This window comes from Triticum urartu, chromosome 3, assembly GCF_003073215.2.
Source record: "Triticum urartu cultivar G1812 chromosome 3, Tu2.1, whole genome shotgun sequence".
Lineage (NCBI taxonomy): Eukaryota > Viridiplantae > Streptophyta > Magnoliopsida > Poales > Poaceae > Triticum > Triticum urartu.
This window is the reverse complement of record NC_053024.1, coordinates 213252203-213324291: the sequence shown is the minus strand read 5'-3', so window position 1 is coordinate 213324291 and position 72089 is coordinate 213252203.

Here is a 72089-nt window from a genome sequence, read left to right as displayed (position 1 = left end):
GAGGCAACGGAATGCGTCGTGTTCATCGGGAGGCAACGGAATGCGTCGTGTTCATCAGGAGGCAACGGAACGCGTGGGAGCCAACCGGCTGGGTCGGAACGGAATGCGTGGTCGTGTTCATCGAGAGGGCTTGGATGGAACAGGCGATGGAAACAAGGCCTGGCGTACCGCACAACGGAGGAAAAGGACCCCCTACGTTCGGAACGGGGTCCTGTTGATTAGGAGAGGTCTGGCGTATCGCAAAACAGAGGAAACGGACCTCCTACAGTCGAAATGGGGGTCCTGTTGATCGGGAGGGGTGTGGCGTACCACAAAACGGAGGAAACGGACCTCCTACGATCGAAATGGGGGTCCTGTTGATCGGGAGGGGTGTGGCGTACCGCAAAATAGACGAAACGGACCTCCTACGATCGAAACGGGGTCCTGTTCATCGGGAGGGGTGTGGCGTACCGCAAAACGGGACTCCACGGGATACTGTTCATCTCCACCGTCGACCTCCTCCAGCCTCCACGGGCTACCGTCGACCTCCTCCAGCCTCCATGGGCTCCTGTTCATCCAGCCTCCACCACGCGCTACTCCACCGGCTACTGTTCAACCACCCCTCCACCGTATACTGTTCATCCAGCCCTCCACACCACGGGGTCCTGTTCAACCACCCCTCCACGGGCACCCCTCCACCGTCTACTGTTCATCTAGCCCTCCACCACACCAAGGGGTCCTGTTCATCCAGAGGCAACGCCACCGCTCACTGTTCATCCAACCCCCCCCCCCCCCCCCCCCCCCCCCCCCCCCCCCTGTTCCCCCACCCCCCCCCCCCCCCCGCAACACTCATTGTTCATCCTAGAGGAAGCATCGATCGGCTTCAGTTAGCAGTAGTAGCGAAGGAATTGCTCGATCGGGTTCAGTTAACAGCCATCGATCGATCGCTCGGGTTCAGTAACGCGTAGCCAGCAGTGCAATCGCTCGGGTTCAGTTAGAGCCCAACACCTCGCTCGGGTTCAGTTAGAGCCAACGCCTCGCACACACGCGCGTACGTGTACAAGAGAAGCGCGCATCGCTCGGCCCCCGACCTCCCACCGTAACCGGGAACTCCCCAAAATTTTCCTCGCCCTCGCTTCTACCACGGTTTTTTCCGTCATGGATGGCCCAAAGAATGTCGTGCAGCTGCGTCTCCGGCACACCCAGGACGAAAAGCCCATTTTCTGTCATGATTTTTTGTCATAGAAGTAGGAGCCCACCACATCTATGATGATACCGGGTTTTGTCACAATTATCGTCATAGAAGTGTCATATGTATGACAGAAAAAAAAATTGTTCGGCCCAAAATGTCACTGATGTGTCTTTTTTTGTAGTGTAAACTTCTCCTGCTTTGCGGCATCTGTGGCCACATCATCTGGGGCATAGCAGGCTAACTTGCTAAACTCATCCACGTACTGCCCAACAGTACGATTTCCCTGGCATAAGTTGCGAAACTCACGCTTCTTCATGCTCATTGCTCCAGTTGAGCCATGGGCTATGCGAAAAGCTTGCTAAAACTGATCCCAAGTGACATTGGCTATGGGAAAAGTGGTTGTGTAATTTTCCCACCATGAGGCTGTGGGTCCATTCAGTTGGTGTGTGGCAAAGCGCACCTTCTCAGCGTCTGTGAAACCTGCGGTGGTCAACTCCCTTCCAATCCTGTGTAGCCAATCATCAGCAACAATCGGCTCAGTGCTACTGGAAAACACGGGCGGATTCAGCCTCAGAAAACGGGCTAAGTTGTCAACTAGAGGTGGTGGCGGTGGGTTGTTCTTATTGTTGTTGTTGTTGTTGTTATTGTTGTTGTTGCCTTGGTTCTGAACTAGTAGCTGCATCAAGGCATTCTGTTGTTGGATCAACTGAGTGAGCTCCGGTGGGAAGACAAATCTGGGGTCACGTCACGGAGGCATCTGATGGGTTTACAGGGGAGAGATTAGAATAGAGTGAGGTCTAGGGAGAAACACAGTACCCGTATGCACATGAGACAAACACAATCATATCACACCACTCAATTCAAACAAGGGCATACAATCAACCTGACTACCGTTACAAAATACTCAGACTATTCTATATACATGGGGGAATACTACTGATAATTGGTGGTCGACTAGAAATTTTGATCGGAAGAAGACTCCATGATATCTGCTCCAGCTTCGTCTTCATAGTCATCATCACTGTCGGGGTCGGAGTCGGTGTCGTCGATGATGAGGTAGTCTCCTGGATGGTCATCACCTCCTGGCGCAGGGTCTCCCATGAATACTCCTAGCTTCATCTTCAGGTCTATCGGATCTCGGGTTCCGGCAAAACCCTCAAGGTTCGAACACTGGGGTGCGCGCGAAGATTTCCCCCTACCAACTCACGCCCTCAACCTCGCCACAATCTCAAAAGCAAGCTCGACGAACTCGCAACACAAGAGACACAGGATTTATATTGATTCGGGCCACCATTATGGTGTAATACCCTACTCCAGTGTGGTGTGGTGGATTGCCTCTCGAGCTGAGGATGAACGTACAAGGGGAAGAACAGCCTCCTGAGGTGAGGTGTTCTTGTTCTTGGTGGGTGTGAGGATGGACTAGATCTAGTCCAAGATGAGATGGCTGAGGCTCCGTTCGCCTCCTACTATGGTGGCTAATCCTATTTATAGAGGCCCTGGTCCTCTCCCCAAATATTGAGCGGGAAGGAAGCCAGCAACGGCCAATTTGACAAGGGACAGTGTCACACCCTCGATGCGACTATATCTCCCATGTGTCGAGGCACGACTTAGGGGCATAATCGCATTGAAGGCATATGTCGCAAGTTAGGCAATCTTCACAACATCCCATGTAATATAAATAAATAAAGGGGAGATAACATAGTTGGCTTACACTCGCAACGTCAATCAAGTACATAAATGACATTACATCAACCAAACACTCATGGCCCGACTACGGCGCCAAAATAAAAGAGAACCCAACATGCGACACGGTCCCAATCACCCCCAACTGGGCACCACTACTGATCATCAGGAAAGGAAACATAGTAACGTTGAGAGTCTTCGTCGAACTCCCACTTGAGCTCAAATGCGTCTTCTGGAGCGGAATCATCAGGCCCTGCATCTGGTGTAATAGTAATCTGTGAGCCACAGGGACTCAGCAATCTCGCACCCTCGAGATCAAGACTATTTAAGCTTATAGGTATGGCAAGGTAAATATGTGGAGCTGCAGCAAGCGACTAGCAAGTATGGTGGCTAACTTATTCGCAAAAGAGAGCGAGAAGAGGAGGCAAAGCGCGAGCGAGAAACTAGAGAGCAACCTGCGCAAACATTACTCCAACACCGTGTCCACTTCCCGGACTCCGCCGAGAAGAGGCCATCACGGTAACACACTCGGTTGATTCATTTTAATTAGGTTAAGGTTCAAGTTATCTACAACCGGACATTAACAATTTCACATCTGCCCACAACCATGGGCACGACTTTCGAAAGTTCAATCCCTGCAGGGTAGTCCCAACTTAGCCCATGACAAGCTCTCACAGTCAACGAAGGAATATACCTCCTCCCAAGATGTTCCGATCAGACTCGGTATCTCGGTTCTTCAAGACAATTCGACAGGTTAAAACAAGACCAGCAACACCGCTCGAATGTGCCGACAAATCCCGATAGGAGCTGCACATATCTCTTTCTCAGGGCACACTCAGATGAGCGCTCCGTACAACTAAAACCAAACCTCGAGTTTCCCCGAGGGGGCGCTGCACAGGACTCTAGTTTGGACCAACACTCAGAGGAGCACTGGCCCGGGGGGTTTAAAATAAGATGACCCTCGGGATCCGGAAACCCAAGGGAAAAAGAGGCTAGGTGACAAATGGTAAGACCAAAGTTGGGCATTGCTGGAAAAGCTTTAATCAAGGCGAACTATCAAGGGGTTCCCATTATAACCCAACCGCGTAAGGAACGCAAAAATCCGGAAACATAACACCGATATGACGGAAACTAGGGCGGCAAGAGTGGAACAAGACACTAGGCGAGAGGCCGAGCCTTCCACCCTTTACCAAGTACATAGATGCATTAAGATTACAAGATAATATAATGATATCCCAGCAAGTAAATAAATGTTCCAACAAGGAACGGCCTCCAATCTTCACCTGCAACTAGCAACGCTATAAGAGAGGCTGAGCAAAGCGGTAACATAGCCAATCAACGGTTTGCTAGGACAAAGGTGGGTTAGAGGTTTGACATGGCAATTTGGGAGGCTTGAAAGAAAGTGGTAGGCATCGTAGCATTGGCATAGCAAAAGAGCGAGCAAACTAGCATAGCAAAGATAGTAGTGATTTCGAGGGTATGATCATCTTGCCTGCACAGTTGTCAGAGTTGACTGGATCCTCAAAAGCAAACTCAACGGGCTCCTCTTTAGCGAACTCGTCTCCCGGCTCTACCCAGACAAGAAAAACAATCAACAAGGGCACAATCAACCACGTGCGAGACCAAGCAATATGATGCGATGATGATATGCTATGCGGAATGCGATGCGGGATGCAAAATGCAAGATATGACAGGAAATGCATGAACCTGGCTTCAACTTGGAAAACCAAGTGTGCCACTGGAAAGATGAGACGAAATCGCTTGAAAACGATATAAAGAACACCGGAATCGGAGTTACGGTTTGGAAATGGCAAGCGATTCAAAAATGACACCGGTCTGCGATTTACAGCAAGTAGGCATCTAAAATCAATGAGATGAACATGCTACAACACCCAAACATGACAACAAAATACATGACAGGGATGCACACAAGATGCTTAACAAAAGTCTAGCACTGAGCTACGGCCAATTCATCCATTAACAGGTTCAAACAAGCATGGCGAAAATGCATATGGCAAACAGATCTCAGACTTAGTGAAAATAACACTTGTCTGGAATTTCAGATCAGGTAGCCCTCTTCGGAGCAACAAAACTACATGCTACAGGATCTGAACATGGCAAAGTAAAGCATGGCATGGAGCTACTCAAAGAGCTTAACAAAAGTCCCTTAGTGACCTTGAGCCAAAAAGGACCAGAAAATACAATTGCAAGCATGTGAACATAGCAAAAACATAATCAGTTTTCATACTTAGTGAAAACTGACACATGCTGAAATATAACTCAAGTAGGCATGTTTACGAGCTCGATGCACTCACTACAGAGCAAGTCATGGCAAGACAAGCATACATCCATCAAGAAGACACAAAATTCAAGCAAGACATGGCAATAACAATAGCATAGCATGCACGGTTCAACTACAACATCACCGGCAAAATTGCAAAACAAGTTGACAATCTGCCCAGATTCACAAAGTAGCAAAAGTAGAGCTCGATTGACTCAATCTAGGGTGCTCCATAATTGCAAACAAAGACATGGATGGATATAGCACTACAATATTAACAAAACATCCTTACTGATCATCCTTAAAAGAGGCACGGATCACTAGGAAACAACATGAACATTTGGCATCATAAGATAAACAGCTCAAGGACTTAGTGAAATTACTAAGTCCCTGAAAACAGAATTACTAAGTGCACCACTTTGCAAGCTTGCACTAGTCACCACACACATCACAAAAATACATGGGTTGCACCTCTGGAAAGATGACAAAACCCTTAACAAAACACATGTAGAGCATCAGGGCATATCATGCACACATTAACCATGGCAAAAATGTCAAAAGTGCTAAACGGAGTAGCAGATCTGACAAATAACTCAAGTAGCCCTCTTCTAACAGCATTTCGGGCATCAAGATGAGCTCAAATGAAAATGATGCAATGGAATGAAATGATGTACTCTCTGAGATGAACATTTTGATATGCTATATGCATGAATCGGAGCTATGGATGCAAAGTTACGGAGTCGTGAACATGTGCACTTGAAACGGAAATTTTTAGGGACTTAGACGAAAATTCAACCTCCCAGATCTAGGGTTTGACCCGAGGCACGCGAACCGAGGATGGATCCGGGATCGCCGGAGTTTCCTGTACACCGGAGCTCGCCGGAGGGAGGAGGAGGCCGGCCCGGGGCTCGCCGGAGTGGCGGCCGCAGCGAGGGGCCCGAGGGGCGCGGCGGCGGAGACGGTGGGCGAGGCGGCGCGGCCGGGCGGGCGAGGCGGCGGGGATGGCGGCGGCGATGCGGCGGCGATGGCGCGGCGGCGCGGCGCGGTCTGGCCGGGCGGCGGCGCGGCGGAGGCGGCGGAGCTCGGCGGGGAGCAGGGAGGCGCGGGCGGCGGATGGATGGGCCTCGGGGGCCGGCTGCGGGCTTCCCGGGCCCCGACGGCGCGGGGATCTGGGGACCGGGCGCGGGCGAATGGGAGGCTGCCATTTGGCGGCGGGATTTTTTGTCCGGCGCGCGGGCGGACACGTCCGGCCCGGCGCGGGGGAAGATGGATCTGTTTTTTTAGGGTTTTGCACGGGGGAAGAGGAGATCCGAATGGAGGGGGGTATATATAGGCATAAGTGGAGCTAGGAGAGTCCAAATGAGGTGCGGTTTTCGCCCACGCGATCGTGATCGAACGCTCTAGGACATGGAGATGAGTTTGGTGGGTTTTGGGCCAAATTTGGGGGATGTTGGGCTGCAACACACACAAGGCCTTTTCGGTCCCTCGGTTAACCGTAGGAGTATCAAACGAAGTCCAACTGACCCGAAACTTGACAGGCGGTCTACCGGTAGTAAACCAAGGCCGCATGACAAGCCCCGGTCCAATCTGGAAATGTTTAATCCCCACACACGAAAGAAAGCTAGAAATGGCCACCGGAGGAGAACGAAGCGCCGGAATGCAAAACAGACAACGGGGAAAATGCTCGAACGCATGAGATGAACATGTATGCAAATGCAATGCACGAGATGACATGATAAGAGATGCACGAAAAAGAAAACAACACACGGAGACAAAGACCCGAACCCGAGAAATAAATATAACTTAACACCGGAAACGGCAAGAGTTGGATACAAATAGGGAAAGTTACATCCGGGGTGTTACAACACTCCACCACTACGAAAAGATCTCGTCCCGAGATCTAGGACTGAAAGAACTCCGGGTACTCAGAACGGAGGTGATCCTCGCGTTCCCAGGTAGCTTCACGATCGGAATGGTGAGACCACTTGACTTTGAGAAATTTGATTGACTTGTTGCGAGTCTTGCGTTCAGTCTCTTCAAGAATAGCAACTGGGTGCTCACGATAGGAGAGGTCTTCTTGGAGCTCCATGTCCTCGAAGTTGACGGTGCGATCAGGAGTCTTGAAGCACTTTCGAAGCTGAGAGACGTGGAACACATCATGAACATTTGCAAAGTTTGAAGGAAGCTCGAGCTGATAGGCGAGGTCGCCTCTCTTGCTGACAATCTTAAAAGGTCCCACGTATCTAGGGGCAAGCTTCCCTTTGATACCAAAGCGACAAGTACCTTTCATAGGAGAGACACGGAGGTAAACATGATCTCCGATCTCGATAGCCAAATCACGGTGCTTACTATCATAGTAGCTCTTCTGACGAGATTGGGCTGCTTTGAGGTTATCACGAATGACTTTGCACATTTCTTCTGCTTCTGTGATTAAGTCATTACCCAAAAGCTGACGTTCACCGGTTTCAGACCAGTTGAGAGGGGTACGGCACTTCCTGCCATACAGAATTTCAAAAGGGGCCTTGCCCGAACTTGCTTGAAAACTGTTGTTGTATGAGAATTCAGCATAAGGAAGACAGTCCTCCCACTTCATGCCGAAGGAGATCACACAAGCCCTGAGCATGTTTTCGAGAATCTGGTTGACACGCTCGACTTGACCGCTTGTTTGAGGATGGAAAGCTGTGCTGAAGCGGATGTTCGTGCCCATGGCCTTCTGAAAAGAATCCCAAAACTTGGAGGTAAAGATGCTGCCACGGTCTGAAGAGATCACTTGGGGAATACCATGCAGAGAGACAATACGAGAGGTATAGAGTTCCGCCAATTGAGCTGCCGTGATCGACTCTTTGATAGGCAGAAAATGAGCCACTTTGGTGAGTTTGTCGATGACAACGAATATAGCATCATTGCCACGCTTGGACTTTGGAAACCCAGTCACGAAGTCCATTTCAATGTGGTCAAACTTCCATTCTGGAATGGCCAGAGGTTGGAGGAGACCCGCTGGCCTTTGGTGTTCTGCCTTCACTCTTCTGCAGACATCGCATTCATTCACGAATTGAGCAATCTCGCGCTTCATTCGAGTCCACCAATAAGCTTGCTTGAGGTCCTGATACATGTTCGTGCTCCCAGGGTGGATGGAGAGGAGAGAATTGTGAGCCTCGTTCATGATCATTTTACGGAGGTCACCTTTGGGTACAACAATACGATCCTCGAAGAAGAGAGTGTCCTTGTCATCAAGGCGGTAGCACTTGTACTTGGACTGACTCTTGGCAATCCCAATCTTCACCTTTTTCACCATAGCATCAAGAAGCTAGGCTTGGCGAATCTGGTCTTCTAAGGTAGGAGAGACTAGAAGGTTGGAAAGGAAACCTTGAGGAACAACTTGTAGATTAAGTTTACGGAAAGCTTCACAAAGCTCGGGTTGATAAGGCTTGAGAATCAGATTGTTGTAATATGCTTTTCTACTCAAAGCGTCAGCAATCGCATTAGCCTTGCCTGGAGTATACTCAATACTCGGATTGTACTCTTCAATCATTTCGACCCATCGAGTTTGCCTGAGGTTGAGATTAGGCTGAGTGAAGATGTACTTGAGACTCTTGTGATCAGTGAAAATGTCCACTTTTCTTCCCAATAGAAGATGTATCCAAGTCAAAAGAGCATGCACAACTGCCGCCAACTCGAGATCATGAGTGGGGTAGTTCTTCTCATTAGGCTTCAACTGGCGAGATGTATAAGCAACAACTTTCTTCCCTTGCATCAATACTGCGCCAAGACCTTGGAGAGAGGCATCACAAAAGACCTCGTACGGCTTGGATTCATCAGGTGGAGTCAGAACTGGAGCAGTGATCAACTTCTCTTTCAAAGTGTTGAAAGCAATATCACACTCCGGAGACCAAACGTACTTGACGTGCTTCTGATGAAGATTTGAGAGAGGCTTCGCGATCTTGGAAAAGTTTTCAACGAATCTCCGGCAATAGCTTGCGAGTCCGAGAAAACTGCGGAGTTGCTTCACATTCTGAGGAGGTTCCCAATTCACAATTGCGGATACCTTCTCGGGATTCACGGAAATGCCCTTGGCAGAGATGATATGACCAAGATAAAGAACCTCATCGAGCCAAAATTCACACTTGGAGAACTTGGCATAGAACTGATATTCCCTGAGCTTATCGAGAACCAAACGCAAGTGCTTGGCATGATCTTCCTTGTTCTTCGAGAAAACCAGAATGTCATCGAGATAGACCAAAACGAAGTCATTGGTGTAGGCGTTGAAGATGAAATTCATCATGCGAGAGAACGTCGGAGGAGCGTTGGCGAGGCCAAAAGACATGAGGTGTATTCATATGAACCAAAGCTTGCTCTGAATGCTGTCTTGGGAATATCTTCTTCACGAATGCGAATCTGGTGATAACCCATACGGAGATCAAGCTTGGAGAATACTTGAGCACCCTTGAGTTGTTCGAACAACTCATTGATGTTGGGAAGTGGGTATTTGTTCTTGATGGTCTTCTTGTTCACTGGACGGTAATCAACACAAAGTCAACTCGATCCATCCTTCTTCTTCACAAAAAGAACACCACAACCCCACGGAGAAGTACTAGGCCGGATGAGACCCAATCTTTCTTGCTCATTGAGTTGTTTCTTCAACTCCTTCAACTCTTCGGGGCCGAGCTTGTAGGGACGTTTGCACACAGGTTCCGTACCGGGCTCAAGTTAAATAACAAATTCAACCGGCCGGTTTGGAGGCATCCCTGGGAGTTCTTCTGGAAAAACGTCTTGATACTCACAAACAACCGGAATCTACGAAATAGCATCCAATTCACCCTTCTCATTGAGAGAAAACAACCGGATGGTATTATCCCGAGCGGCAAAGACAATGACATCCTCAGACGAATGAGTCAGTTGAATCTGCCTGGCTGCACAATCAAGCTGAGCTTTATGCTTAGAAAGCCAATCCATCCCAAGAATAAGATCAATATCCGAGTTACCAAGAACCATTGGAGAAGCTAGAAACTTGAAATCACCCATCAAGATAGAAATATCCGGAACCACGTGATTAGCAAGCAAACATTTACCCGGAGAGACGACTGCTAACGGTTTATGCATAACTTGAGAAGTCAACTCATGCTTAGATGCAAAAGGTTTCGAGATGAAGCAATGCGATGCACCAGTGTCAAAAAGAACTTTTGCAGGAACATCGTTAACAGGAAGGTTACCCATGATCACATCTGACGAGTCCTCTGCCTGAGCTGCATTCATCAAATTGACCTTGGCATGCTTGGGGTTATGCTTGACCACAGCTGTACTTGCCGATCTCACAGGAGGAGGAGGAGGAAGACGCCTCTGGTTGAAACACTTGTTGGCATAGTGACCCTTCTGTTGGACTTGTTGCACGTGACCTCTGAAAGCGGACGGTGATACGGAGCACTCGGTCTTGGAGGTTGAGACGAAGCCTTGTTCTGAAAGCCTGGGTTGGGTGGGTGGGAAGAACCACTGCCACCTTTGCTCTTCTGCTGATACGGCTGACGGAACGGAGGAGGAGGAAGCCAATACTTCTGCTGCTTGGCCACTTGAGTAGAGGAAGAAGGAGTAACATCTCTGACTCGCTTCCTGGAAGCATCACACCTCAACTGAGCAGCCTCTTGCTTCAGTGCCATGTTGTAGAACTCATCGTATCTCAAAGGCTCGAAGAGAACAAGAGCGAGCTGAATATCTTCTCTGAGACCACCCCTGAACTGATATATCATGCTCTTCTCATCAGGCACGTCCTGCTTGGCAAAACGGGCAAGTTTCTGGAACAATTTGTTGTAGTCATAGACAGACAAAGAGCCTTGCTTCAGATTGCGGAATTCCTCACGCTTGCTTTCAACCACGCTCTGCGGAATGTGATGAGCGCGGAAATCTTGACGGAAATCCTCCCAAGTGATAACACGTTCACCTCTGGAATCCTTGTACTGCTGGAACCACTCTGCAGCCTGATCTTTGAGTTGGAAAGAAGCGAACTTGACGAAATCTTCAGGCCTGACGTTGCTGCACTCGAAATGCTTACACAGATCCACAAGCCAATCGTCAGCATCGGTTGCCTCAACACAATTGCTGAAAGTTCTTTGGACCATTTTGCGAGGAACTGGTTCAGAGTTGTAGCAGTGGTGATTGCTGCCTTGATTCCCTTGACTGCCTTGATTGCGCTCTTGGAGGAATTTGCATGATCAACTGTGTATTTGCATTAGTTGCGGCCATCACAGCTTGCCATGCTTCCCGGAGGAGGCGGAGGTGGTGGCGGATCAGGATTCGGAGTCGTGCGCGTGGAGGAGCCATCCTGAAGAGGTTGACCACCATTAGCACATTGACAGATAAATATTGAAGCTGAATCCAACGGAATGAAAATTGCAACATATAGTCTTCACATCCGAACAAAATGAACGAATGCATTCTCTTGAAGTGGTCACATATTCCTAAATTGCGAAGCCACGAAGAATCAGGTAGAAGGGGTACAACAACGAGGGATGGAATCATCATATGACGTCGAAGCAAAACGAATGCCACAACTCGAAATAAAACCAAGGGTTGGCTTGCGGAATAAGCCGGAACAAATACATGATAGAAATTTCGTCCGAAGTTTTCGTGGTGGGACCTACACGGGCTCGATCGTACAGCACCATCATGTACAAGGCAGTGCACATGACATACGAAGCGTCCCCGAGTCAGCATAGCCAAGGACTCTTTAAGACACAACGAGACCACTGTAAAATCGACCGTGAATAGGCGAACCACTAGACGTCGAACCCCAATTTCATATCATACATCTGTCGGAAAGATATCCTAAGGCTACTTGAATTCCCACCTATGAAATTCCCGAAATTTTCCCGGTTATGCAATCAGGTGTTGGGGATACAGGGGAGCATAATATCTCACTCAAGCTAGCAAATCCTACATCCAGCTGTATCCATCCTTCAACACATAACCAAGAAACCTTCGGAAACCATCTATCTCAACCTTCGAAAAGCATCCGTTATACAAGTTATGGCGATACTCCCGAACTCCCGCCCCAGTACTGGGTGGCGTCGAGGTTATCTCACCAACGAACTGCATAAAAGAGATTTTCGATGTCGCGCACATAATCTCAAGTATTCAGAATTGCAACGATAAAATTGTGACGACAACACCTCGGAGCTCAACTCCCCGGGACACTGCCACAACCCCTAAAGACAGGAGGCACCAAGAACAATGTTCTCGTCACAAAACCATCGGAACAAAACCAAGATACTCGCGTGATCCTAAATTTTTTTTTAGTGAAATTTGAGAAGAGAAGAGTCAAAACTCTACGTCAGGATGCCTTACCAGAGCGATGAGGAGACTGGGAAGTAAAAAGAATTCCTAAGCTCTCCGATATATAATTCCTAAGGACTCAAAACATTTTTCTAGACACAACTCGGCTGCTAAGACGATCAAGCAATGGGGCTCCTAAGGTCGGGGAAGGCTCTGATACCAACTTGTAACGCCCTCGATGCGGCTATAGCTCCCACGTGTCGAGGCACGACTTAGAGACATAACCGCATTGAAAGCAATGTCGCAAGTCAGGCAATCATTACAACATCCCATGTAATACATAATAAAAGGGGAAGATAACATAGTTGGCTTACACTCGCCACGTCACATCAGAGTACATAAATAACATTCATCATACAAATCACTCATGGCCCGACTACGGCGCCAAAATAGAAAAGACCCCCAACATGCGACAAGGCCCTGAATCGATAACCCCAACTAGGCACCACTACTGATCGTCGGGAAAGGAAACATAATAACGCTGAGAGTCCTCGTCGAACTCCCACTTGAGCTCGTACTCGTCACCTGGAGCGGAATCACCTGGACCTGCATCTGGAGTTGTAGTATCTGTGAGCCACAGGGACTCAGCAATCTCACACCCACGCGATCAAGACTATTTAAGCTTATAGGACAGGATAAGGCAAGTATATGTGGAGCTGCAGCAAGCGACTAGCATATATGGTTGGCTTATCTTATACGCAAAAGAGAGTGAGAAGAGGAGGCAAGCAGCGAGCGAGAACTAGAGGAACAACCTGCGCAAGCATTACTCCAACACCGTGTCCACTTCCCGGACTCCGCCGAAAAGGGGCCATCACGGTAACACACACGGTTGATTCATTTTAATTAAGTTTCTGTTTAAGTTATCTACAACCGGACTTTAACAAATTCCCATCTGCCCATAACCGCGGGCACGGCTTTCGAAAGTTCAATCCCTGTAGGGGAGTCCCAACTTAGCCCATGACAAGCTCTCACGGTCAACGAAGGAATAGACCTCCACCCAAGACACACCGATCAGACTCGGTATCCCGGTACAACAAGACATTTCGACAGGTTAAAACAAGACCAGCAACACCACCCGAATGTGCCAACAAATCCCGATAGGAGCTGCACATATCTCGTTCTCAGGGCACACTCAGATGAGCCAGACGTCGGGTAAGCCAGCCCAGAGTTGCCCCTGGTAGCCTCGGACATCGCTCAGTGGGACCAACACTTAAGAGGAGCACTGGCCTGGGGGGGTTAAAATAAGATGACCCTTGAGTCTGCAAAACCCAAGGGAAAGAAAAGGGCTAGGTGGAAAATGGTAAAACCAAGGTTGGGCATTGCTGGAAAAGCTTTAATCAAGGCGAACTATCAAGGGGTTCCCATTATAACCCAACCGCGTAAGGAACGCAAAATCCGGGAACATAACACCGATATGACGGAAACTAGGGCGGCAAGAGTGGAACAAAACACTAGGCGAGAGGCCGAGCCTTCCACCCTTTACCAAGTATATAGATGCATTAAGATAACATAGCAATATAATGATATCCCAACAAGTAAATAAATGTTCCAACAAGGAACGGCTCCCATCTTCACCTGCAACTAGCAACGCTATAAGAGGGGCTGAGCAAAGCGGTAACATAGCCAATCAACGGTTTGCTAGGACATGGTGGGTTAGAGGTTCAACATGGCAATTGGGAGGCTGACAAGCAAAAGGTAGGCATCGTAGCATTGGCATAGCAAGAGCGAGCAAACTAGCATAGCAAAGATAGTAGTGATTTCGAGGGTATGATCATCTTGCCTGCACAGTTGTCAAAGTTGACTGGATCCTCACAAGCAAACTCAACGGGCTCCTCGGTAGCGAACTCGTCTCCCGGCTCTACCCAAACAAGACAAACAAGCAACAAGGATACAATCAACCACGTGCAAGACCAAGCAATAGATGAAATGATGATATGCTATGCGGGATGCGATGCGGGATGCAAAATGCAAGATATGACAGGAAATGCATGAACCTGGCCTCAACTTGGAATTCCAAGGGTGCCACTGGATAGAGGGGATGAAATCGCTTGAAAACGATATAAAGATCATTGGAATCGGAGTTACGGTTTGGAAATGGCAAGCGTTTTAAGATATGACACCGGTCTGCGATTTACAGCAAGTAGGCATCTAAATGCAACGAAATGAACATGCTACAGCCACCAAACATGAAAACAAAATACATGGCAGTGATGTACACAAGATGGTTAACAAAACACTAGCACTGAGCCATAGGCAAATTCATCCATTAAGAGGTTCAAACAAGCATGGCAAAAATGAATATGCAAAACAGATTCCAGACTTAGTGAAATTAACACTAGCCTGAAATTTCAGATCACGATGCTCTCTGGAGCAGCAAAACAACATGATAAATGACCTGAACATGACAAGTAAGAACATGGCATGGAGCTACTCAACAAGCTTAACAAAAGACCCAAAGTGACCCATTAGCACATTGACAGATAAAATATTGAAGCTGAATCCAACGGAATGAAAATTGCAACATATAGTCTTCACATCCGAACAAAATGAACGAATGCACTTCTCTTGAAGTGGTCACATATTCCTAAATTGCGAAGCCACGAAGAATCAGGTAGAAGGGGTACAACAACGAGGGATGGAATCATCATATGACGTCGAAGCAAAACGAATGCCACAACTCGAAATAAAACCAAGGGTTGGCTTGCGGAATAAGCCGGAACAAATACATGATAGAAATTTCGTCCGAAGTTTTCGTGGTGGGACCTACACGGGCTCGATCGTACAGCACCATCATGTACAAGGCAGTGCACATGACATACGAAGCGTCCCCGAGTCAGCATAGCCAAGGACTCTTTAAGACACAACGAGACCACTGTAAAATCGACCGTGAATAGGCGAACCACTAGACGTCGAACCCCAATTTCATATCATACATCTGTCGGAAAGATATCCTAAGGCTACTTGAATTCCCACCTATGAAATTCCCGAAATTTTCCCGGTTATGCAATCAGGTGTTGGGGATACAGGGGAGCATAATATCTCACTCAAGCTAGCAAATCCTACATCCAGCTGTATCCATCCTTCAACACATAACCAAGAAACCTTCGGAAACCATCTATCTCAACCTTCGAAAAGCATCCGTTATACAAGTTATGGCGATACTCCCGAACTCCCGCCCCAGTACTGGGTGGCGTCGAGGTTATCTCACCAACGAACTGCATAAAAGAGATTTTCGATGTCGCGCACATATCTCAAGTATACCAGAATTGCAACGATAAAATTGTGACGACAACACCTCGGAGCTCAACTCCCCGGGACACTGCCACAACCCCTAAAGACAGGAGGCACCAAGAACAATGTTCTCGTCACAAAACCATCGGAACAAAACCAAGATACTCGCGTGATCCTAAAAATTTTTTTTGTGAAATTTGAGAAGAGAAGAGTCAAAACTCTACGTCAGGATGCCTTACCAGAGCGATGAGGAGGACTGGGAAGTAAAAAGAATTCCTAGCTCTCCGATATATAATTCCTAAGGACTCAAAACATTTTTCTAGACACAACTCGGCTGCTAAAAACGATCAAGCAATGGGGCTCCTAAGGTCGGGGAAGGCTCTGATTACCAACTTGTAACGCCCTCGATGCGGCTATAGCTCCCACGTGTCGAGGCACGACTTAGAGACATAACCGCATTGAAAGCAATGTCGCAAGTCAGGCAATCATTACAACATCCCATGTAATACATAATAAAAAGGGGAAGATAACATAGTTGGCTTACACTCGCCACGTCACATCAGAGTACATAAATCAAAGTAACATAAATAACATTCATCATACAAATCACTCATGGCCCGACTACGGCGCCAAAATAGAAAAGACCCCCAACATGCGACAAGGCCCTGAATCGATAACCCCAACTAGGCACCACTACTGATCGTCGGGAAAGGAAACATAATAACGCTGAGAGTCCTCGTCGAACTCCCACTTGAGCTCGTACTCGTCACCTGGAGCGGAATCACCTGGACCTGCATCTGGAGTTGTAGTATCTGTGAGCCACAGGGACTCAGCAATCTCACACCCACGCGATCAAGACTATTTAAGCTTATAGGAAGGATAAGGCAAGTATATGTGGAGCTGCAGCAAGCGACTAGCATATGTGGTGGCTAACTTATACGCAAAAGAGAGCGAGAAGAGGAGGCAAGGCGCGAGCGAGAATCTAGAGGAACAACCTGCGCAAGCATTACTCCAACACCGTGTCCACTTCCCGGACTCCGCCGAGAAGGGGCCATCACGGTAACACACACGGTTGATTCATTTTAATTAAGTTAGTAAGTTATCTACAACCGGACATTAACAAATTCCCATCTGCCCATAACCGCGGGCACGGCTTTCGAAAGTTCAATCCCTGCAGGGGAGTCCCAACTTAGCCCATGACAAGCTCTCACGGTCAACGAAGGAATAGACCTCCACCCGAGACACACCGATCAGACTCGGTAACCCGGTACAACAAGACAATTCGACAGGTTAAAACAAGACCAGCAACACCGCCCGAATGTGCCGACAAATCCCGATAGGAGCTGCACATATCTCTTTCTCAGGGCACACTCAGATGAGCCAGACGTCGGGTAAGCCAGCCCAGAGTTGCCCCTGGTAGCCTCGGACATCGCTCAGTGGGACCAACACTCAGAGGAGCACTGGCCCAGGGGGGGTTAAAATAAGATGACCCTTGAGTCTGCAGAACCCAAGGGAAAGAAAAGGCTAGGTGGCAAATGGTAAAACCAAGGTTGGGCATTGCTGGAAAAGCTTTAATCAAGGCGAACTATCAAGGGGTTCCCATTATAACCCAACCGCGTAAGGAACGCAAAATCCGGGAACATAACACCGATATGACGGAAACTAGGGCGGCAAGAGTGGAACAAAACACTAGGCGAGAGGCCGAGCCTTCCACCCTTTACCAAGTATATAGATGCATTAAGACAACATAGCAATATAATGATATCCCAACAAGTAAATAAATGTTCCAACAAGGAACGGCTCCAATCTTCACCTGCAACTAGCAACGCTATAAGAGGGGCTGAGCAAAGCGGTAACATAGCCAATCAACGGTTTGCTAGGACATGGTGGGTTAGAGGTTCAACATGGCAATTGGGAGGCTGACAAGCAAAAGGAAGGCATCGTAGCATTGCATAGCAAGAGCGAGCAAACTAGCATAGCAAAGATAGTAGTGATTTCGGAGGGTATGATCATCTTGCCTGCACAGTTGTCAAAGTGACTGGATCCTCACAAGCAAACTCAACGGGCTCCTCGGTAGCGAACTCGTCTCCCGGCTCTACCCAAACAAGAACAAACAAGCAACAAGGATACAATCAACCACGTGCAAGACCAAGCAATGAGATGAAATGATGATATGCTATGCGGGATGCGATGCGGGATGCAAAATGCAAGATATGACAGGAAATGCATGAACCTGGCCTCAACTTGGAATTCCAAGGGTGCCACTGGATAGAGGGGATGAAATCGCTTGAAAACGATATAAAGATCATTGGAATCGGAGTTACGGTTTGGAAATGGCAAGCGTTTTAAGATATGACACCGGTCTGCGATTTACAGCAAGTAGGCATCTAAATGCAACGAAATGAACATGCTACAGCCACCAAACATGAAAACAAAATACATGGCAGTGATGTACACAAGATGGTTAACAAAACACTAGCACTGAGCCATAGGCAAATTCATCCATTAAGAGGTTCAAACAAGCATGGCAAAAATGAATATGCAAAACAGATTCCAGACTTAGGCTTTACACTTTATGCTTCCGGCTCGTATGTTGTGTGGAATTGTGAGCGGATAACAATTTCACACAGGAAACAGCTATGACCATGATTACGCCAAGCTATTTAGGTGAGACTATAGAATACTCAAGCTTAACAAAAGACCCAAAGTGACCTGGGGTCAAAAGGGTTCACAAAATACTCTACCGAGCTCACGAACATAGCTCGAACACAATCAGTTTTCAGACTTAGTGAAAACTGAGACATGCTGAAATTATAACTCACGAAGGCATGTAAACGAGCTCGATGCACTCACTACGGTGCAAGTCATAGCAAGTCAAGCATATAACCAGCAATAAGGCACAATATGCTAGCTACACCTGGCAAGAACAAAGGCATAGCATGCATGGAACACTAACGGTAGCATCGGCAAAATCGCAAACAAGTTGACGATCTGCCCAGATTAACAACGAAGCAAAAGTTGAGCTCGATTGAGTCAACCTAGAGCACTCCGCATATGAAAAAAAAGACATGGATGTATAGAGCATAACATAAATATCAAAACTCCCTTACTGATCATCCTCAAAAGAGACACTGATCATTAGGAAACAAGCTGGACATATAGCATCACGAACTAAAATATCCCAGACTTTGGGAAAATCACTAAGTCCCTGAAATCAGCAATCTCAGGTACCTCTCTTCGCAAGCTTGCACAAGACAACACACACATCCTAAAAATGCATGGGTGGCACCTCTGGAAAGAAGACAAAATGCTTAACAATTCATCCCAAAGGGGCACAGGCATATCATGCACGGATTAAACATGGCAAAAATGACAAAAGTGCATGATGAACTAACGGATCTGCAATTTAACTCACGAAGCCTCCTTCTAACAGCATTTTTGGCAACAAGATGACCTCAAATGCAAATGATGCAATGGAACAAAATGATGTACATGTCGAGGCGAAGATTTTGATATATCATATGCCCAAAACGGAGCTACGGTTGCGGAGTTACGAGCAGTCAAACATCGCATAAAAAACTAGGGTTAGGAGATAAAAGTCAACCGGGGGATCCCCAGATCCAGATCCAGATCGGGATCGGCACGCTTCCCGAGGCGGCGCCGGAGTTACTGTAGCACCCGAGCTCGGGCTCGCCGGAAACGGCTCGCCGGAGCCGGTGGGGGCGGCCGGAGCGGCGGGGAGGCGCGGCGCCGGTGCGGTGGTGGCGGCGCGTGGCGGCGAGGAGGCCGGCGGAGAGGCGGCGAGCGGTGGCGGGTCACCCGGCGGCGGGGCCCGGAGCAGCGGCGGCCGGTCGGTGGCGGCGACGGCGCCGGTCGCCGGAGGGCGGGGAGGCGGCGGCGCCCGAGAGGAAGAGGCGGCGCGGAGAGGCGGGCTCGCGGGGGCCCCTCCTGGGCCTCCCGGGCCGGGACGGCGGCGGCGATCTGGTCCCGCGGGGACGCGTGGCGGCTCGCGGTTGGCTGGCGGCGGCGGGGCGGACAACGTCCGGCGCGGGCGGACACGTCCGGCCCGGCGCGGGGGAAGATGGATCTGTTTTTTTTAGGGTTTTGCACGGGGGAAGAGGAGATCCGAATGGAGGGGGGTATATATAGGCATAAGTGGAGCTAGGAGAGTCCAAATGAGGTGCGGTTTTCGCCCACGCGATCGTGATCGAACGCTCTAGGACATGGAGCTGAGTTTGGTGGGTTTTGGGCCAAATTTGGGGGATGTTGGGCTGCAACACACACGAGGCCTTTTCGGTCCCTCGGTTAACCGTAGGAGTATCAAACGAAGTCCAACTGACCCGAAACTTGACAGGCGGTCTACCGGTAGTAAACCAAGGCCGCATGACAAGCCCCGGTCCAATCCGGAAATGTTTAATCCCCACACACGAAAGAAAGCTAGAAATGGCCACCGGAGGAGAACGAAGCGCCGGAATGCAAAACGGACAACGGGGAAAATGCTCGAACGCATGAGATGAACATGTATGCAAATGCAATGCACGAGATGACATGATAAGAGATGCACGAAAAAGAAAACAACACACGGAGACAAAGACCCGAACCCGAGAAATAAATATAACTTAACACCGGAAACGGCAAGAGTTGGATACAAATAGGGAAAGTTACATCCGGGGTGTTACACATTACCAGGATGGTTTCCTGGTGTAATATGCCTGACCTTCTCTAATTCCACTTGCAACTCATCGGCAGTGAGCCTCTTTGGTGCATCACGGTTTTCATGCTTTGCATTGAACACATGTCTTCGATATTTTCTAGGATGCGGCTTGTCCTTGGCAAGGAAACGGCGGTGTCCAATGTAGCAGATCTTGCTAAGTATTGCGTATGACAGCGGATTCCTGTCACAGCGAACACATGCATTGTAACCATGTGTCATTTGCCCTGACATAGTGCCCAAAGCCGGATAATCTTGGATGCACCAAATTATAACAGCACGCAGAAAGAAATCAGCTGGTGGGTTGCTATATAGGTCTTGAGTGAGAATACCCTTCCATAGCTGTTGAAGTTCCTCCACAAGAGGCTCCATGAACAAATCAAAATCCTTTCCAGGACTTTTTGGACCTGGGATGAGCAAGGCCATCATGTAGTTTGATTCTTTGGTGCAGACATTTGGAGGCATGTTGTAAGGGGTAACAAGCACTGCCCACATGCTATATGTGGCGCTCTGGTGGCCAAATGGGTTAAATCCATCTGAAGTGAAGCCAAGTCTAATGTTTCTCGAGTCAGTAGCAAACTCTTTGTGTTTACCATTGAAGCTTTTCCACTCACTACCATGAGATGGATGGCTCATTACATTCTGATCTTTGTACTCATGGTTCCTAGAATGCCATAGTACATCCTCTCTTGTTTCAGCATCATGAAACAACCTCTGCAATATTGGTGTAATTGGAAAATGTCTCAGAACATTATGAGGAATCCTCTTCACAACATCGCCATCTTTCCATCTTGATGATTTGCATTTCGGGCATTCACTTAAGTTGGCATAATCCTTCTGGAATAGAACACAATTATTCTTACAAACATGGATCATATCATATCCAATTCCAACTGCACGAAGGAAATTCTTCATTTTACTGTAGGTGCGTGGCAGCTCAGACGCATCTAGGAAAGATTTGCGGAAAGCAGCCAACATCGCATCAAATGATTTGTTGGTCATCCGCTCAGATGTCTTCACCTGAAGAAAGGTGACCATAGCTGAGAATACCGACAACTTATTTCTTGGGGTGACAGCAACGTTGCATTGTTCCAACATGCGGGCCCACCGTTTTTCTTCTGCAGGTGAAAGTTCACAGAATGCGCGAGCATTTTGTAGCATTGTTTCAATGTTGGTCAAACTCACTGGCTCCGCCACCACCACCTCCTCCTCCTCTTCCACCTGAGCATCATGCAGATCAAGATGGTGATCTGCTGCTTCCACATAGTCAATAACATTGACGTTCACAGCTTCACCATGATGAACCCACCTAGTATATGTGACCGACATCCCATACAAGTGTAGATGATTTTGCACAGTTGACTGGGGTCTTGTAACTGAATTCATACAACTGCTACACGGGCAGAGCACATCTGATTTCGGACCACCGTACTCAGCTCTGATAAAGTTCATGAAGTTTTCAACCCCCTCGACATATGCAGCGGAGAATCTTCGAGCAGAAGTTATCCAAGTCCTATCCATCTGTTAGACATACAAATTATTTCTTCTACTAGATATTATAGGAAAAACATATATGCTTTTTTATGAAGTCCAGAAAAAATACCTTGGTCGATGTCTAAAGCTATGGCAAGATATTTGGACGACCAGATCTAAGTAACGAAATATATGTAAAGCTAATTCAGCAAACAGATTTGAGTGCCAAATTATGGCAGGCTATTTCAGCAGTTAATGAGGCCGAGCACACAACCATCGAACTATCGAAGGCCACCGCAGCAACAAAGATCGAGTATAAAACGGTGTAGAGCTATTTCACGTAACAGATTGGCTACTAGACCATGGCAATCTACGTCACAATAAATATATGGCAGGATATTTTAGCAACTAATCAGCCTTGGCATGCCATCTCAGCTAAGCAGATTGAGTGCAGAACAGGGCAAGGAAGCTTCTTAAGCAGAGCATATTGCCAGTAAACTACTTTGGCAAACAGTGAGATTAACAGCGTCTATCAGCTAACATTCAGCGCTACACCGACATGAACGGGGCCTCAGTCTAGAATGCGCGTACCATGGGAGAAGCTGGCCGCTGTGCGTCTCCACACGAACGTCACCAGCGGTGGCGGCGCTGACCGCCGTGCGCCTCCACAAGAACGTAGCCAGATGTGGCGGCACGGCTAGAGGACGGCAGTCTACGAGAGCGTACTGTGGGAGCGAGAGGATCGCCGAACCGCGGCGCCGACATATCAGCGCGGCGGGGAGGGCGGCTTTGGCGGAGCGAATGGAGTGGAGGGGGACAGGGGGGAGGGGGGGTTTGTGGAATATTATTGGCTAGTTGGCCGAAGGGCGGTTGAATCGGATTTGGGGGGAATTTTTGGGTGTGTGGGGAGGGGAGGATTTTCGCGCGGTGGGCGGGGGGAGTTTGGCGCATGGTCAGTTTCTCCAAGTGCAGTCCCACGTGTCAGTGAAGAGGCAAGCCGAAGCGCATTCCGTTTGCATGAGCCGTGTGCAGGACCGAACATGTGTGGGGTGCAATGCGACCCGACAGGAGTGCTGTGAGTGTACCGCCTTTTTTCCTTTTAAACTAGGTGCTTCGCCCCCTCAAAAAAAATTTGTTGCTTCGCACGATCCATCGATACTACTACTAGTAATCCGGTAATCCCGACTAAAACGGCGCAGCCGGGTCTTTTCCCGCGCGATATGCTGGGAGGTTGGCTTAGTTGGGTTTTTTAGGACGAGTAATGATACACCTACGTAATCCCAGTTATGTAATTAACGTAATGTGAAATGTGTGAGCTGTTGATTATAGATTGGGGGGAGGGAGGGGCCCACCACCATGAAAATCAGGGGAGGAGAGAGAGAGGCAATTTACGTTAACCCTTTTGTAGGTTCCCGTAGATGTAGAAAGATGTGAAATGCGTGAATGTGTAGTGGATGTACTATTGGAGTGCCTAAGATAATTTGTGTATGTATAGACCCTATGTGTTTATTTTACTTCGCATGTTAGATTTGTCTCGGTTCAGTAAAAAGCAGAGTTGGTGATGATGGTGTGCCTGTCATCCTGCAATATAGGCCGTTCGATCTATATCTAACGGATAGGAAGGAAACTATGACAATTTACCCGCACTCCTCTCCACATTTGCAGATAAGGCTTTCCCTTGTTCATCCTTTTCTCCCACAAGATCTTGATCTTCCGTGCAACGCACAGGCATCTTGCTAGTACTCCTACAATATGTATATTATTGTGGAAGTTCATATACACCAGCCGAGATTAATGCAAACACGGCAGATTTTCATTACATTTCAAACTTTTATAGGACAGAAAAATAAAAGAAACCCGACCCTAAACCTATTCTACGGCGGCGACCGACGTCCTCCATCTGCGATCTCTATGTACGGGGGCGGGGTTCAAGACCCGTGAAGTGAAGGTGCGGTCTCCGGCGAGGAAGAGTAGAACACGGGATATGGACCGGCCAGTTAGCACACCATGCCCTGCCGCCTCCCATGCCCTACTCATCCTCGGAGGATTCCCCGACCTCGGCGATGCTGGACGTTGGACAACGGCAAGTAGGACGCGTGGCTGATGGTGCTTCGGTCGTTGGCCGCCAGCGTGGCCACCGCTTGTGCGGTCGCGTCCGCGTCTGGCTACGCCGCTATTGCGTCGCGAGAGGTGACTTGAGCGAGGGCGGCGACCTCGAGCTTCATCCCCAAAGACAAGCTCTCCGCAGAGCATTCACACTTGCGGTGATGGCGGATGTGGTGCCAAGTAGGAGGACGACGCGCTACGGTGTGGAGGTTAGCTGGGCGTTGCCGCTTTAAGTAGCGCATTTCGGTGAGGCCAAGTGTCCGGGTGCGTCATTAAGTCGCCGGAGTTGGTTCCTCAGGCACCGAGCCTCTTAACGACGACATACGAATGGACGGCATGAATGCGGGCAGCTGGCGCCGGCTGGGAACGCACCGCGCGACGGTGCGAGGGACGAGGGTTTTGGTGTGCCAGGGTAGTCAGCTGCGGTCGTGGCAACGTTGGAGATGCCCTTTGCTCACATGCAATCCCCGCATGTCATTGAAAAAGCAAGATGACCTGGCATGGTCTCAGGTCCAGAGGATGTAGTTGGCCGTGCTACACCACTCCGCGGACGCGTCGCGGCGCCCCGTGCATCCTCGACAAGCCGGGTGTTGGGGTGTGTTTGGATTGTGGCCAAAGTGCACCTTATCAAAATTTTGGTCATGACCCAAAGATTGGTCTTTGTTTGGATGGTTGCCATTTTTTTGGCATGCCAATGAACTCTAGCCAACTCTAGTTCATTTTTATTGCCAATGTCGGCCAAATCATGGGCAACCAATACCTCAACCAAAATTTTGGTCATGACCCAAAGATTGGTCTTTGTTTGGATGGTTGCCATTTCTTTGGCATGCCAATGAACTCTAGCCAACTCTTGTTCATTTTTCTTGCCAATGTCGGCCAAATCATGGGCAACCAATACCTCAACCAAAATTTTGGCTACCCAATTCTTTGATGGGGCAACCTTGGGCACAAACCAAACATACCGTTGGTTGTGCCACAGCACTAACGCCACCCTCGACACACTAAAACCGACCGTGTCTAGCTACGATATGAGCGTGTCGCTCACCGCGGTCACCGTGTCCAGAGGCGGTGCTGGAGCTGCGCCCCGTTGTTGGCCCCAACGACCCACATGAACGGTTGTTGGTGGCGAGGAGGTCATGGGCCAGCTCCTCCATTGGACTAGTCTGCGCTACGTTGTCCCGACGGGTGTGCCCCACATGTTGGTTTCCCTGTTTTCCCGGCCATATTCGAGCGTCAGTGCTTCGCGTTGCGCATTAGGCCTTTCACTATGTAGGCCAAGCGAGACAACATATTGTTTATTTGAGCCGTTCAAGTATAATCATGTGGCGTTTGCTTATTTATCATTCCTCTCCAACCCTCTTCTTCATCGATCATGTCGCCCTCGAGTCGAGTCCATCTGCCCGCATGCCTCATTTGAACATTCCGCCGAGTATCGTTCGCATGTACCCACCCTAGTCCTCTTTCAATAGATCTCCGGACCCCGAGATGAAATCGAGAGGGAACGAGTGGGGGCACGTGATACCTAAGGCGGATTCAAAATTTTGAACCGGTGATCATAGCATCCGCAAATCATATATAAAGGGTATTCAATGTTCGTTTCGTTTTTGAACGTACAATATACTCCCTCCTATCCTTTCTAGTTTACATATAAGTTTTATGTGTAATCAAAGTATCTCTACTTTGATCAAAAAGGTATCAACATTCAACAACGCCCAATCAATATTGTTAGATTCATACGTACTCCTAGATTTGTACTCGAGATGGTTTCCAATTTGACTATTGACAAGATTAATAGTACATGAGATGTATAATGTGAAAATTATACCATTCTAAACTCCTTTCACATACGGATTTGACCGTATGCTTTGTGTAAGTTGCATGTCATATATTATTACTCTAACATTTGGTCAAAGTTAGCATCGAAAAACGCATTAGACCCTGTATGCTTTGTGTAAGTTGCATGTCATATATTATTACTCTAACATTTGTGTAAGTTGCATGTCATATATTATTACTCTAACATTTGGTCAAAGTAGTATAGTGGAAGTGGATCCTCTGACATAGGTATCCCTGCCTTAGCCTCCCTTTCGGTCACTTACTGGCGGACCCCATGCTTGCTAGGCCCCGCATGTTAGTTACTCAATGGGTCTGGCCACGTCAGGGGATCCTCATCCGTAGTATACTCCCTCTGTTTTTATTTACTCCGCATAAAACAGAGGGAGTGGTGGTATAATAAATGATGTGGGCGGGGGAGGGGGAGGGACGTCGGTTTGCTCTCAACTGTGGTCCCACAAGCGAGCAAAAATGCAAGACGAAGCATGTTCCATTCGGTGAGAGATGTGGAGGGTCCAGCGTGCCGGGCTGCAACGCGAACACGACAAGAGCGATGTACAGTCAAAACCGATTGACCGGTCGTCACCAAAACCACTATTCACACCAGAACCTTCGCTGCTCGGCCTACGCCAGCCACTGCCCTAAAACCACACCAAATCTCCAGCCCATTCCCCCACCTTTCGATCCCCTAGCCCGCATCAAGCGTCCCCCAATTCGCCGGAAAGCCATGGTGCGCCGCAAGATCACTTACTACAAGATGCTGACGCCGGAGCACCGCGCAGAAATCGCGGCGGCGGTCGGTGCCACAGACCTTCGTTCCCAAGCTCGCTTTGCGGCGGGCCAATCCTCGAGTTCTCTGGAGCCAAGCTACGAGGAGGAGGAAGCTGATCCAATGTTCATGGCGGAGGTCACGGCGCAGAAGCCCCCCGATGGGTATGAGACGATGGACGTCGACTTCGTCTCTGCGTCCGAGTCCCCCATGGCGCAAGCGGACCAGCGGTTCAACATGGCGATACTAAAGGAGGACCGGGAGGCAGAGGCTCAACTCGACGCGGAGCGCGCGCATGCCGCTGCCATCGAGGCTCTCCTGCAGGCGGAACCGGATGTCGTGGATGTGAACCGGGCGGCGGAGGCTCAACTTGAGGTGGAGCGCGCGGATGCCGCTTCCATCAAGGCCCTCCTGCAGGCGGAACCGGATGTCCTGGACTTGAACCGGGTGGCAGAGGCTCAACTCGACGCAAAGCGCGCGGATGCAGCTCTCATCGATGCCCTCCTGCAGGCGGAACTGGACGTCCTGGACTTTAACCGGGCGGCGGAGGCTCGACTCGACGCGGAGCGCGCGGATGCCGCTGCCATCAAGGCCCTCCTGCAGGCGGAACCGGACGTCCTCGACTTGAACCGGGCTGTGCTCTCGTCCGTGCAGAGCGCCCGCATGCTCCGCTTGAACGAGTAGCTGAAGGGCGAGGACAACCACAGTGCGGAGACACACGTCGGCAGCGACTGCTGGTTCGCGCCGGCAGCCAAAGACGACGAGGCCGTCTCTTTTCGCGAGTAGTGATAGTTTTTCTTTATGTTGTTGTTTTTATGGATCTTTTGTTGTGTAAAAACATATATTTGTTATGCAAGTCGCCTGACTTGGGTCAGTCTACCATTTCAGGCAGTTGGATGAATATCCTACGTCTCCTAACCCTTCTTTCCTTCTTCCTCACCTCTTCTTTTTCCCCAACAGACCACCGCACGAGCCGTACGGATACTCCCCAACATGCGGTTGGATAAACATACTCTATGAATGCAAATTATGTGTCAGCGATAGGATGGCTGAGTTTGGTTTGTTCACATGCGACAGCACGTGTCAGTGAGGGTGCATTCCCTTGGTTGGGTTTGCGGCGTGCAGGAGCGACTGTGTGAGGGTGCGGTGCGACCACGGCATGCAGGAGCGACCGTGTGAGGGTGCGGTGCGACCGCGACAGCCGTGCACAAATGTACCTCCTTCTGATTTTGAAAACTTTAGGCAAGCTTGGCAAAAATGTGTGGCGAAGTTTGGCAATGCAAGGCCTAAACCCAAACAGGATAAGTACGTACGTACTAGGAGTACTAATGTTAAAAAGAAAGGCGGGGTTTTCCTTCGCGGCATTTAATCGATACAAATCCTCGTTTCACATGTCAATTAATGCGTATTTTTCTCTCCAAAGACCAAAGAGCTAACCATCTCACTCCTCATCGCTTGATTAATGCAGCGCCATGCAAACCAACCTTCTCACTTCCGCATGCGTGCATGTCGTCTCTCTCTCTCCCCTGTCCATCTCTCTGCATAAATGCGCCTCTCGCTCTCTCTCCTGTTTCTGCATGCAAGCAGCTCTCTCTGCCTTGGGAAGATGCGAAGCACATGGGAAAGAGAGATGGGATTACTGCAGGCATGCATGCGGCGGAAAGAGATGGAGGGCCCGGTTGGAAAGAGCAGCGAAAAATGCCAATGCGCAGAGCATTACGGGGAAAACGAATTTTTCTTAGACGCAGACAAAAAAGGACCGGAGAGAGTACTACTAGGAGTACTAGTGCGGTGAGATGGTTTCTCGAAGAAGATGATGGAGAAGCGGAGTCAGCGAAGAGTGAAATGATGGTTTCTTCGTCCGTGTTTTTGTGATTTGACGCCTCACTGCTTTGTGATTTGTGATAGAAGGGACAGGGGAGTAGACTCTGTGCTCTATACTGTACTACATGCGTCCAAGCATGGGAGAAAGAGGAGAGACGTTGCATTTTTCTATTCCTTCAATCAATCAATCAGGGAGCTTCGGTTCCATCTTTTTGGCTTTGGCAACACCGTCCACAATGGTTCCCACGATGCCAAAAGCTATTTTCACATTTGGCTACACATTGTGGATGCCCTTAACCATACCACTTGGTTTTTCTCCTGTGTGCTATCTATACAAATCTCAATTATATTGGTCTAAAAAATTATAGAATCAAGATTAGTAAAAAGGAGGTGATTTTGCTGCGCGGATGGTGGGGGCGGTTCCTTATTTGAGCAATGCTACATCCACGTAATGGTTTACGTAAAGTTACGAACTGATGTGATGTGGGACTATTTGATTGGATTAAAGGAGAGGATTAGGCTCACCCCACCTAAAAATCAGGGGGGCATATATAGATTATATGGAAAGTATACATAGCAGGTACGTAGCCCTTTGTAAGACTATGATTAGGCTTCTTATTTTCGGAGGACGTTGTCCTGGCGGTTTGCTAACATGCGGTCCCACATGTCAGTGCTTTACCAAGCCAATCCGAGTCCCACATGAGGCAGAACAATGGCAGAAGCAACACGTGGTTAAGTTGAAGAAGATGAGGGAGAAGCGGATTCAGCAACGAGTGAAATGATGGTTGCTTCGTCCCTCCAACTTAACTGCGGGAAAGGTGCAGCTTTGTGATTTGACGCCTCATTGCTCATTACTACGCTGACGCCATGACTGGGGTGCTTCACCCCGGCTGCTCTGCACTGTATTCCGGTATGGCACATGGACCCGGTAGCTTGATGTCCCACATGTCGGCGAAAGGGACTAGAAGATTTATGAAAGCGAGCACTCCACTCTTACGACGGAGGAGTAGACGACATGATGGCCTAGTGAACTGTCACTTGTACTGTATTGTACTATAGTTTTGTTGTTTCGCATGATCCATCGATACAAACCCGATTAAATAGGAAAGGGCAGGATTTTTCCCGCGCGGTAGATGATACTTGCCATACATTTCAAAGGCAATTTTAATGTATGCAAACTGAATAATTATAAGTAACAATATGATATCTAGTAAAACTAAAAACACATATGATTTATTGTGTTAGAGTGTAGTAGTAGTGCTGTATTGCATATTGTAGTTGTTAGATGTAACATGCGAGAATGTGTAGAGATGTAGTTTTGGAGGGCCTACAGAGAGAAAAGCGTAATACGGTCATCGAACTTCAAAATAAGCTAATTACGGTCACTATATATGTTTTGCGGTGATTATACGGTCACTTGCTCACAGTTCAGCATCGGATTGCACTCTGTTGACCGGCCAAATAGTCTGCATGGCGCCATGTTGACTAGTTAAATTGACCACGTTCCTTGTGGGTCCCACCTGTCAGTTCGCATAGGCAAAAGGTCAGATAAACACAAATTTATGCAGGCGCGACAAGGCTCCAACCCGTGCGCGGGAATCACGTGGTTGTGTGTCTGTCAGGGCCTGATGTGTGCGCATGCATGTGTAGGTTGAGCACTTAAGCGTGAGAGTGTGTGTTGATCGTGTGGTGTACTGGTGTGTGCATGCGTGCGTGCGTGTGTGCGTGTGAGTGTTGCGTGCGTGCGTGGGTGCATGTGTTTGTGTGAGTGTTGCGTGGATGCAGTTCGTGTGCATGCGTGCACGTGTGTATAATCACCCACACCAGCTCATGTGTGTTAAAATAGACGGCTTAGCATACCAATACAAGGCCACCTTGTCCGATGTGCCCGCGGTCATGACTACAAACCACTGTCCAAATACTTTTTTGTCGTTTGTTTTCATTCTTACTAGCAAGATGCCCGTGCATTGCACGTAACATCAAGATGCATTTGTATGACTTGTTTATCTTGTAAGAGAAAAGGATGAACGAGGGAAGGCCTTATTTGCAAATGTGGAGAGGTGTGTGGGTACCTTTTTGCAAAATTGCCACAGTTTCTTTCCTATCCGCCAGATATAAATCGGACGGCCTATATTGCAGGATGGCAGGCACACTATCATCACCAACTCTGTTTTTATAAGAGTGTATTTTATGTATTCTATAATAGTGTAGATGTAGAGTAGATACAAGTCGACAGGTGCGCACGATGGTAGTGAGATAATGTGATGCAACACTAGAGGTGCCACATGGAGCGTTTAACTGGTTAACTAGTCATATCATGAGCAAATACAGAGTTGTACGGTGAGCCCGTGACTGCATAATAACCACTAAACATAGATGGTGACCGTAATGAGTATATTCTGAAGTCCAATGTACGTATCGTGCTTTCGCTTCAACTACAATGATCGTCATTGCATATATCGTGAGAGAAAGATGAAACATGCGTGAATTTTCTGGGGGCTTACTTTTAGAGGACCTGTAGATAGTTTTGTGTGCATACGTGAAAGGGGCGTACAGGGGGGTATGCGATGGAGAGAGAGATGCTCTTCGTTTCTCTTTATTATGACTAACTTTGTATATAGTATATAAATATACAAATTCACAGTGCGGAATAAATATCATTGTGGGCACCATGCAATGCAAATTAGCGTTCGTACTCCTCCATATAACTTTGTAATGTTGTATATATGTAGAAACTCTAAAATAATTTTTTGGCCACACTTTATTCAAAAGGAATGTTGTATGCGAAATAAACGTGAAGAGAGGGCTTTTTAGATCAATGGGGTACGTGATGTAACATGTGAGAATGTGTAGTTGATGCATTTGGCGGGGCCTAGAGAGGTATGTGTGTGTATTACGTATTCGAGAGAGGCATGGATAGAGGGGCCGACGGGGGGGGGGGGGGGGGGGGGGGGGGGCGTGGGAGAGATAGCACGAGAAATGAGAGTGGTCTAGATAGAGAGAGACGAATATGACGTCATGACAAGAGATTCCATTCCCTTGAGTGTCTATGTGCAAGGGGGGAGGGAATAGAGGCACCAGGAGAAATTTTCTTTGTGTGTGGTGTTTTTGTTGGTATGTGTGGGTGTGAGAAGATAATGAGACATGGGGGCAGAGGGTGTGTCACCGCGTGAGGTCCGGTGGGTCGAGGTGAGGCCCTTCGTTCGGTTCCGTCCTGCGCCACATTGGTCGGCCCGTGACGCATTTAGGAAGACCCATGGATGACTAGTCGTACAAGACAAAGATAGCAGAATTGTGAAGGACTCTGTGTCCACTGACAAAGCCGGCTAGGATTTGTAACCCTAGGTTCTCGGACTAAGGTAACCCCTTTATCTCTGATATTACTATTCATCCAACCTAACTTTAAGGGGCATCCTACAGAATGCTCTGCTAGAATCATACTCATCGATTAGGAAGAGAGGTGTGAGACAATGCGTGAGAGACAGGCATAAAGATAATGTGCGTACATCAGACACGTAGGCAGGTCCATGTATATAGAAAGGGTCGATGAGGATTGTGCGTGTGTATGTTTGCGAGAGGAAGAGTGCTTGTGATAAAGGTTAGTGGAAACAGTTGTAAATGGTTACGAGAGGGAGGGAGGGTTATATCTAGAGCATGTGTGCGAGAAAGACACCTCGGGAGAGAGTGTGTGAGCATGTGTGAGAGACCATCGATGGAGAGTGAAACTACACGTAAAAGACCGCTCTACACATTGATTAAAGATATAAATTGTATCCAAATATTAGGATGGGATCATGATATTTACAATTCGCGTAAGGAGCGGTCATTGATCCATCAGACATCTAGATTCTATCAAATTTGAGCATGTCTATGTTATTATTCGACACAATTGATCCACATAGTTAGTATTTTGAACTCCAGACAATGCATCGCTTTAGCAATCGAATATAAACATGAGTATAGTTCATGTTGTGTGTGTAAATCACATTATACATACGAAAGATACACAATGGACATTATAAATAGCTACCTATGAACTAGCATATATTTGAATTCAACTTAAGGTGGTTTAAAAAAATCGAATTCAACATGAAGTCCATTCAATTATTTGAATTTGATATCATGGCATTTGTAAACCATACCTAAATTATGGGGGCACCAATGTTTGCTCTGGTTTTGTACATAATAGCATATGTAGTCGTGTACACAATAGATTCAAATTTCGCTCCTCCATTCCAAAATAATCGTAGTTATAGGATTTTCAAGTGTCAAAATTTCAAAAAGAAGCGGATAATTTAATGAGGTTTTCAAAAATACAAGGTCAAATATAACGTTGTCTATTTAGGCCAATCCTAATAGTTCAAGAGTACTCTAAACGTGAATGCTTGTGTTTCAAAATTTCGAACGAAGCGCCAAAAGAGCCTCTACTCGCCCGAAACCGCGTGAGACCAATGTTTGGTAGTATAAGAAAATTACTTTTCTAATAACTGCGACCCGTGAAACCTACCGGCCCGACGTCCAAAGGTCTAAACCGGGGTAGGTTTGTAGCTTCATCTAGATGCCATGCAACCGCATCCGAAAAACATTCATACACAATGTCGCCTAAGCACACATGCACACGGCCGAAATAGCTCCCGCCCACTATTTGGGACACCTGGGATTACCATCCTACCCCCGACCTGCAGTAGGTCCGAAATTTAAGAGGGGGGCAAAGTTTGTACTTTCCCCAAATTTCAAACAAGTGTGTCCCATCTTCTGTTCAAAAAAGCCAAAAACAAGCGCGTCCCAGACCGAAACATGGTTCCCCCCACTCGTCCGATTCCCCATTCATACTCCGTGGGTGCCAAAACTACCTCTCCACCAGCCGCGAAACCCCGGCAATCTCCGTCCGCCACCCCATCCCACCCATCAACCGCCGCCCTCCTCCATCACGCCGGAGCCAATACCCCGACGTCGTCGTCCACCGCAACCTCAACCGCAACGCCCTCCACGGCTAGTAGTTGAAGCCGAGGCCGAGCCGTCCGTACCCGAGCCAGTTCAACCACGCCGTCCTGCGCCTCACCGCTGCCGCTCCAACTTCGCCACCCTCCACCGCACCAGAGTTGTTCCTGCTACGCCGTCCTTTGCCGCCTCGAATCTGCTTCCCCTCCGCCGACATACGGCCATGGCAACACAGTCAACAATTTGGCCATGGGTTCGTCCAAGCCTGCACCCTCCAGAACATCGGTTTCCCCGGTAAAAAGAAGAAGATCGGTGCGACATGTGGAGGTGACCACACCGGCAACCGAAAAAGGTACTCCTCTTCCCTTATTCGTGCAAATCTTATGTCTCTGCTTGCACGGTATTCATCCCACAGAAGACACTAGTTGACCGCTTCTTCTTGATACTAGATGTTCCTAGTAACTCGCGATGCACAAGGTTTCTCCTCATATACTATTTCACCTTAGCTAGAGATCCGTCGTCCCCCTGAATTTCAATTTTCTGGCCAGTTGATTCCAAATTAACGGAAGCATTCCCCGGCGTAACAGGCGCTAGTACGCCTATTACGTCGGGGAAGCAGCGACTTGGTGTTTATCTTAGGGGCGTGTGCAGCCTAGAGCTACTGGCGCCTGATCTGGAGGTCGGCTGGGATTAAAGGGATGGCCTGGGGGCGCTGCCAAGCACGGCGGTGGTGTGAGGTCGATGGGAGGGCGGGGCGGCGGAGGCAGGGGTCTGGGCCGATGGTCACTGGCGGTTCGGGAAAGATCGTCAACAGTGACTGGCGGGAGGTAGACGAAGGCCATCTGCCCGTTCCTTATAGATCGGACGGTTCATTAAAAAAATCGACTGACCTATTTATTTTCAGTCAACTGTTATCTTAGATATGACCACATGTGGTGGTGTGCTAGAGGAGTACCTGCATTTCCTGTGCTCATATATTACAAAATCATACGGAGTAGAATCTAATTTTGTTTGTCATTTATTTTTCAGCCACCTGCTATCTGGTACTTTTACAGTGCACTAGTTCTGCACACACTTCACCCTTACTCTCACTATTGTGTTTTTATGCAAGGGTATTTCAGACTCTGCTACCATGAGAGAAGCCAAAAAGAAAAGAAAGAAGTCGCTCCAGCTTCGTATGCGGGTAGGCAAGACACGTTACAGCGCTATAAATGGTGCAGTGTCAGCAGATGGAGACGGTAAATGTAGCTCTAGAGTTGATGACCTCGCTCGCAATGAACCACCATCCCAGGTGCTTGCTTTAACTTTGCGGTGTCATATGTGGTTGCATGTTCCATATGGTGTTTAGCTTGTATTCGAAAGGCCGAAGTCGGTAAGATAAGGAAAGATATTTTTTTACATGAATCACCATCCCGTGAGCACCAGAAGACAAATAGCTAGTCAGGGCATTGGACGAGCAAGTGACAAGCCCAGCAAAGATAGGCATCACCTGGAAGCCAACTAAAAAGCTGCGATGGTGGCGAAGCAGCCCGCCTCCCACCAGGCTCTCAGGTCCTAGATGATCATGCTCACCACTCCGGCCGGATGTCTAGCTTGTATTTCTTCCAATTTGGTTAAATTGCATCTGCTTAGCTTACACATTATACCTTTGAATATGACATGCCTTTCTGTTTTTGGTACATACTAGTACATCTGTGTATTAACCATGTTCTTATATCAAACTAATGTTCTTGTGTATCCCTCATCAATCACTTATGACGAGGCAGGCAGGCAAGGGGACTACTCCTCATTTAAAGAATGCAGCGTCAGCCTCCCGACATGATTCTCAAGAAACAGAAATGCTAGATGAAGATAGTGAATGTAGCTCTGTAGTTGATTACAACATTTCCCCTACACTAGCATCGCAGGTGCTTGCTCTAACTTGGCAGCGTGATATGTGGTTGCATGTTGCATATGGTGTCTAGATTGTAATTCTTCAAATCTGGTTAAACTGCATGTGCTAGTCTGCTTAACTTATACATTATACCTGTTAATGTGACATGCCTTCCTGCATTTAGTACATAGTACATCTGTCTATTAAGCATGTCCTTACATAAAACTATTGTCTTTTTTTCTATCCCGCATCAATCAACATGACGAGACACCTTTAGTATATGCAGTGCGATATTAGTTGCATCTTTCATATGATTTATAGCATGTGCTGCTTCTAATTTGTTGAAATTCCATCTATGATGGGACGCTTTTAACTTGGCAGAGTCATATTGGTTGCATCTTTCATGTGGTGTCTAGCTTGCATTGCTTCTTATTTGCTGGAATGGTTTCTGCTTAGTTTACACAAACAGTTGTGAACATGCCATGCCGTCTTGTTTTTCGTACATATTCCATCCTGGTATCATGTGTTTGCCTTACATCAAAGTAGTGATTGTCAGTATCATGCATGAATGAGTTCTGAAGAGAGAATTTTATTGCTTTTTCTTGTCGGTTTTATTTGACAATTCAAAATTAATAAAGCGGAAGGATGTTAGCAAGGCAGCGGATAAAGGTGCTCCTTTCGAACGGAGGGCCTCTACAGTTTCTACTCCTCCACACCCCAAGATGATTTCCAAGACAACACATGCATAGACACTCAACAAAGCTGTGTTTATGATGAGCACGTCTCCCCTAGTGCAGCATCACCAGTGCTCCCTCTAACTTGGCACTATTATATGTGGTTGCATGTTATGTGTGATGTCTAGCTTGCATTGCTTCTAATTTTGTTGAATTCCATCTGCTTACTTTACACATTATACTTGAATAAGGCACGTGTTCCTGTTTCTAGAACATACAATATCTGTCTATCACACCATATTCTTACATTAAATTACTACTGTTGTGTAACCTGCAACAATCACTTATCATAAGACACGTTTGACTTCGGAGTGTGATATAGGTTACATCTCACATTCTTTTCTAGCTTGTACTACTAATTTGTTGAAATGACACTTACGACGAGACAGTTTTTACTTGGTAGAGTGATATTCATTGCATCTTTCATATGGTGTCTAGCTTTCATTGCTTCTAATTTGTTGAAATGCCTTCTCCTTAGTTTACACATCATAAGCTGTGAATATGCAATGCTGTGAATATGCAATGGCACTAATGACGAGAGACCTCTAACATGGTAGTGTGATGTTGTTTGCATCTTGCATATGATTTATTTCTTGTACTGCTTCACATTTGTTTAAATGCCATTTATGATGAGACACGGTTAACTTGGCAAAGCGATATTTGTAGCATCTTTCATATGGTGTCTACCTTCCATTGCATTGCTTCTAATTTGGTGAAATGTCTTCTTCTTAGTTTACACATCATAGTTCTGGTTATCTCTTCCATCCTGTTTTTCATACATATTACATCCTCCTATCATGTGGTTGTCTAACATCAAAGTTCAGTTCGTCTGCATCACACATCAATTTGTTCTGAAGAACTAAATTGTTATTCGTTTTTCTTATCGGCTTGACTTAACATGGCATAGATAAAGAGGAAGAAACACAGAATGGCAGGGAATGAGAAGCGGATGAATCCTATAGATTCTGCTGGTACTGATGGTGCAATAGAAGGTCAAAGTCCAGCAGAAAATTCTACAAACACGGCATCCCATGCTACATGAGTTGCAAAAAAAGCCAAACAGAAACAAATAGCTGCCACTAAACAAGAAGAGACAACCCTAGTTCTTGCAACACCTACCACAGTACTACCAGCTACACGACTTACTCGTGCGTCAACTGAGCTAGCAGCACGTTCCCAAGCTCCCTTGCCACCTGACACTACTTCCCAAGCACTCTTGTCACAATACGAGTTGGCAATATCAGATGAACCTTGTGAGCTTCTACAGCAAGAAGGTAGTTGCTGGAGTCAAGTTACAGTTGCATGCTTCTTTATATGTAGTCTCACAGTTTGATGTACACTAACACTTCCTATGTTCGTTGTTGGACTAGCACCTAGGCGCAAGAGGAAACAAACATCAGGGATACTGCTCGATAGGTTAACTAAATCTAGAGGAGGAAGAATGGAGATCCGTTTTGAGGCAGATTTAAAAAGGCCACGTGATGCTACAGAGTCAGCCAAGTTAGTATCAGAGGCAGCGATTGCCGTTAGGTGTCATGTACGTATCCTCCCAACATGGATTCAGTACAGGAATGACAAAGACGAAACCCAGTTCAACACCTTCCTCGACCATTTATCTGTAAGTATGGTTATGTATGGAAACTAGTAATATCGTCTTGCTCTGTTCCGTACTTTCTAGGTTGCTGATAATGAGACTCCCATAATTTTCAACAGATGAGGTTCAAGTTGGATAGCCAAGATGATGCAACCAGACAAGCTTGCACCCATGTTTTCAAGTCTGCTCTGCGACAGTATCGGTATAACTTGAGGAAAACTCACTTTGAAGGCAAGGCTAACAGTGGACTTTCCCAAACATCTCCAGTGGAAAATATATCGGATGAAGACTGGAGGGGCCTTGTTAAACACTGGTCTGATCCGAAGTATCAGGTACATTATATATATGTGATCAGATCACATGTTGAAGTCCTATTTACGCATGTGCCACACAAATCTATCTTCTTGTAGGTGAACTGTTCAAAGAACAAGGCCAACCGTACGAAAGTGAAATTCCAACAGACGACAGGATCTCGTAGCTATATTGCACAATGCGAGGCTCTTGTAATTAGCTGTTGTTTCACTCTTTTCGCTGTACCATATTATCAGATCTATATTGACTTGTTCGAAATGCAAAGGAAAGCCTGCAAGGACCAAAAAGTACCTGAACCAAATGCTATGGAAATCTTCAAGGACTGTCACACCAGCAAGAAGAAGGGCATGACTACACCAGTCAAAGCCGCTGTTATAAGTCCTTAATCCTCATGCCTTTTAACTACTACTTACTCTGACTTGTGCCTTGAACTGCATGGTTTGCAGCCAATGTCTATTACTCTTTTCAATTTTATACACAATTGTCTTAGCGTATCATTGCACATTACAAGGTTTAAAAGAGAGGAGTGATGTTCCTTTGATCTTGACCCGTAATCTAGTTCCGTGTTGGACTTTCCCACACAACATTACAATTGCATGTTTGTCTGTTCTCGGTTGTTTTGTGATATGAATGATGTCATACTATGCTTACCGTATTATAAACTTCGTCTCTTTATCCTTAGCCCTCAATACAATGTGAAGAAATAGACAATACATTAGCGATGGTACATGGTCATATGTTTGGAACCTGGTTTTATTATGTACTTTGCAATAAAATTCAACTAATATTTTACATGGGTTCACCAGAATAAGTTATGTATATAGACCAAAGCTATTTTGTTTGGTTTTGTTTCCTCCTTAATATCTTCTGTTCTGGTACTACTAATGTAAAACCTCAACTTTTCAGCGAGCTATGGAAAAAATGGTGGAACCGCCACCTTCTGAAGGTGGCGAGGCAACTATAACCGCAATGTCAGCTCTTGCTGCAGTGGGTCAGTACCTGTCCACTAACAGTGCCAAAAGCACGTTCCTTCGTAATACTGGGTTGGTTGTTAAGGCAATATCGTCCAAACTGCCTCATGATCAAGATATGCAAGCTCAAAGCAATGTTGTATCTGCGCTCCAGACACAAGTCCATTCCCTAACAGAGACCCTTTGTGAAACAAGGAGAAACATTGCTCAATGTCGTCAAGATATGCATGGTTTTGAAACCAGACTATCAGACATTTGCTATGTTGTTTAGGAGCCTAGGGGAAATGAAGGCGAGGGTTATGGTGCTCCATCAGACAATACAGCATGAAAACATAACAGTCAGGTCAAATGAACTGATCTCATGAACTTCTGGTGGTGCATTTATCTGCTAGACTATTAAGTTTTATGCCAACCTTCCTTTTGTTATATAGTTGTAATTTGTTTTGGTGCGATACAAAATTTATTCTTAACGTGCAGCCACCGGCTGAAGAAAATAGCAAGCCATTTTTGTATAGTGTAGGGTGTTCCCTATATTTGCACTGGTGGCGATCTCTGATGCCGAGTGGATGTAATCTTTGCAATCGCCTTAATAGCCTAGCGTTAGTTTCGGCCTTATTTATTTCATAGTCTTCTTTTTCCCTGTTTTGCTAGTGGCCGCAACTACCATGGGCCATATACGGGCCGTAGGATCCATGGGTCTCCTACGGGCCATCGATAAATGGGCCCGTAATCGGTGGGCCTCGGGCCGTCGGATAAATTGGTCTACATGGGCCGTAATCGGGCGTAAGTGGTATCGGCCCAGCACGGTAACAGGCCGTTAACAGGCCGTAGGACAACAAAGGCTTAATTCTGTCACAGGCATACCGGGTCGTTAATGGGCCAGAATATAGGACGGGCTGGAAATGGCGCAACAGGTTAACATGCCAGAAACGGGCCGACTCTTGCCATGGGCCGAATTTGGCCCATTAGGGTAACAGGACAGTAACGGGCCGACTCTTGCCATGGGCCGAATTTGTCCCATTAGGGGAACAGGCCAGTAACGGGCCGACTCTTGCCATGGGCCGAATTTGGCCCATTAGGGGAATAGGCCAGTAACGGGCCGGAAGTAATCGAGGGCCGAAAAGGAGCCCAAGAACGTATGAGACGTCAATAGGCCGAAAGCTAACACGGGCTGGAAACGGCCCATGTAAATCACGGGCCATTAACGGGTATAAAGAAAATTACTATTCATTATGGGCTATAGTCACCGTGGGCCTGTAAAGGGCCGAAAGATACGAAGGCCTCATATCGGCCGAAAGACGTCGTGGGCCATACATGGGCCGAAAGTGAAATGGGCTGGTGTTATATTCGATGGCCCACATGACGTTGTTGGGCCGATTTCCTTTAGGGCCTAACGAGCCTTGAGTTAACGGGCCGTAAAATGGGCTATTTGCGAAGAGACCGTCAACAGGCTTTTCATGGGCCAGCCCGTTAACTTTTGACCAAGTCAAATGGGCCGGCTTTGTAGGCTAAATGGGCCAGTGGTGGGCCATGGCACGTGTCGACATATCATAGGCGCCTATCTGACCCACTGACGAGCTGACATGTGTTTTGTCCGGCCAATAAGAATTTTACACGTGGAAATTTCCCATTGGTTGGGGTTGTTAACGGGTTATCGGATCAAAAAGCCGTCCCGATAGCTTAACTGCATTCCGTTACGGTGGATGCCACGTGTCGGTCACCCTTGACAAAAGCACTTCTGTGACGCGCGATTTATCGTCATGGAAGTGGACACTTCCGTGATGATAATTTTGGTAATGTCATGGAATACTTCTACGACAGCACATGTATGACTATCTTGATTCTGTCATTAATTTGTTATGGATGTACATGCATGACAAAAAACGCGACCTACTGTGACAAACACGTATCATCACGGAAGTGTATTTTTTTGTAGTGTTATGGAAGGGTTCAATGATGAGCTGAGTATGCATATGATGGTGGCAACATTCAAAAATTACTAGGAGTTGGTAGACAGGGCTCTTATGATTGAAGGGAAGCAACAACAGATAGAGAGCCACAAAAGTAATATGGACAAGGGAAGTATAATTTTGGAGCATCGCAGAAGCCTCACTTTACCCCGAACTCGGGAGGATATACTCATAACCATGGAGGCCACACTCACAATGGTGGAAGTTCGCATAACCACAATGGCCCCAAGAATGAGAATGGGAATGGGAATGGAGGAAGCAACGGATAGAACCGTTCCAACCCAACAACACCCGCTAGGAAGGATTTAAGTCACATTACTTGTTTCAAGTGTGGGAAGACTGGACACTACGCCACCGAATGCCCCGAAGCAAAGAATGGAAACGGCAATGGAAGCTCTGGGAAGAAGCCCAACCCTTTCAACAGGGGACAGGTGAACCACGTTAACATGGAGGAGGTTGAAGGGCAGCCAGATGCAGTTCTAGGTAAGTTTTCGATTGAGTCATTTACTACAATCGTTCTTTTTGATAATGGTGCATCGCATTCATAAATTTCGAGGGGGTTTGTGGATAAGTATAAGTTGCCCACCAAAGTTATTAAGACACCTATGTTAGTAAGCTCGCCGGGAGCTGAGTATATGTCAAGCAGAGGATGTTTTCAGATGCCATTGACCATAGGTAGACAGGTTTTCCCCTCAAACCTAATAATTCTGGAGTCACAAGGATTGGGTATAATATTAGGTATGGATTGGTTATCGAAGTATGGAAGAAACATCGATTGTGCTAGTAAGTCAATATTACTCACCACCCCGGAGGGAAAAAGGATCAAGTATGTGTCTAGGTATGCGCCAAGGAGGACCCAAGTAAATTCCCTCTATGGAGTTGTTCAGGAAGAAGTGCCTGTTGTGAAGGATTGCCTGGATGTATTTCCAGAGGAATTACCAGGCATGCCACCAGACCGAGACATTGAGTTTTTGATAGAACTATTGCCAGGCACCGGACCAATATCGAAGAGACCGTATCGGAGGCCCGCAAATGATCTGGAGGAAATTAAGAAGCAGATTAAGGAGTTATTGGAGAAAGGTTACATTCGACAAAGTTTGTCACCATGGGGAGCCCAGTGCTCTTGGTTGAGAAGAAGGATGGATCTTTGAGAATGGTTGTTGATTATCGAGCATTGAATGAAGTGACAATCAAGAACAAGTACCCACTACCGATGATCAATGATTTGTTTGACCAGCTGCAAGGAGCTAAAGTATTCTCCAAGATTGATTTGAGATCTGGATACCACCAGTTGAAGATCCGAGAATAGGATATACCTAAGACAGCTTTTACCACAAGGTACGGGCTATATGAGTACACGGTTATGTCATTTGTTGACAAATTCCCCTGCCTATTTCATGAGTATGATGAACAAGGTCTTCATGGAGTTCTTGGATAAGTTTGTAGTGGTGTTCATTGATGATATTTTGGTATACTCGAAGAATGAAGAGGAACACAAGGAACACTTGCGCTTAGTTCTCGAGAAGCTCAGGGAACATCAATTGTATGCCAAGTTTAGCAAGTGTGAGTTTTGGTTGAAAGAAGTTGGATTTCTTGGACATGTTATATCAGGAGAATGTATAGCACTAGACCCCACGAAAGTTCAGTCTGTCACTGAGTGGTTGGCACCCACCTCAGTTGGAGAGATCCGCAGTTTTCTGGGATTCGCAGGATATTACAGGAGGTTCATTGAGAATTTTTCCAAAATTGCGAAACCCATGACAGAGTTGTTGACGAAGGACACCAAGTTCAAATGGACCGAGGATTGTGAGGCCAGCTTTCAGGAGTTGAAGAAACATTTGGTTGCAGCCCCAGTGCTGATTCTTTCGGATATACGCAAGGATTTCCAAGTGTATTGCGACGTTTCTCGCTTGGGACTTGGAGGTGTACTTATGCAAGACGGAAGAGTTGTTTCATATGCCTCACGGCAGCTTCGACCTCACGAGTTGAATTATGCCATGCGTGATTTGGAGTTAGTAGCCGTAGTGCATGCGCTCAAGACTTGGAGACATTTTATGATTGGAAACATATGTGATGTGTACACGGATCACAAGAGTTTGAAGCACATTTTCACGCAGAAGGAGATGAATCTCAAGCAAAGTAGATGGTTGGATCTTATAAAGGATTATGATATGAAGTTGCACTATCACCCAGGAAAGGCCAATGTCGTAGCAGACGCTTTGAGCCGAAAGAGTTATGCCAATACCCTCGTAAGTGGAGGCTTACCGTAGGAGTTAGTTGACGATCTCAAGGAACTTCGTTTGGAGATAGTTCCAAGAGGTTTCGTGGCAACAATGGAGGTTCAGTCAACATTATTGGGAAAGATTCGAGAATCTCAAAAGGAAGATAAGGTAATCCCTGAGATAAAGGAGAAGATGAGCAAGGGAAAAGCCAAGGGTTTCCGTGAGGATGAGCACGAGACCTTATGGTTTGAGGATCGTATATCTGTGCCCAATAATGTTGAGACCAGGAAGTTAATACTTCAGGAAGCTCATGACTCACCATACTTGATTCACCCCGGAAACACGAAGATGTATTTGGATTTGAAGGAACGTTTCTGGTGGACAGGAAAGAAGAAGGATATTGCCGAGTATGTAGCAGTATGCGATGTATGCCAGAGAGTGAAGGCAGAACATCAGAAGCCAACAAGATTATTACAGCCTATGCCAATACCTGAATGGAAGTGGGACAAGAATGGCATGGATTTTATCACCGGATTACCCAGGACCCGATCGGGATATGATTCAATCTGGGTAGTAGTTGATCGCTTAACCAAGGTAGCCCACTTTATTCCAGTGAAAACCACCTATACAAGCGCGAAGTTGGCCAAGATATATATGACCAGGATCGTATGTCTGCATGGAGTTCTGAGGACCATCGTATCAGATAGAGGGACACAGTTTACCTCAAAGTTTTGGAATCAATTGCACCAGACCTTGGGTACTAGGCTAGAGTTCAGTACAACCTTTCATCCGCAGATAGATGGACAGACCGAGAGAGTCAATCAGATTCTGGAGGACATGTTGAGAGCTTGTGCGCTAGATTATGGATCTAGTTGGGACGACAATTTACCTTACGTAGAGTTCTCATACAACAACAGTTATCAGGCTAGTTTGAAGATGACACCTTTCGAAGCTTTGTATGGAAGGAGGTGCAGGACACCGTTAATGTGGGATGAAGTTGGAGACCGTCAGTTATTTGGACCAGATTTGATCAAAGAGTCTGAAGAGAAGGTTAAGTTGATTCGAGATAGACTAAAGATAGTTCAGTCCAGGCAGAAGAGTTATGCCGATACTAAATGTAAGGAAGTAGTCTACGAAATTGGAGATAGAGCATATCTTCGAGTGTCACTACTGCAAGTGTTAAACGGTTTGGAGTTAAGGGAAAGTTAGCCCCGAGGTTTGTAGGACCATACCGAGTTCTGGAACGTATGGGAGAGGTTGCCTACAAGTTGGAGTTACCTGAAGGACTGTCAGGAGTTCAAGATGTGTTTCACGTTTCCCAGTTGAAGAAGTGCCATGCAGAGATGGTCGATATTGCACTAAGAGATACAGTGCCCCTAGAAGCAATTCAGTTGGAGAGTGATTTGACCTATGAGGAGAAGCTCGTCAAGATTCTTAAGTTTGCAGCCAAGTTACACGCAGCAAGGTTATCAAGTTTTGCAAAGTTCAGTGGAGCCACCATACTGAGGATGAAGCCACCTGGGAACGAGAGGGAGATCTACGGAAAGACCACCCACACCTATTTTCTAGCCAACTCGAATCTCGAGGGCGAGATTCATCTTAAGGGGGGTAGGTTTGTAACATCCCAATTTTCAATTTTGATGTTATACATAGGTCATCATATGCATATCATATTTTATTTGCATTTTGTTGTGATCCTAGAAATCTTAAACAACTCAAGGACCCAAGGAGAGAGTTGGGGATTTCATTTATTTTCATATTTGACTTTTGCTCAAATTTGAAAAGAGGGATCACATTGATTTTAATATTTTTCTCTCCAATGATTTCCAATATCTATCTATACCTATACTAATTAGCGACTCCCAAGAAATTACCACGTTAATCAGTAATTAGGAGCTGTTAATCTGGTGGGACCGAGTTATTACGGTGTAGATCAACCCATCTATCTAATCCTTAACTTTTTTTTCTTAATTCGGCCAAAAAATTGTAATCGCTTAAAAAAGAGTTGTATACCGGTTCTAAAAACAGAACCCTAAGTAGATACGATCCAAACTCCCATCTCAGAAAAATTGTTGGCCAACACAACGTAAAAGGTTAGATATTGCATGCTGCTAAAAAAAGATTTGATGGTGCACGCTCCTTTTTTTCTTGGATGTTGCAATCCCTAACGTGAGAAACATGGTTTCTTCATCTAATAAAACAGACCTCCATCCTAGATCTAGCCGGTGCTTTTCTCCTCCCTTTCGTACACGACCCTTCCATGGCGCTCTCAAGCTAGGCGGCCGCTGCTCTCCTCTGCGCGACGCTTCTGTTTGGACTCTCCGCTGCTATCCTTGAGGTGTGTTTTTCTTCTGATCTCTACTCCCATCTCCACAATTCCTATTGTCTACGTATTCTCTTTTCTTTCTCTCTCGATGTCAGGCCATTGCCATCCTCTCAGATTTGTACAAAAAGCTCTGAGCTCATGTTGCTGCTGCCACAGGAAGTGCATCATACCTCCTATCTTCTCTCCCATGTTCTCAGGGAGGCGCGCGTGCGTGCGCATCTCGCTGGATTTGCTACATGCTAGGTTCCTGCAGGAGCGCATTGAGAATGAGAGTAATCATTGATGCCATCATAGATGGAAGGGACCGGCCAGGCTAAAGGTAATCATGACAAGAAAAAGTTCATCGTGGCTAGACGTCCACCATACATGTTCCTCCCAAGCGGCATGACCTAGAACTTGCCACCGACTTCAATTAGGACGTGCTGATCACTAGCTATCCTCTGAGCGCAAAGGGGCCAGCATAAATACCATGCAGCTTTCTCCCAATTCTTCCCACCCCCTTCTGAATCCTGCAAGTTTCTCTCTATTTGTCGAGGAATTGTGAATTTTGGTTTCTCACCTAAATCCTGGGAGTTGCTCTATGTGTTCAAGAAATTGTGAAGTTTGGCTTCTGACCTAAATCCAGGGAGTTGCCCTCTATGTGAGGCTTTTGATAGTTGCGCATATAGAATAAACATCATCTCTTGATTTAGAGGTGATCGAATTTATGGGTTTGCTTATTAGTTGGTGCACTCATATAGTTAATATGATAAATGTATGTTTCGATAAAATTTCAGAATTGATACCCACACGACAAGCTATCTGTTCTATTGCAGAAGCATGGAAAATTAGAACGCCAATTTTCATCATCTTAATGTGTTTATGTTTCTCTTTGTATTTTGTAGCAAGTGGTAACTGTTACTGTTGCTTTTATCCCAACAGGCATGATCAATGATTGGTGCTTCGTTTCTCAAGTAAACCAAACTGTTGTATTACATGGATTATCCTAATTAACTAGAGAGGGTTTAGTCATCTTCATGTCTTTCTCTCTCTCCTTATACCATGCAGCAAGTGCTAATTCTACTCACAAATAAACTCAACTGTGTACTGATTTGATTCCACATATATTATGATGTCATGGCTTTTAGGATTTTTTTCTGGATCTACCAACTCAGATTTAGGAGCTACCTACTATGTGAGGCGAATATCAAAATGATCTACAAAGAAACTGACTCCAAAAGTAGTTTACCACATCGAATTGCAAGGTAAAGCAAGAGAAACTAGCAGGTACGTGATGTTAACTTTTCTTTCTATTGTGTCGGTTTTGGTTCAGATTAAAAATCCTTGCATGATGTACAATTTTCAATGGAATGGTGCGTTCCTCAAAATTATATTTTTGTTTTACGATGCAGGATTCAGCAGAACCACACCTAGATTTGGAGTGGTTCATGGCCGTAAAACATGGCTAACCTGTTATATGGCGTTCTGAATCCGAGTGTCCATCCGTTATGGCACTATTAGTTATTTATATGCAGTATCACTTCTTGATATGCTTCTGTTATAATTGTAATACTTAGCAATGTCGTGTCGCTACCTATAACGGCTGAGGACTCTTGGCGTGTTTTACCGTAGCATCACCTAGCGTTTGGAGGGCAATGCCGAACAAGCTCACGAGTGATATTGACTCTGTTTCAATTATCTTATGTTGAAAATTTTGTAGCTTTGAAGTACCTATAGCCCTGTGTTCGTTAGTGTTTTCTTCTTCTGAAAACCATTCTAATTGTAACTCTGGTAATATTGATACGGTAACTCTGTATTGCCATCTTTCATATTTTATATATTTGTTATCAAACGAATTTACGTCTCATGGTCTTCCCTCTTCCCTCTGCATGCAGCTAACTTGGTATCTCTTTGCTGTAATATGTCACAGATTGAGCTGCACTCTGAACTTTAAAAGATGGCATGCTATCCAGGGTTTGCTATAATAGTAGGATACTACGATTTATATTGTACTTGGTTGTATCCCTGTTGTATTATTTTTAGGCTTTCTCTAGGCTTTGTTGTTGGCTGGGGATCATGGTCATAGAGTCGACTGTACCATAGGTATTGATTCAGTGTCCTTATATTTGCAAGTAGTAGTTACTCAACCATCAACTTATGTTTTTTCCACTGTTTTGCTATGATACATTAGAGCCCTCAACGTTTGTATTCTGCATACAGTGTGGGGCTGGATTTGGAGAACACCATCGAGAAACATGACACTCCAACTGTCCAACATAAAACATCTTCTACCATTAAGGTTTTTCTTATTAGTGTATTTTTAGTTTTTTTTACTTATGATTATGCACACATGCCATGTTTGGAGATAGTTATATTATATACCTATGAAAAAGAGTCCATCATGGGTGATCCGAGGAGTACCATAAATAGCCTTTTAATTCGTATAGAATTGACTCCCATGCATTCAATCTGATATTCTAAAAGGTACATTTAACAACTTATTTGTTCAAATATTCTGCACATTTGGCTCAAGTATCAAATTTGAATGTTGAATTTGTCTTCTTAATATTTTGACCTATTTTGCAATCTTATATCTAATTGGAGGCACCAACGAAGCCTCCATGTTAATCCACAAAATCAAAATTAATTAAGCTGTTAGATCTGAAATTTACGGTTAGGATTAACCAAAAGATCAATTTTGATTGAACATGACACAGATCATATACACGCAAAGTCCTGAAGATAAAAAAAGGCCAAAGGAGCCGTTTAAGACATGGACTTCCACTTCAAATAGTATACCCCTAGATGTCCTAATTGAATATAATTTTCTGTAGGCCCTACCTAGGTATAATGGTTAATGTAAGCTCTCTCTTTTGTGGGCACGTACATATCCCATCGGTCATATCATGGGCATGCATGTAGAGATTATACAGCCAGGTGATAGTAGCAAGAAGCGGATGGTGCTAATCCGGAAAGTAATGTCTTAATATATTGTTTGATTGATTTCTTTGCAGTGTACATGCATGTTCCGATCAACCGACCCAGCCGTCAACATATGTATCTCGCCGGATGAGCTAGCATGCTACTTCCTGCTCGATCGCGTCGGGAGGAAATTGTCGTTAATAGGTTGACATTGTAGGTAATTAGGAAGCAGCCTGAAGAAATTGATGTTTGTTACCCATACATGTCGTATGTATGTACTAACTAGCGGCATCTCTTCAGAATCGATCAACCGGATAACGCTCTAACTAGCACAATTATCCAGAATAGATATGCTTGGGAAGTCGGCTTTGCTATGTGTATGTGAGACTCTTTTATTCATCGCATGCTAAAACAAATATTTATGTGTCGATCTGAAATAGCAAACGCTATGCATGCATTGATCTTTCAGTGTAAAATACAAATAAAATGGTAGTTTAACATTAAAGTAAATCCCTTTCTGACAAAGTTTAAAGTTAGCAAGTACTGATCTACATATACAAATTTTCTGAAACTTTAAGCTGCACTATTTTCTCTTATTTTTCATCCGAGCTCAAAGGAGTCATTCAAGGCTTTCCACATAGTTTCTGAATTCGGCAAGCACACAAGATGAATCACACTATTAATAAAGGAAAAAATTCGTGATTTTTTTGCTGGAAAATATTTGTCCTTTTTAGACTAGCTAAGACATGTATGTTTCATACTAATGAGGGCTTGCGAAAACTTCAATAGTAAATATATAGATGAACATATTGGTTAATTAAGGTGGCACAAACATGTCGATGAAATATTTCTGATAAAAACAAACTTCTTTCGACGTGCATTTGATATTTTGTCTTCCATAAAAAAACTTAAATCCTTATAAACTGCAAGCATTTTGCTCCATGCTTCAATCAAATAATAGAAAAATTATAAAACAAAAATGCAATATTATTGTAATATAATGATTAAAATATACATATATGTAAATTATATTATAACAAATTCACTGCAAAATATCCTTTTTCACACGGTGACTAATATGCATTTCTGTTGCATTTTATAAGTTGCAATGATTTCTATGGGATTATAAAATACTATTTTTAAATTTCTTTCTAAGACGCACTGCGTGCAACAAATGTTAACACATGTAGAAATATATACATCTATCTCAAAATAGGCTAGCCCGGGCAGATGCACGGGTTGTCGACTAGTTTAAAATTAAAGAGAGAAGATAACACGACTTCTTCAAAAAGAGAGGAATGCTGGAGGAATTTTTTAAAAAATCAAATGAATAATTTATTTGGATTTTATTTGAATTAAACAAATATGAATTTTTGAAACTTGCATTATTAGGCCAAAAAATGTTCACTTTGTTCTAAATATTTTATTCAGACGGTGAAAATTGTTTTTGGCATTTTAGAATTTTTTTATACTTTCATTAGGGTTTTGTTTTTCGGTGAAATTTATTTAAAAAAACTTCCCGCCCGACTTGGCCGAGGGCCGAGCCGAGCACCGTCCTTGACACGGGCACCGCCGCCACCTCCCGCAAGCCACCGCCGCATCCCCCTCCCCCTTTAGATAGCGACCCCGGGGCCCCGTTGGACCCCGAGCCAGCCAGCCGCCGCCGCGACCCTTAGCCACCGCTGCCGCCTGCAACCCGCGCCCCCCGCCCTATCGCTGCTCCACCCACGCCGCATCACCGCCGCCGCCCCGCAGCCAAGCCGCACCGCCGCCGCAGCCCCGCCTCGCCGGATCTCACCTCGCCGCCGCCGGTTTTTCTCGAGGAACCGGTAAAACCGCCGCTGTCGTCGTTTTTTTGGTTTTTCGTTTTGGATCGGTTAGATCGGTTTTTTTCTTTGGTTCCACTATTTAGCGAACGTTCACCCGAACGTTTTGGTTCGCGAACGCGTTCGTTCGTTTGTCTCTGATAACGGACGTTCGTTCGTTCGTTAGTCTTTTCTTTTCTTTTATTTTTCAGCTAGGGACCTATCCGCGATTATTTTTGTCGTAGATTAGCCCCTGATCTTCAAACCCTCGTTACGTTTTAACCGTTCGTCCAAATCCAGTGAAATCAACGCCAAAATCTTCATCTCGAACCCCTCTTTCCAGTTAACCAACTTGAACATGGTTTCGACAAATTAAAATTTTTTTGCAAGCAGATTTGAATTTGAACTTCTTTTGACCACAGTTTGAGTTTCGTAGTTCCGATTCGATTGATTCTTTTTTCAAATTGAAGCTCTTCTCTTGAACTTTCGATTTGGATATTTTCTCTTGAGTTTTACCCTTGCATCTATTGCTTGTGTTCTTATGTATGCTATTGTTTGTTTGCAATAGAATTTCCGGCGTACGAAGCGTGCTACTACGAGTTACTAGGGTTTTCAGATCATCAGCAAGGCAAGTAACACTTTGATCATATCTCTTATTACCCACTTTTTATGCATTAGTTTAAATCCTCAAACACTACATGGTTAGGACTTGAATACTTGTGGGTTTTGGGAAGTAGTTGATGAGGTAGAACCTATTGTCTGTTATGTAAACCTTGGGAGTTACTTCTACGGTATGCTTATACTTCTATGCTATGCTCGTAGACGTGGTTTGGTTGAGTGTATCCATGACAGACGTGAGAGTTGCTAAATAATGGTTAACTTAAGGTGGCTACTTTAATACACATCTGGGTGGATTGGTTTAGGCACCCTGGAGCACCCAGTGGTTTTCTGGGCACCTGGAGCAATCCAGAGCTGTCTTGGGATATCCCGGAGTAACCGTGTGATCGTCTTATGGTTCGCCACCTAGGCTCAAAGGGATCATAAGATTATCCATGATAGAAACTTCCGTGTGCAGCCACAAGCCAATATGGGCTATGGCATAGTTGAGTAAGTTGTGGGAATCTTTTCCATGATGGGCTAGCAGATGTAGGGGATTGTAGGTGTACCGGCCTATCTATCGGTTAAGGGGACCTTTTCGGAAAGACTGTGCCTCGGTCACCCGTTTCTCAAACATCATGCAGTGCGAGAAATTCAACGAGATCGAGTCTTGTGGGGAAAAGTGTGCAAACCTCTGCAGAGTGTACAAACTAATCATGGTTAGTCGTGAACCCGGTTATGGACATCTTGAGTATCTGGTTCTTGAATTATTGATTTTATCTCATCACTCTTAATTAATGTTGTTGCGCTGTTAATTACTTTTAATTGGGATTGAGTTGGAGGAACCTTCTCAGTGTTTTATCAACCAACTTGATAATTAACAAAAATTTATTCCTTTGCAGTAGGGAAAAATTGGCTTTACGCAAACATAATAACCATAGAGCCTCCACCAGCCATATATGCATGTAGTGATAGCAGTTATTCTTGTTCATTGCTCTATAGTGTTATTTTGCCAGCATATTCCATGTGCTGACCTGTTTCGGGCTGCAACGTATTTTGTTGCAGAATTTTCAGACGAAGAGTAAGGTGCGCTAGGTCATTGTTTTGCACTCAGCTATGCCGTTGGAGTTGATGGACTCGTATTTGCCTTCAAAGCCTTCCGCTGTTATATTCATTAGATGGCCTTCAGCCATACTATTGTAATAGGTACTCTCTTTGAGATGTTCCATGTAATAAGTGTGTGATTGCACTCTGTTATAAATCCTTCAAGTACTGTGTGTCAGCATTACTGATCCAAGGATGACACTTATGCACAAAGATTCGGCCGTTTGAGGTTGGATCACTACATCAGGGATGGTTTCACTTTCAATCTCCCCCTTTTTGCTAATTGATGACAACATATAGATCAAAGCTTCGACAAATGATTATAAGATTGAAATACATCATCGCTTTGAGAAGTATGTGATAAGCAAGAGCTCCCCCTAAATTTGTGCATTATTTAAAATTTGCTTTTGAATGCAAATGCACAATCGATTAGGATCATGGGCCACTCTTCTATGTCACATACATCTTGGTGGAGCGCTCAAAATGATAAACATTAAAAAACATGCACTCATCAGCAAGCAAAGTGAATGATCATATATGAAATATAAGAGATAATATCATTCAAGCAAGCATTAAGGTAGCATATGATCAATCACATGATCAAACAAGTATCTCACACAGACAAAGACATAGAGTATCAACCAAGCGCATAAAAAGGTTCAACCAAAAGCAAGAGAGATAAAAAGCAAAACACTCTCTCTCAAAGCCTATGATCTATACATATTTCTCCCCCTTTGGCAACAAGTTACCAAAAAGTTTCAAAATGCATAGTGTTATGCATCTCTCAGGCTCGGTCTTCGGGAGGTGGTGTAGAGAGAATTCCAAGGACGAAGGCATCTGTCGATGTAGTTCGAGCTGGTGGAGTGGCTGCTGGAGATTGCAAAATAAATAGTAAACTAGAATTGTAGATCGGAAACTTATATGATGTAAAGTAGACCCGGGGCCCATAGGTTTCACTAGTGGCTTCTCTCAAGATAGCATATATTACGGTGGGTGAACAAATTACTGTCGAGCAATTGATAGAAAAGCGCATAGTTATGATGATATCTAGGCATGATCATGAACATAGGCATCACGTCCGTGTCAAGTAGACCAAAACGATTCTGCATCTACTACTATTACTCCACACATCGATCGCTATCCAGCATGCATCTAGAGTATTAAGTTCATAAGAATAGAGTAACGCATTAGGCAAGAGGACATGATGTAGAGGGATAAACTCAAGCAATATGATATAAACCCCATCTTTTTATCCTCGATGGCAACAAAACAATACGTGCCTTGCTGCCCCTGCTGTCAGTGGGTAAGGACACTACAAGATTGAACCCAAAGCTAGGCACTTCTCCCATTGCAAGAAAGATCAATCTACTAGGCCAAACCAAACTGATAATTTGAAGAGACTTGCAAAGATATCAAATCATGCATATAAGAATTCAGAGAAGAATAAAAAAAATCATAGATAATCTTAATCATAAACCCACAATTCATCAGATCTCGGCAAACACACCGCAAAAAGAATTACATTGAATAGATCTCCAAGAATATCGAGGAGAACTTTGTATTGAGATCCAAAGAGAGAGAAGAAGCCATCTTAATAACTATGGACCCGAAGGTCTGTGGTAAACTACTCACACATCATCTAAGAGGCTATGGTGTTGATGTAGAAGCCCTCCATCATCGAATCCCCCTTTGGCTGATCGCCGGAAAAGGTCCCCAGATGGGATCTCATGGCTACAGAAGGTTGCGGTGGTGGAAAAGTGGTTTCGTGGCTCGCCTGGATGTTTTCTGGGTATAAGAGTATATATAGGCGAAAGAAGTAGGTCAGTGGAGCTGCGAGGGGCCCACGAGGGTGGGGGCACACCTGAGCCCCTGGGCGTGCCGCCCTACCTCGTGGCCGCCTCGCTGCTTCCTTGACGTCCACTTCAAGTCTCTTGGATTGTGTTTGTTCCAAAAAAGATCCTCGCGAAGGTTTCATTCCGTTTGGATTCCGTTTGATATTCCTTTTCTGTGAAACACTGAAATAGGCAAAAAGACATCAATTTGCACTGGGCCTTCGGCTAATAGGTTAGTCCCAAAAATAATATAAAAGTGCATAATAAAGCCCATTAAACATCCAAACAGTTAATATAATAGCATGGAACAATAAAAAATTATAGTTACGTTGGAGACGTATCAAGCATCCCCAAGCTTAATTCCTGCTTGTCCTCGAGTAGGTAAATGATAAAAACAGAATTTTTGATGTGGAATGCTACCTAACATAATTTTCAATGTATTTCTCTTTATTGCGACATGAATGTTTAGATCCAAAAGATTCTAGAAAGAAGTTTAATACTGACATAAAAATAATAATACTTCAAGCAATGCAAACCAAGCAATCATTTCTTATCAAAATAACATAGCCAAAGAAAGCTTATCCCTACAAAATCATATAGTTTGACCATGCTTCATTTTTGTCACACAAAATGCTCCCATCATGCACAACCCCGATGACAAGCCAAGCAATTGTTTCATACTTTAGCCTTTTCAAACTCTTTCAACTTTCATGCAAGAGCGCGAGCCATGGACATAGCACTATGGGTGGAATAGAATATGATGACGGAGGTTGTGTGAGAAGACAAAGAGGGAGAAAGTCTCACATTGACGCGGCTAATCGACGGGCTATGGAGATGACCTTCAATTGATGTCAATGCAAGGAGTAGGGATTGCCATGCAATGGATGCACTAGAGCTATAAATATATGAAAGCTCAACAAAAGAAACTAAGTTGGTGTGCATCCAACTTGCTTGCTAACGAAGACCTAGGGCATTCCGAGGAAGCCCATTATTGGAATATACAAGCTAAGTTCTATAATGAGTAATTCCCACTAGTATATGAAAGTGACAACATAAGAGACTCTCTATCATGAAGATCCTGGTGCTACTTTGAAGCACAAGTGTGGAAAAAGGATAGTAACATTGCCCCTTCTCTCTTTTCTCTCTCTCTCTCTTTTTTGGGCCTCTCTCTTTTTTATGGCATTACTCTCTTTTTTAATTTTTTCGAAGAACTTTCCTCACATGGGACAATGCTCTAATAATGAAAATCATCACACTTTTATTTACTTACAACTCAAGAATTACAACTCGTTACTTGGAACAAAATATGACTCTATGTGAATGCCTCCAGCGGTGTACCGGGATATGCAATGAATCAAGAGTGACATGTATGAAAGAATTATGAAGGTGGCTTTGCCACAAATACATGTCAACTACATGATCATGCAAGGCAATATGACAATGATGGAGCATGTCATAGTAAACGGAACGGTGGAAAGTTGCATGGCAATATATCTCAGAATGGCTATGGAAATGCCATAATAGGTAGGTATGGTGGCTGTTTTGAGGAAGATCTAAGGAGGCTTATGTGTGATAGAGCATATCATATCATGGGGTTTGGATGCACCGGCGAAGTTTGCAGCAACTCTCGAGGTGAGAAAGGGTAATGCACGGTACCGAAGAGGCTAGCAATGATGGAAGGGTGGGAGTGCGTATATTCCATGGACGCAACATTAGTCATAAAGAACTCACACACTTATTGCAAAAATATGCAAGTCATCATAACCAAGCATTACGCGCATGCTCCTAGGGGGGTAGATTGGTAGGAAAAGACTAACGCTCGTCCCCGACCGCCACTCATAAGGAAAGCAATCAAAGAACACCTCATGCTTCAAATTTGTCACACAACGTTACCATACGTGCATGCTGCGGGACTTGCCAACTTCAACACAAGTATTTGTCAATTCCACAATTACTCAACTAGCACAACTCTAATATTACCATCTTTATATCTCAAAACAACTATCAAGTATCAAGCCTCTCATAACATTTAATGCACTCTATATGAAAGTTTGTATTATACCCATCTTGGATACCTATCATATTAGGACTAATTTCATAACCAAAGCAAATTAGCATGCTGTTCTAAAAGACTCTCAAAATAGTATAAGTGAAGCATGAGAGATCCTTAATTTCTATAGAATAAAACCACCATCGTGCTCTAAAAAGATATAGGTGTAGCACTAGAGCAAAATTATCTAGCTCAAAAGATATAAGTGAAGCACATAGAGTATTCTAATAAATGCCGAATCATGTGTGTCTCTCCCAATAGGTGTGTATAGCAAGGATGATTGTGGTTAACTAAAAAGCAAAGACTAAAATCATACAAGACGCTCCAAGCAAAACACATATCATGTGGTGTGGTGAATAAAAATATAGCCTCAAGTAAAGTTAACGATGGGTGAACAAATTACTGCCGAGCAATTGATAGAAAAGCTGTAGGATCGAAAGTATGTCTAGAGGGGGGGTGATTAGACTACTTTACCAAATAAAAACCTAGCCTTTTCCCAATTTTAAGTCTTGGCAGATTTTAGCAACTTAGCACTAGTCAAGCAAACAACCTACACATGCATGTCTAAGAGTATAGCAGCGGAATGTAAAACATTGCACATGAAGGAAAAGGGAGGAGTTTGGAGGGAGCAAACGCAATGTAGACACAGAGATTTTTGGCGTGGTTCCGATAGGTGGTGCTATCGTACATCCACGTTGATGGAGACTTCAACCCACGAAGGGCAAGGGTTGTGCGAGTCCATAGAGGGCTCCACCGACGAAGGGTCCACGAATGAGCAAACAAGTATTTCACACAGACAAAGACATAGAGTATCAACCAAGCGCATAAAAAGGTTCAACCAAAAGCAAGAGAGATAAAAAGCAAAACACTCTCTCTTGAAGCCTATGATCTATACATATTTCTCCGCCTTTGGCAAAAAGTTACCAAAAAGTTTGAAAATGCATAGTGCTATGCGTCTCTCAGGCTCGGTCCTTGGGAGGTGGTGTAGAGAGAACTCCAAGGACGAAGGCATCTGTCGATTTAGTTGGAGCTGGTGGAGTGGCTGCTGGAGGTGGCACTAAAGCTGTAGCTGCTGGTGCAGACAATGTAGTTCTAGAAACTAGTACTGGCACTGCGGTAGACCTCTGACTCCTTGGTACTCGCTGAAGAGCATCAGTAGTTGCCTTCCCTTTCCTATCTTCTGCTTCCTCCTGGAGCTGCTCAACTCCAGTCTGTATCTCAGTTACCTTGAGGTCAAGATCATAAAATTTTGTCTCAACAATCCTCTCCAGGCTCTCCTGATTCTGAGTCAGGATGGACAAGCCCTTCTCAATCCTCAGTGTAGCATGTATCTTGAATCAGATAGCCCAATTGATCTTGTTTTGACTTGAGGAACACCTGAGATGTTTCTTCTGCACTTGGCATCCTTGTAGCTTTCTCTGCCTTAGCTTTGGCTCTCTTCTCTTGTGTTGAGGCATATCTCTCTTGATGTGGTTTTGGTGATTGATGACAACGTGTTTGCGGACTAATCGTGTGCTTTGAGTATTTCAGAGATTCATCCTTGGCACGAGACAATTTCTTCCGCTCGGAGTGTCATTCAAGACGGTGTAGCTCTTTCGGTGGACTAGTTGCGTAGAGGGCACCGTACTATCAAGAGGGGGTCCGCTGGGGTATTGCTTGGGTGGAATCAACACGTACACATCTGCTTCTCACCCTCAGAGCTCTTCCGCGTCGATGGAGAGATCTTTTCTCTCCTGTGTGTCTTGTCTGGGTCCCAAGAATAGTACCGTGCTACCCAGCGGTAGTACCACTGAGGTGTCACAAGCAGCAGTACCGCTCCGCAGCGGTAGTACCGCCGTGACTCCGCAGCTGGGCTACCGCTGGCCTGTCTGGCTCCTACCGCCTCGACTCGAGGGCTCGTTTTCTCGTGTCGGGTTTTGTGGCACTAGTTAAGGCAGTAGTGGCGGTAGTACCGCTTTGCAGCGGTAGTACCGCTCTTACCACCACGGTAGTACCACTCTGGGTCCAGGTCCCTGCTTCTCTCCTCTGCGCGGCAGTACCGCTAGTTGGAGCGGCAGTACCGCTATCTTAGCGGTAGTACCGCCCCCCCAAGCGGTACTACCGCCCTCTACGGGGCTGTTTTGTGGGGCAATGGTTGGATTGTTGCCCCCACTATAAAAAGGGGTCCCCTTCTTCCCCGTTGACCTACCTCTTCCCCCTAAGGCTCCATTAATGCTCCAAGCTCCATTTTCGCCCGATCTATCTCCCTAGCCAATCAAACTTGTTGATTTGCTCGGGAGTGGTTGAGAAGGCCCCGATCTACACTTCCACCAAGAGATTTTTGATTCCCCCACCTATCCCTAGCGGATCTTGTTACTCTTGGGTGTTTGAGCACCCTAGACGGTTGAGGTCACCACGGAGCCATAGTCCATTGTGGTGAAGCTTCATGGTATTGTTGGGAGCCTCCGGTTAAGTTGTGGAGATTGCCCCAACCTTGTTTGTAAAGGTCCGGTCGCCGCCTTCAAGGGCACCAATAGTGGAATCACGGCATCTCGCATTGTGTGAGGGCGTGAGGAGAATACGGTGGCCCTAGTGGCTTATTGGGGAGCATTGTGCCTCCACACCACTCTAACGGAGACGTACTTCCCCTCAAAAGGAAGGAACTTCGGCAACACATCCTCGTCTTCACCGGATCCACTCTTGGTTATCTCTTACCTTTACTTGTGCAAACTCTTTAGTGTTACTTCTCTTGCTTGCTTGTTTGGTTGTTGTTATTGCTTCATATAGGTTGCTCACCTAGTTGCACATCTAGAAAACCTACTTTTATGCAAAGTTTAATTTGGTAAAGAAAAGTTAAAAATTGTTAGTTGCCTATTCACCCCCCCTCTAGTCAACCATATCGATCCTTTCATCTTGTGCTTGAGCTGATGACGGTTCATTCTCATTCATGACAACTTCATTGTCTTCATATTTAGGATATAGGGGTAGATGCTCCTTGTCCAACAAGTATGTTCATGTGCCCATCTTGGAATTGATGAGCTCCTGAATATGTGGAGCATACCCATAGCTTCTCTTTTGGTCAGCAGTTGTCCTTTTGATTGTCTCTATAATCAGACTAATGACTTTGAACTTTTGAGGGACATCAAAGATTTGCAGCATGTTGATGGAGTGTCCTCTAACCATCTTGTGATCTCCAGCCTTGGGTAGCAATGTGTGCCTAAGGATCCAGTTGATGGTAGGTAGACCAGGCAATAAGTAATGTACTGATCCAAGCTTGTGAGTCTCCAAAGCTTTATGAGGGATCTCTTTGTACATGTTTGCCATGGTGTTGTGGTCTTTCTTCTTCTTGGCATACACATCCAAGTCATCCTCATGTTCCTCCGGGGCATTGATCAGCTTGGCCCATTCTTCTACAGTGGATTGGTACCTAGTACCTTCAGACATCCATATGATCTTCCCATCTGGGTAAAAGTGAGCAGTGGAGTAAAAATGCATGATTAGCTCATCATTCCATTTTGTGAGCTTTTGTCCAACAAACTCGTCTACTCCACATGCTTTGAATCTATCATATACTCCTGGGAAGTGATCTTCTTTCTCCTTGATGTATTCCTAATCAACCCATCTCATGTCACAAACAATGGGCTTCTTGTCAAGAAAAATTGTCTCATAGAAGTCTTGATGTTCTTTTGTATGAAATCTGTAATCAACTGCAGTCCTTCTCCTAACAGCATAGGGATCAGACTGTCTCCACAATCTCAGTCTAGCATCTTTTCTAATGTGCATGTCTTCAGCCACTGGATGAGCATCATTGTGGTCTGGGATCTTGGGTTTCAATTTCCTGAAAACAAGAGACTCATCATCCTCTTCTTCAGCTTGAGGCACTGGGGCCTTGTTCTTCTCTTCAACAGGAATACTTCTAGTGTTTCTCTTGGGCTTTGACTTCTGAGCTTGAGCTTTGGGAGTAGACTTGGGCTTTGATGTTGCAGGCCCTGACTTAATTGCATCTCCCATGAGCTTCTGAGCTTTGGGTGCTGAAGCATCCTCTTCCTCTTCTTCTGCTGGATCCTTAAACATGGAAGATCTCCCTAGGACTCTTGTAGTGGTCTTCTTGACCCTCTCTTTCTCTTCTTGCCTTCTCCAGCCTCTTTGGGTTCAAGAGTGAACTCCATAGTTTCTTCCAAGGCTGCTTTCCTAGGCTTGGATGTTGGCATTCTCTTGGCAGGTGCCTTCTTGTGCATCCCTCGCTTTGTTGTAGCACCTGAGCCATACTCCTTCTTCAGCACTTTCCTCTTTGAGGTGCCCTCATCCTCAACAGCCACATAGTCTTCATCCTCAGAGTATGAGGTTCTCTTCTTCCTTGCTCTAGTGGCTGCCTTGGGCAAGTTACTAGGTGTGCTTCTACTGCCATCATCATAGCTGCTTGAGGGATCTAAACCCTCACTCAATTGCACATGTTCCTCAGATTTGTTCTGACTGTCACTCTGGTCGGACATCTTGGCAATCACTGACAGCAAACCCTGTGAATAGATGTAGATGAGGTAGAGTGGATGATCATCACAAAGTGCAGAGTTTTTGCAAAACAAATGACTTAAAAACTTAGTTTTAGTTCTCCACAGAAAGCATTTCGGAGCTACCGATTTGATGAACTCGGTGATACCGAAGCAGCCTTTGGAACCTAATCTAGTGAACTCGGTCAAAATGAGTCACAGTTCGGTGGCACCGAGACTGCTAGGGTTTCACAGAGAATCGAACTCGATCACACCGATTTGCAATTTTCGGTCAGATCAAAAAAGCATGTGCTATGGCCTAAGCCAAATCGGTGAGACCGATTTCTACAACTCGGTCGGTCTGAGATGAATTCGGCGAAGACCTAACCCTAAATTTTAAAATCCAATCTAACCTAAAGGAAGTTTTCAGTGGATGGATTGTTTGCATACGTGGTCATGATCGTGGCAAAGCAATGTGCTATGAATCATAGTTAAGGAATTAGCACATAGAGTCGAACCCATACCCTAGTTCGGCAGAGGTTCACTACAGCGGCAACGGTGGACCAGATTTCCATTGACGGCGACGGAAACCAGTGGCAGGAGGTCGCTGGCAGTGAGGAGATGATCTAGAGACCTGAGGGGGCAGAGCAGGACACACGTGCGAGCTAAGGAGTTTGAAGAAATTTCCAAAATCTCACCCGTGGGTATATATATCCTGACCCTGTCGGTGTGACCGAGTGGAACAACTCGGTGGCACTGAGATGCAGAATCGCGAGCGGTTACTGCAACTCGGTGTGACCAAAAAGTTCAAATTGGTTGCACTGAGATGGAAAACCTAGATCAACTTAGTGAACTCGGTGTGACCGACGTGGATGACTCGGTCATACCGAAATGCACAAAGAGGTTTTGGAAGTTTAAGTCTATGACGAATCGGGGACTCCGAGTGCTCCTCACACAGAGTGGTTTGAATCTGACTTGATCAAACTATGTGATGTAGCATGAATAGAGTTTGAGACGAGAAAAGCATAGATAGCTAGAGGGGGTTCTTAGGCATTCTTGTCCATCCACTTGGCAAAAGAGAAAAGCCAAACAATCAAAACAACAAGTGGATGTCCTCGAATGAGTAAAATATGCAACCAACATGCTCACACAATAAAATGGCAAATGAAATATGTGCCAAAGCATGCACAAACACTCTAGCATCTATCACGCAATTGGCGATGACTAGGTCATCTATATATGAGTATGTTGACCGAGGAGTCAAATGAGAACATTTGATCATAGGTCATACTCATCGTTTAAGCACAAGTGGGGTTACCACTTTTACATAAAGCATTGTTGTGTTCACACCATTAGAGTTTCTTTACCTCAATTGATTAGAGTAAAGCTCCCCCTAGATGTGATATCCCCCTTAAGAGGGATGAACTAACCTTGGGTTTTGTCGATGATGACTTCATGTAGGTGTTGAAGATGTAGATGCTCAATGTTGATGTAGATCATTTGGAGCAATCCATTGGAGTGAGTTGCACTTTCAATGCCTACACGGGTTAGTACCACAAGGAACAAACAAGGATATCCATAGACATAGAGTGATGTTCACATAAGATGATGTCCATGAAAGCATTAGGTTACCTTGTCCCTTGTCTTACTAACAAGAGGGTTTGTGACTCCTTGAACTAGTGCAAGATATGGAAGTTGTTTGCACATGTCCTTGCGAAAAGATATGAGTGAAATATGTCGGCGGAATCACCCTCAAGAACTCTCTAGTTCTTTTTCTTCGGGATCCACGCCATCTTGATGGGAATCCTTGGAGTTGTATTCTTACTTGATGTAGTCTTGTGAACCCACTTGACCAAGGCCTTGGGAGCTTATTCAAATGCATCAATCTCCTCTTGAAGCTTGTCCTTGCCTTTTTGCTTGTGGTCTTGTGGTGGAAGATCATCTTGAGGTTGTGTTCCTTGGAAAGAAGTAGGATCATACTTCTCTTGTTGAGGAACAAACTTTGTCTTGGGATATTGATCTTCTTCCCACTCAACTCCATTGGCATTGAACTTTCGTTCAAAACCAATTCCTTGATTCTTCCGGTGTTTTCCTTGCTTGCGTACAATTTCCTCAAATTGCTTACTTCCGAAAAGGCTCTTGTAAACACCTTTCTCTATAATTCCCTTCAATAAGCTATTTTCTTGCTCAAGTGTAACTTGGCTAAGAGAATCATTAGTGGAATCAAGAGAACTACTAGAAGCAACAACATTGGATTTAGCATGATTATTGTTACTACTAGAAGAAGAATCTTTCTTACTCTTGTTGCTAGATTTAACTTGTGGCATGTAAGTAGACAAGAGTAAACGCTTGGCAATGTAAGAATAACTTTTCTTGCGAAGATCATCATTGATCGCTTTTAAGGACCCATGCTCTTGCTCAAGGTTGGGCTTTTCAAAGCGTAACTTTTCATTAGCCTTTAAAAGCTCTCGATGATTTTCCAAGGTAGTTTCACGAGCTAACTTAAGAGTGTTTAGTTCTTTAGTTAGACACTCAATCTCCTTCTTATCATCGTCATTCGTTTTATCTTGATTAGCATTATTAATAGCAAGTTCATCATAGTTTAAATCACTATAATTGTCAACAAGTAAATCATCATCACCTAGTAAATCATCTTCATCACTATTGAAATCAACATACTCGGGGTGTGATACCTTTGGGCCTTTAGCCATGAAGCATCTTCCAATTCCTTCATTTCGTGACTCAAATATGTCGTAGGAGTTGGTTGACACAAGTGCTAGACTAGCAACACCTCCATCTTGAGTATATTCGGAGTCGGAGTGATAACTTCTCTCGGAGTGACTGTCGGAGTCGGAGCCGAATACCCATTCACCAACATGAGCTTGATGTCTTCGTTTTGTGTAGCTCCTTGATGATTTGTCCTTCCTTTCCGAATGCTTGCTTATCCGTGATGTTCTTCATTCATACCGGTCATCTCTACTCCTCTCTCTTGGTGGTGATTCTTCTATTCTACTTCTTCTTTTGGGAGAATCTTCTCTTCTTTTGTAGGGAGTCATACACTCATTGGAGTAGTGTCCAGGTCTTCCACAATTGTAGCAATTACGTTCACGATTTGAAGATCTTTTGTCATTGTAGGACCTTGACTTGGAACTTCTCTCCTCGCTTCTACTCTTGTAGAACTTGTTGAAGTTCTTCACCATTAGGCTCAATTCTTCATTGAAGGCTTGTTTCTCACTTGATGATGTGGGAGCATCACATGAGGTTTTGTAAGCACCACTTGACTTGTTGTGAAGCTCTTCCTTATCCTTAAGTGACACCTCATGAGCAACAATTCTTCCAATGACTTCCGTTGGCTTGAGATCTTTGTAATTGGGCATCATTTGGATCAATGTGCACACGGTATCATATTTTCCATCCAAGGATCTTAGGATCATCTTGATGATGAATCTATCGGTCATCTCTTCACTTCCTAGGTCGGCAATCTTATTTGTGATGAGAGCAAGCCTAGAGTACATTTCAACGACACCTTCACCATCCTTCATTTTGAACTTCTCAAGTTGAATTTGAAGCACATCCAATTTGGATTCCTTGACGGAGTCGGTACCTTCGTGCATATCAATCAAAGTATCCCAAATTTCCTTTGCATTCTCAAGACGGCTGATTTTGTTGAATTCTTCGGGGCACAATCCGTTGAAGAGAATATCACAAGCTTGAGCATTGTATTGCGGCATCTTCAACTCTTCCGCGGTAGCTTCACAGTTTGGTTCTCTCCCATCGAAGAATTCACCTTGCAAGCCAATACACACAATGGCCCAAACGGTGGGGTTATGTCCAAGAATATGCACTTTCATCTTATGCTTCCAACTAGCAAAATAAGTACCATCAAAGTAAGGACCTCTACGGTGGTAATTTCCCTCGCTAGACGCCATACTCTCCTAGGTTGTGAAACCAAGGATATGACCACCAAAGCTATGGAAATCAAGGCAAATGAAGACCAAAGCTCTGATACCACTTGTAGGATCAAAAGTATGTCTAGAGGGGGGTGATTAGACTACTTGACCAAATAAAAATCTAGCTTTTTCCCAATTTTAAGTCTTGGCAGATTTTAGCAACTTAGCACTAGTCAAGCAAACAACCTACACATGCAAGTATAAGAGTATAGCAGCGGAATGTAAAACATTGCACATGAAGGTAAAGGGAGGAGTTTGGAGGGAGCAAACGCAATGTAGACACGGAGATTTTTGGCGTGGTTCCAATAGGTGGTGCTATCGTACATCCATGTTGATTGAGACTTCAACCCACGAAGGGTAACGGTTGTGCGAGTCCATGGAGGGATCCACCCACGAAGGGTCCATGAAGAAGCAACCTTGTCTATCCCACCATGGCCATCGCCCATGAAGGACTTGCCTCACTTGGGTAGATCTTCACGAAGTAGGCAATCTCCTTGCCCGTACAAACTCCTTGGTTCAACTCCACAATCTTGACGGAGGCTCCCAAGTGACACCTAACCAGTCTAGGAGACACCATTCTCCAAAAGGTAATAGGCAGTGTGTTGATGATGAACTCCTTGCTCTTATGCTTCATCAAATGATAGTCTCCCCAACACTCAACTCTCTCACACTGATTTGGATTTGGTGGAAAGATGATTTGAGTGGAAAGCAACTTGTTGAAGGCTAGAGATCAAGATTCATATGGTTGGAATGGAATATCTTGACCTCAACACATGAGTAGGTGGTTCTCTCTTAAAAAATGTATGATGGAAGTGTAGGCATGTTCTGATGGATCTCTCCATGAATGAAGAGTGGGTGGAGGGGTATTTATAGCCCCCACACAAAATCTAACCGTTACACACAAATCACCAAACTCAGCGGGACCGAATAATGAAACTCGGCTGGACTGATTTAGTTCAAAATGTGAACGTTAGGATTTTTGGTGGGGCCGACATGTCAACTCGGTGAGACCGATTTCATTAGGGTGAGGGCATAACGTAATCTCGGTGAGACCGATTACACAAACTCGGTGGGACCGATTTTGGTAATATGCTAACCAAGAGAGTTGGTCAGGCAAACTCGGTGGGACCGATTTACTCATCTCGGTTGGACCGAAACGTTACGAAGGGGAAACAGAGAGTTTGCATTGAGAACTCGATGGGACCGATCACTCATTTTAGTTGGACCGAAATGTTACGAAGGTAAACAGAGAGTTTGCAATCCCATCACGGTGAGACCGAGATCCCTATCGGTGAGACCGAAAAGACTAGGGTTTTGTGGCAGTGGCTATTGATACGTCTCCAACATATCTATAATTTTTGATTGCTCCATGCTATTATATTAAATATTTTGGTTGTTATTGGGCTTATTTTTACACTTTTATTATATTTTTGGGACTAACCTATTAACCGGAGGCCTCGCCCAAATTGTTGTTTTTTGCCTATTTCAGTGTTTCGCCGAAAAGGAATATCAAACGGAGTCCAAATGGAATGAAACCTTCGGGAACGTGATTTTCTCAACGAACGTGATCTAGGAGACTTGGAGTGGGCGTCAAGAAATAATCAAGGAGGCCACGAGGCAGGGGGCGTGCCCTCCACCCTCGTGGGCCCCTTGTAGCTCCACCGACCTACTTCTTCCTCCTATATATATCCACGTACTCCCAAACATCCAGGAGCACCACGAAAACCTAATTCCACCACCGCAACCTTCTGTACCCAAGAGATCCCATCTTGGGGCCTTTTCCGGAGCTCCGCCGGAGGGGGCATTGATCACGGAGGGCCTCTACATCAACTCCATGGCCTCTCCGGTGATGTGTGAGTAGTTTACTTCAGACCTTCGGGTCCATAGCTAGTAGCTAGATGGCTTCTTCTCTCTCTTTGGATCTCAATACAAAGTTCTCCTCGATTCTCTTGGAGATCTATTCGATGTAATCTTCTTTTGCGGTGTGTTTGTCGAGATCCGATGAATTGTGGGTTTATGATCAAGTTTATCTATGAACAATATTTGAATCTTCTCTAAATTCTTTTATGTATGATTGGTTTATCTTTGCAAGTCTCTTTGAATTATCAGTTTGGTTTGGCCTACTAGATTGATCTTTCTTGCAATGGGAGAAGTGCTTAGCTTTGGGTTCAATCCTGCGGTGCTCAATCCCAGTGACACAAAGGGATACAACACATATTGTATTGTTGCCATCGAGGATAAAAAGATGGGGTTTATATCATATTGCACGAGTTTATCACGGACGTGATGCCTATATACATGACCATGCCTAGATATTCTCATAATTATTCGACTTTCTATCAATTGCTCGACAGTAATTTGTTTACCCACCATAATACTTATGCTATCTTGAGAGAAGCCACTAGTGAAACCTATGGCCCCGGGGTCTATTTTCCATCATATTAATCTCCCATCAACAAGCTATTTCTTGCGCTGTTTATTTTGCTTTATTTACTTTCAATCTATATCATAAAAATACCCAAAAAAATTATCTTATCATTATTATATCTATCAGATCTCACTCTTGCAAGTGGTCGTGAAGGGATTGACAACCCCTTTATCGCATTGGTTGTGAGGTTCTTATTTGTTTGTGTAGGTACGAGGTGACTCGCGCGTGGTCTCCTACTTGATTGATACCTTGTTTCTCAGAAACTGAGGGAAATTCTTACGCTGCTTTACTGCTCCACCCTTTCCTCTTCAAGGGAAAACCAACGCAGTGCTCAAGAGGTAGCAGCTATGTCAACTGAACTCTATGGCGCCGGATAGAAGGTTTCGGTGGGGCCGAGTTTGACTTTTGGTTTGGGACATATGTAGATATGAGAAAGTGGTTGAGGGTTTTGGAGCATAGCACTAAGCATTTTGATAAAGTAACCCATTAAGCAACACCTCATCCCCTTTTAATAGTATTGGCTTTTCCTATGGACTCAATGTGATCTTGGATCACTAAAGGGTAAAATGTAGAGTCTTGAGCTTCAGAGCTTCAGCCAATCTCTTGTCCTTAGCATTTTGAGGGGTCCACATTTCTAATCCATGCCATGCCAATCACTGAGCTTTCCTGAAATATTTATCTTGAAATAGTATTAGCTCAATGAGCTATATGTTGTTAGGAATTACCAAAACCACCCAGGGATAGTTGGACTTTCAAAAGCGCATAGTTATGATGATATCTAGGCATGATCATGAACATAGGCATCACGTCTGTGTCAAGTAGACCAAAACGAATCTGCATCTACTACTATTACTCCACACATCGACTGCTATCCAGCATGCATCTAGAGTATTAAGTTCATAAGAACAAAGTAACTCATTAGGCAAGATGACATGATGTAGAGGGATAAACTCAAGCAATATGATATAAACCCCATCTTTTTATCCTTGATGGCAACAATACAATACGTGCCTTGCTGCCCCTGCTGTCACTGGGTAAGGACACCGCAAGATTGAACCCAAAGCCAAGCACTTCTCCCATTGCAAGAAAGATCAATCTACTAGGCCAAATGTAGCGACCAGACCTCAAACGGTCCAGTCTCTGTGCTCTGGTGTCATCCCTGGATCAGTAATGCTGACACCACACAGTACTTGAAGGATTTATAATAGAGTAGCAATCACACACTTATTACATTGAGCGTCTCAAAAGAGAACTTATTACAAAAAAATATGGCTTAAGGCCATCTAATAACAATAACAGCAGAAGGCTTGGAAGATAAGTGAGTCCATCAACTCCAACGGCATCACTGAGTATAGAACCACGACCTAAAGGCACCTTACTCGTCGTCTAAAAAGTCTGCAACATGAACGTTGCAGCCCGAAACGGGTCAGCACATGGAATATGCTGGCAATGTAACACATAGAGAGCAATGAAAGAATAAGACTATACTGCATGCATATTTGGCTGGTGGAAAGCTCTATGGTTATAGTTTTGTGTAAAGCCAATTTTTCCCTACTGCAAAGGAATAACTTTTATTTAACTATCAAGGTAGTTGTTAAACATTGAGAGTGTAGACACCCTCTCAATCCCAATTAAGCATCATCATTAAAACCCAACAAAATTAATTTAGAGTAACATGTTGAGATTCACATGATAATCCATGTACTAGATACTCAAGATGTCCATAACCGGGGACACGGCTAACCATGATTAGTTTATACACTCTGCAGAGGTTTGTGCACTTTTCCCCACAAGACTCGATCTCCTCCGCTGGGATTCTCGCACTACATGATGTTTGAGAAACGGATGACCGAGACATAGTCTTTCAGAAGTGCTTGCACCTTACGAACGGGTAGACCGTATCAACCTACATCCCCTACATCTGCTAGTCTACCACTGTAAGAGTTTGCACGACTTAGTCAACTATGCTAGAGCCCATAGTAGCTTGTGGCTGCACACGGAAGTTTCTAGTATGAATAATCTCATGATCCCTTTGAGCCTGGGTGGCGGTCCAAAAGAAAAACTGGCAATCGCTGGAATACCCAGGTGCTTCAATCCACCCAGATGTGTGTTTAAGTTGCCACCTTAGATAAACCATTAATTTAACAATCTCACATCTGTTATGGATACACTCACCCAATCCACATCTACTAGCATAGCATGGCATAATAAGCAAAGGTAGAAGTAACTCCCAAAGGTTTGATAATAAACAGGTAATAGGTACTACCTCATCTACTTCCCAAACCCACAATTTAATTAGATCCTAATCATGAAGTGTGTGAGGATTGATCTAATGCAATAAAACTAGGTAATAGGAAGTATGATCAAAGTGTTACTTGCCTTGCTGATGATCCGTGAAACCTAGCGATTCGAAGTAGCAAGCGGCGCACTCCGGGTACTCTATCACAAACAAACAAGCATACAATAAGTACTCCTCTAGTGCACAGGTAAACCTCAAATAAGAGATCTAACCAGATTGTTCAACTTAAGAACTCCGGTTGGCAAAAAGAATCAAATCAAACGAAGCAACGAAAGACAAACGGCAAACGAAACAAGCTCCATTTACTAATCTGAATCTAGATCAAATTTTACTGAGGCAAAAACTTGTTTGAGTTGGTTAAACGGAAAGAGGGTTTCGAGACGAAACTCCAAGCGCTTGAATCGCCTGATTCCGATAAACGAGCGAAAAGTTAAATCAGAACGAAAATCGGATCAGAAATCGCGATCAGAAATAATCGCGGAATAATCCGAGAAAAAGAAAAATGACGAACAGAATAACGAATGAACGTTCCTTTTCTGGAACTAAACGATGAACGCATTCGTTAAAACAAACGGACGAGCGAACGCTCGCTAAATAAATAAACCGAAAAAACCGCTCTATTTAAAAAACGAAAACTAGGGTTTTCTAACAAAACCAAATCGGTTTTTCTCAGAAAACCGGGCGGCGGGGCGGCTACCTCGGCTTGGTCTGGCGGGGCTTCCGGTGGGCAGCATCAGCGGCGGGGCGGCGGCAGCGGGGCGACGGCAGCAGGGCGGCGACAGCAGCGGCGTGCGGCGGGGCTGCGTGGGCGGCGGCGGGTGGCGACTCGGGGCTCCCAGGGGGCCCCGGGGTGGCTATTTAAGAGAGGGGGGGCCTTGCTTGGGGAGGGGGTCGGCGGCGGAGGCGTGCCCGGCTCGGTCTCCCCGAGTCCTGCGGCAGCTCGGCGAGGGAGGCGGTGGCCTGGCGGGCCGGCCTGGCTCGGCTGGGCCTTTGGCCCAGTCGGGCGCGGGGGGTTTTTTTTTAAACAATTTCGCTGGAACTAAGAAAAATTCTAGAAAAATAAATAAAAATCTAAAATTGCCAAAACAAATTTTCACCATCTAAATAAAATATTTAGAATAGGATGAACATTTTCTTGGCCCTAAATGCAATTTTTTTGAAAACATGCAATTTTTCCTAAATTCAAATAAAACCACGAAAAACTCCAGGATAAAACCTTATTTGATTTTTTTATTAAATCCTCAATACTTCTTTATTTTGGGAAAGTCATTTTATTCCCTCTCTCATATTTTTATAATAGAAATAATTGAAGATAAAATAAATAAAATCAAATGTTCCTATTTTCAAAATTTGAGAAAACTCAAAAATGAAAATAACGAAATCCCCAACTCTCTCCGAGGGTCCTTGAGTTGCGTAGACTTTCTAGGATCAACCCAAAATGCAAATAAATATGATATGCAGTGATGATCTATTGTATAACATTCCAAATTGAAAATTTGGGATGTTACAAACCTACCCCCCTTAAGATGAATCTCGCCCTCGAGATTCGGGTTGGCTAGAAAATTGGTGAGGGTGGTCCTTCAGTAAATCTTCCTCTCGCTCCCAGGTGGCTTCATCCTCCGTGTGGTGGCTCCACTGAACTTTGCAAAACTTGATAACCTTGTTGCGGGTTACTCGGCTGGCATACTCAAGAATCTTAACTCGTTTCTCCTCATAGGTCAAATCACTTTCCAACTGAATCGCTTCCAGCGGCACTGTATCTCTCAGCGGTATATCAGCCATCTCCGTGTGGGACTTCTTTAACTGGGAAACGTGGAACACGTCGTGAACTCCTGACAATCCTTCGGGCAATTCCAGCTTATAAGTTACTTCTCCCATACGCTCCAAAACCTTGTATGGTCCTACAAAACGTGGCGCTAACTTTCCCTTAACTCCAAAGTGCTTAACTCCTCGAAGTGGAGATACTCGAAGATAAACTCGGTCTCCGACTTCGTAAACTGTCTCCTTGCATTTAGAATCTGCGTAGCTCTTCTGCCTGGATTGGGCTACCTTGAGCCTATCGCAAATCAATTTCACCTTCTGTTCAGACTCCTTAATCAGATCCGGTCCAAACAACTGTCAGTCTCCAACTTCATCCCATGACAACGGGGTTCTGCACCTCCTTCCGTACAAGGCTTCGAAAGGGGCCATCTTCAAACTAGATTGATAACTGTTGTTGTAAGAGAACACTACATATGGAAAATTGTCATCCCAACTAGATCCATAATCTAGCGCACAAGCTCTCAGCATATCCTCGAAAATCTGATTGACTCTCTCGGTCTGTCCATCTGTCTGCGGATGGAAAGCTGTACTGAATTCTAGCCTGGTACCCAAAGTTTCGTGCAACTGATTCCAGAACTTTGAGGTAAACTGGGTTCCTCTATCTGATACAATGCTCCTTGGAACTCCATGCAGACATACGATCCTAGTCATGTATATCTTTGCCAACTTGGCACTAGTATAGGTAGTCTTCACTGGGATGAAATGAGCTACCTTTGTCAAACGATCGACTACTAACCAAATCAAGTCATAGCCTGAACGAGTTCTGGGCAAACCTGTAATAAAATACATGCCTAGCTTATCCCACTTCCATTCGGGTATTGGCAATGGCTGTAGCAATCCGGCTGGCTTAGGATGCTCTGCCTTTACTCTCTGACATACATCACAAACTGCTACATACTCCGCAATATCCTTCTTCATTCCGGGCCACCAGAAAATATCCTTCAAATCTAGATACATCTTGGTATTTCCTGGGTGAATCGAATATGGTGAATGATGGGCCTCTTGCAGAATCAACTTCCTCATCTCTGGGTCATTGGGCACATAAACATGGTCTTCAAACCATAGGGTATCGTTCTCATCCTCATGAAATCCTTTAGCTTTTCCTTTGCTCATTTTCTCCTTAATAGAAGAAATCTCCTTGTCAGTCTTCTAGGCTTCTCTGATCTTATCCATCAAAGTAGACTGAATCTCCAATGCTGCTACATAGCCTCTCGAAACTATCTCCAAACATAGGTCACGAAGATTCTAGGCTAACTCTCTTGGTAAACCTCCCGTCATTAAGGTGTTGACATGACTTTTATGGCTCAACGCGTCAGCTACTACGTTAGCCTTTCCAGGGTGATATGCAATCTCATATCATAATCCTTGATGATCTCCAACCATCTCCTTTGCCTGAGATTTAACTCCTTCTGAGTGAAGATGTACTTCAAACTCTTGTGATCCGTGTACACCTCACAATGGTTTCCAATGAGAAAATGTCTCCAAGTC